We start from the raw sequence: 71,259 nt of genomic DNA on the forward strand, positions 1-71,259 counted from the left end.
AGATTTCATCACCATTTTGCAAAAAGGAACGACATCTTAAATGTCATGGGCCAACAGGTGGGGCCAATGTGTTATTACATATTTATTTGTAAATATCCTATAAACCTGAAATAATTTTGCCAAACTATATATTGTTGGAAAGCTCTAAGAATGCAGTTTTCATATTTTAAGCCCATTTGATGATGGAAATTGTATAGTGACAGTCATTTGCTTAAATGTCACTGACCCCGTTGAATACATATAAATGATGATATATTTATGAATCTTCAAACATCTTGACAAACTATATATCATTGGAAATCTCTAAGAATGTAGTTGTCATATTTCAAAACCCTTCAGCAGTAATAATAATGCAGTGACAGTAATTTATTAACTTGTGACAAGAGTTTGCAGCTAACCATTGACACCTAGTGGCCTTTGTTGTGACAGAAACAAATTTAACTTGTAATTTGGATAAGAACTAAGTGGATTTATTTTTTAGCATTTTGGGTTTAAACCATTTATATTTGTATGTTTTAAAAGTAAAATACACTGTAAAAAATCTGATATTTACTAAAAAAAAATTGGTAACAATATTATACATAATATTTTGTGTGTGTGTGTGTGTGATTTACAGAAGGGAAGCAGTTCTTTAACTGTGGTGTTTTGTTGAGCGCTGTAGAGAGGACAACTATACGCTCGTCTGAAACCTGGAGGCTGAAGAGAGAGAATCAGGAGTCAATGACTGACCATCATTCTTACTGAATGCATCATTTCTGTCTTGTTTTTTCGTGTTGACAGCTTCAGAGATTTACTCACTATTTTGCCGAAGCAGCGCTGAAACTGCACATAAGTCACACACTGATGATGGATGCTACTCTTACAGTCCTTACACCGCAGAGCAAATTTATTATTGACTACAGACACAAAAAGACAAAGAAACATTTAAACCTTCACAATAAAACATCACGCAGCAGCTCAACATCACAGGACCTGTGGACTTACGCACGATCATCCTGGCACACACATCACAGAACTTGGGCTTCTTGCAGTAGTGATCTTTAAACTTGTGTGGTCTGTCGTTTACTGGTTGAATCGGTTCTGAAGGTGGAGGTTCATCCTTTTCCTCCTCTTCAACCTCTTCATCATAAATAAAATACACCTGCAAACACATACACACAAAAGTCATGTTTATGACATAAACTGTAAGCCTCATTCAAAGTCATGTTGACTTTATAATAGGACATTTAAAGCAAAGGTAACCTTTACACTGGTTTGTACTTACAGTACACGTATACATCATGCTACAGAAATCATAAAAACCCACACAAAAACCATCACTGTATCATCACATTACTGAACCTACTGTATGATCTTCCTCTATCACCACATTGTCTGGTGCAGGAGGATTGTCATGAATATCCAATGAGTCCTTGTCACCCATACTATAAAACACAATAAAGATGAAGATGAAGAAAGGATAGATTAGTCAAAAATTACAATTCTGTCATAATTTTCTCATCCTCATGTTGTTCTAGACCTTTAGGAGTTTATTCTGTTGACCACAAGAGAAGATATTTGGATAAATGATAATAAGCACACAGCTGCCGAACCATAGGAAAATCAAATATTATGAAAATCAATGGGTATCACCATTTATCAAAATATCTCCTCATCTTCAACAGGATAAACTCACAGGTTTAGATCAACATCACTGTTGACCCTCATTTTGTTTTAACAAAGTTAAAACAAGTTTAGTTTAATGCATGGATTGCATGATTTCTCTCATTTAACAACAAATTTTAAGTCGAATCAATTTATTTAAGCTTATTTACATCTATCGGATTTTACCCATCATGCATTGCAGCATGCATAAATGAACTGCTAGTGTTATATGAGTTTTGTTTTGCTGTTTGTTGTCTTTATTTACACTACTGCGGTTGTTTGTTGTTATTATTATTGTTGTTGTTTATTATTTTTGTGGTGAAGTTAAGAGCTCATCATGAGATTTGATTTCTGTCTGTCATCATTATTGAGACTTGTGTGTTTGTGTGTGTTTGTGTGTGTTGTGTGTTGAGGTCTCTGTGTGAAGTTGAAACCTTTGCTTTATTTGATGTAAGCTTTACTTTGCAAGGTGTCGTCTTTTTAAAGAGGCACAGATTCAGAGTCCTCTCAACATTACACGTTTCATTAAAGTAGTTAAAATAAGATGTGTGAAATAAAGTTTGTCATATTATTAACTGACCATGTGTAGGACAGGAAATGTTTCGTTAATCTAACAAGAATATATTGCTGCTGGAATGAGATTTATTTTGAGCGAATGAAAAATGTAAATGTCCTGTTCAGCAATCTTAAGTGGAGTTAAATGCAAATTTTAGGGCAACAAGTGACCATATGTTTTATTTCAATTGACTCATATTGTTTGGCCTATTGTCAGTGATGAGGGAAAAGAAATAACAGATTTTCTTTTTTGGGTGAACTATCCCTTTAAAGCAGCGCTTCTCAAACTTTATTAGCATGCGGTGCCCACTTGTGTACGATGCATCCCTTCACCCCCCCCCCAAAGAAAATATATGAGATATAATATTCTAAAACTTACAATTTTAATGAAACAAAGCTAATTAAATTATACAATGTAGTGTTAGTTAGCAGCCTTATTTTCTGAGATTTAATTAAACAGATTTTATAATAAATGAATGTATTTTATAAAATGAGACAGAAGTGACGTGTGGACTGTGGACTCTCAAGAGCACAAACAGTAAAGAGTTAACAATGTAAACAATGAGTTAACAAAGAGTTAAAAATGATGTTTAAACAGAGTACAAACAGCGTTCCCACACTTTTAGATCAATGATTTTATTGGTTTTCATGAAATGGTGTATACTGTATATTTTTACTGTGTGAATTTCACACAAACAGTCAGGGGCATGACATCATTAATCCAAAAAATCTTAAGGAAACAAAGAATTTTGCATTAAGAAAAAAGTTTTTGTAGGATCATTAATAATAACAGATTTATAAAAAGATTGTAATAAGTGAAATATGAGCTGGATTTGTTTTGGTGGGTTGTGTCTCACTGTTGAATCACACAGATAGTTTTCCTCTGACGTCATCATGACAACTATAGAGGGCTAATTTCACGGTATATATTTTGGAAATAAAGTAAAAGAAATTCATCTGAAGATATAACACAAAATATATCCAACTAGGACAAGTGTAAGGACATTGGGGAAAATGCTCATTTTGTAATACGGAGTAGCGAGGAGTCTTTATGTCATTTGTGTACAGGCATTTTGGAAAGATTGATTTTTGTCTTTTCAACTAAAATCTATTCAGTCATAACATTGAGTGTAAAAGAAAATATTTGTAGTTTGGTCAATTTCTTTATCTTCTATGACAAATATTTTATTCATAACTGAAGATTGTTAAAATCACCTCATTTACACAAGGTTTTCTTAATAGAAATGACTCTTTTAATGAAGTCTTTTAAAGTTGTGAAAAATGTACAAGGTCCATCTCATGTTAAATACCACAAGTCTGTAATTGGGGACTTGTGAACGTCTTCAGTTTAATTTTTTGTTCTTTAAGATTAAGAGTTTCTATCTTTGATGTCTAAATGTCTTCACACAATAACACATCAGCTCTGTAAACTCATTAGATTCACTGTTTGAGAGAAAACTACAGAGAAGAAAAATGGAAAGAGGAAAAATGATTCACACTCACGAATCAAACTGTGCCATGATTTTCAGCGTCACCTTCAGAAACCAGCAGAGAAAACTAAACCAGAGAATCTCTCATCATCATTAACATCAATTCAGTCAAGAAAATCCTTCAGATGTTGCATTTACTGGAAAACAGCAGAAATAAAGTTTTCAAATCAATCAAACTCTCAATATTTCATAAAAACACAACTGAAGTGTAAAATTGTGTTTAAAGAAACAACGTTTGCTCTGATTGCTTTTTAATGCACATTACAACTCATGGCTACCCCTTACAAAAATTAACCATGGTTTTACTACAGTTAAAAAAACATGGTAACTGTAAAAATTTTATCAACATTTCTGCAGAGACACACAGAAAACATCATTTAGTGAAACTCTTTCAGACCTTCAGCAGACGTCTCAGAAACAGCTGAAGGACTCTTTAAAGATGAAGTGTTTTTTAAATAACCCTGGATTGAGCTCATCTCATTTGTATTTAATGTCTTACCTGTGAGTACGCTGATCTTCCGCTTGAATCATTCATTCATGTTGGTTAGACTGAAGAGGTTGAAGAAGAGTCAGCAGTTGGTGGTCTTCATTTGCAGTTGGTGGTCTTCATCAGCAGACAGATCCATGTGTGGATATTTGAGGAAACTTCAGGCAGTCCCAGCTGTTGGAGTCGTACAGCTGACCCTCTGAACTCACTTTGGGATACTGGTGACCTTTTACACTTACAGTAATCCATCATAATATTCATCAAAAGTCTCTCACAACACCTTAACATGATGAACCTCATTGAATGAATTAAAGACATGTCCCAGTCAGATCTCACAATAGATTTTACATTAACCTCCTAAGACCTGGATGTCCACATATGTGATGTCACATTTTGTTGTTGTTCGCACCATAATAGTTAATTCTGTGTAACTGGAACCTGTTGTACACAAACATGGACCATTACACCAATTCATTTAAAAAATAATAATAATTATTATTTATTTTATTTATTGGTTCTTTTAACCCCAAAATAGCTGATAGAAATCTGAAAAAATACAAACCAAAGCTCGGGTTTAGGAGGTTAAAGGGATAATTTATCATTTACTCACCCACATGTTGTTTATATAAACCTGTATACATTTGTTTTGATGAACATAAATGGAAGATATTTTGAGGAATATTTGTAACCAAACCACCCTATTCACTTCCATAGTATTCAGTTTTCCTACTATGGAAGTGAATGGGGCTTCTGATCGGTTTGGTTACAAATACTCCTCAAAATATCTTCCTCTGTCTACGTCAGAAAAAAAAATCTTTTCTACAGGTTTATAACAACATGAGGGTGAGTAAATGATGAGATTATTTTTATTTTTGGGTGAACAACCCTTTTAATTGGCAATTATATTCAAAATGAAATCTAGATTTTTACGGCGTTATTTCACCGTGACGCACTGACAATAGAAGCTGAAAATAATGTAGCACCAGAAACCAATGATCTCAAATCTCGCTGTTATTGCTATTAGTGCACCATTATGATATCAAACAAATACTGTATTGTAAAATGTCACACTTTATACAGTTTGTGTTACTGTATACACAACTTACTAAAAGATCTAAATCACTATTTGACACAAATGTAACACAACTGATATCAGCTGATGAAAAGCATTTATTCATTTATGCACACACACACGCACGCACGCATGCACGCACGCACGCACACACACATGTTGGTGTATGTGGTTTACGGGGACATCTCCATAGACGCAATGTATTTTATACTGTCCAAACTGTTATATTCTATTCCCCTTGCCTACCCCAGTCCCTAACCCCAATGTCACAAAAACCTGTTGCCAGTCTTTAATCTATGAAAAACTACCATTTAGTATGTTTTTTTAGCTTTTCTGTTTATGGGGACACTCTCTGTGTCCCCGTAAACCACCTTTATAGCATAATAAACATGTCATTAAACACTATTCATGTCCTCGTAAACCACATAGACCAACCCACACGCACGCACACACACACACACACACACACACGTTCATTCAAGACAAATTAAACACAGCAGACACTTTGAATATCTTTTAGTTGTCTTTTATATTCTTAAAAACAAACAAAAAATAACAGATTAAATGGAATTTACAGTAGACATTCGCAATCATTGTGCACTTTTAAATACCTCGATACTTTCTGCACAGCTCAAAGAAAAACGCAAACACAACGAGGAAGGAGTTCAACTTATCCACGGGAAAAGAATCACTGAATATATAGATCATTTCTTATAATCCTTACATCACTTATATAAATATACTGAACCGAGAAAAGAAGTTTTCATCTGAGCGAGGGGGGGATAAAGAGCGCAATACAGAAGTCCACAACAGCGTTAAGGCTAAACAGAAAGCAAGAAATGAAAGAAAGAAAGTGAAGGAGGAAGAAAGAAGGTGAGCAGGCGAGAGAAAGAGAGATAGAGAGAGAGAAACAGAGAGAGTCTGCTGGAGAAAGAGAGACGGATGAGATGCAGATGAAGGGCTGCAGAGGAAGAGGAGGATTTGTCAAGTTTATTATAGGAACACTTCACTCATCCTGCTGTCATTTACTTCACCTCATGAAGGACGTCCAGTAGATTTGAACATAATTCATGAGAAATACTTTCATAATTCACAGAAGCTCCTCTAAACCAAACTCACACAGATCTGAACGAGTAAACGATAGCAGAAGTATTGAGTGAACTGTGCCTTTAACACGACTCCGTTTGCATGTGTCTGTGTACGTGTCATATCATACATGTACCACGCCACACGTCTCTGTTATATGTGCTCTTTTGGTAATGACATAAAATAATTTAAAAATCCCTAAAGAATATGAGAACCATCTCATCCCTTTGACATCTTCAGCTCAGTCTGTCTCTCTCCGTGAGCCGAATCTCCGTCTCTCTCCGGACTCACTGCGAGCTCGCTCTCTCCAGCACACGTAAGTCGTAGTTCTTTTTTGTTGCGCGCAATTTAAACAAACTCCCGCCGCTGTTGTTGAGTTTAAAGGAGGCGCTTTGGGCGGCCATCGTGTTGGGAAACACGGCCACTACGGTGTAAAGGTTGGCAGGGTCGTTGGCACCGCCTCCTCTTCCTCCTCCAGGACACGAGGAGGTCGCGGGGCCGCGGGAACACGGTGGATCTTTGAGCCACTGTATCTTGGCACCACAGAGTGAAAGCTGGTTAAAGAGCTTCTCCGCCTCAGGACGAGAAATTCCCTCGGGGAGATCGGTCACTTCCAAAACTCGACTCACGACTGCCGGGAAACAGACAGAGAAAAAGAGAGAGATCATCAACAACGAGATCTTTAATACACATGGGAACTTCATTTACAACAAGTGGTTGGATGGATTGATAAACAAGAGGGTTTGATTACGTCATTCAAATAGTGAATCGAACACATTAAGACCTCAAGTTTTTTTAAAAGGTAGAGAAAACAATGACTTTGAGGTCGTGTGTCTTACCCACATCAGTAGTTCCTAGATCAGTTGAGGCAGATTTGAGTGTTTGTCTTTTACCCCGAGCCCCGTGTTTCATTCCACCTTGACTCTGAGCAAACACACAGGAAAGAGATGACACACAGTGAATAAACTGAGAAATGATTTAACAGCAGACAAACAGAACGACAGACAGAGAGAATGAACGACAGACAGAACGAACAACAAACAAGAACGACACACAGAGCAACAGACAGAGCAACACAACAATAGACGAATGACAGAACAACAGACGACAGACAGAATGAGTGACACAACGACAAACAGAACGAGTGACACAACGACAAAGAGAACGACACAACAATAAAATGAATGGCAGAACGGCAGACAGAATGACATAACGACACGAACAAACAAACAAACGACAGAACGACAGGCAGATCAAACAAACAAACGAAAGAACAAAGAACGACAGGCAGAACGAACGAACGACTGGCAGAACGAACGAACGACTGGCAGAACGAACGAACGACAGGCAGAACGAACAGACAGACAAACAGAATGACAAAACGGCAGACAGAACGACTGACAGAATGACAGAACAGCAGACAGAATGATAGAATGACAGACAGGCAGAATGACAGACAGACAGGCAGACAGAATGGCAGAACGACAGACCGACAGAACAACAGACAGACAGGCAGAACGACAGACACAGACAGACAGACAGACATGTACCTGATGAGAGTTATAGGACTGGCTGTGGTTGTGCATGATGGGTGGAGGACACAGACTGTACTGTAGCGGTTGTCCAAGTAAAGAATAACGGCCGTCTGTTGATATAGAAACACACTGTCAGTGTCCTGAACACACAAACATAAATTATAAACACACACATAGAAAAATAAATGAGGCCATGCAATAAAAAACAACAAGAGTTTCGCAACAACTCCTAAGCAGAGAGCGCACGCGTGTACCTTGTGCTGGTCCACCGGGTCGAGGGAACTGAGAGATGAGAGGCAGCGGTCCGAGACCCGGACACACATTATTCATACTGCCCGAGGGAGACGGAGCGGGAGATTGAGTGGGAGACGCCAGCGGACTGCTGAGCTGAGTGCACACCAAACATACATACATACAGGTGTAATGAGGAGAACATCATCATATACACTGTCTATATCTGAGAGACTTTTACATGAAGCTTCAGATAATGCTGAGAGATACGAGGAAATAATACAGGTGTGAATATTAAGATGAAAGTTTCTCCAGTAAGAGGTGTATGTGTTTACTATGATACCTGTGGCTCAGGTTTGCCGGGTCTCTGCTCTATGCTGTAGTATTTACAGGGGTTCCACTGCACCAGTGGAGGATTCTGGGTCTGCTGCGGTCCATTGGGAACACTCAGCTGCATGACCATGACACCAGGCCCAGGAGGAGGAACCCCTAAAACATCAACATAAAGCTGGTATTTCATTGCTTTAATATATCAACACATTACTGATTCACCAGCTGTACCACTGGATCTTCACACCAGACGCACAGACTTTGATGCTTGAACGTTTTGAGTTAACTTATGTCATTCCCACATGGAATTCAAATAGAATAATAATATTATGAGTTCTCAAACATACAGTTCAGAAAAGAAACATTGAGCGATTTCAGTATTATAGATGTGACATTTTCTGTCAAAACATGAAATATAATTCCATAGAGAACGTGTTTATTACCAATATACTTAATCATCCGTTTATATTTTACTAAACACCTGATGATAAGAGTCCAGACATCAGAAAAATGTTTTATATTTTAGATGATGACAGTGTACATGTGTTGTGAGTGTGACAAAAAAAAAGACCAAGTTGTCTCCAAGTTTTTTGGAGAAGAAATACCCAACGAATGAAAGGACAGCTCTTCAAAGAACAAATTTTTTCATGAGGAGGAACAATGTTATGGATGTTGTTAGCTAAACTTACCCAACTATGGAAAAAAAACTTCACCTCGCATTGATATTTGAACCACCAAATACTGACAACTGAAATGGTCACATTGTTGGAAACATTTGCTAAAATCTGACGTTGGGGTTGCCATGTGCTAGGAATTGCTCATTTCTACAATAAATTAGGTGCGCTGGCATGACACATAAGGGAACTGATTGTTTTTGTGCACAATAGTATAAAATATTACCTGAATACTGCTGTTGTATTGGCTGAGGGCTACAGGGTGAGGCAGACTGGCTCATCTGGTACTGGTCTGAACTGGGGGGCTGCAGGTAACCCACCGAGGGACTGAAACACACAAACACACAGTCAGCTAAGATCTACACAGCCTTTTGCCATAGAGATAAATTAGGGAGTGTATGTGTTTACCTTGTGCTGTTTTGTTGTGTGGGTGTCAGGACGCCATAATAGACAGGCATGGGTGCAGCGGTCGGCATCGCACCCTGAACCGATTGACCCGTGGGAACCATCACTGACTGTTGATACTGCGGCTGGACTACAGTCTGACTCTCATTGGCTACAGGCACCTGAGAAGAGCACACAGTTTACACGTCAATCACACAGCGCACGTGCCCATCACACAGCGCACGTGCCCATCACACAGCGCACGTGCCCATCACACAGCGCACGTGCCCATCACACAGCGCACGTGCCCATCACACAGCGCACGTGCCCATCACACAGCGCACGTGCCCATCACACAGCGCACGTGCCCATCACACAGCGCACGTGCCCATCACACAGCGCACGTGCCCATCACACAGCGCACGTGCCCATCACACAGCGCACGTGCCCATCACACAGCGCACGTCAATCACACAGTGCATATTTCAGTCACACAGTTTGTGTATCAATCACACAGTTTATGTGTCAGTCAAACAGTTCATATGTCAATTACACAGACACACACCTGATATGAGGGCATAGGGGGATACTGGACCATCATTCCCTGCATCTGTCCATTCATTCCCGCACGCTGTGGGTTCATCATACTGCTGCTCTGTGGCTGCTGAACTCCCATCATGCTCTGGTACGCAGGCTGTTGATTGGTCATCATAGGCTGCATAGGAGCTGATGGTACAAACACACACACATCAACACCAGTCCTCTTCTCTATCTGTGTCATCTCCTTATACACAACCACATGCTCTTCTCTCTCCTGTCTGTGGCGTTTAAGCTTCAGTTAAAAACACCACACCTCTCTTTCATCACAAGGATTATTTTTCCATCACTAATTTTGTGATACACTAGTATTTATATATTAGAATTGATGAGGACACTGACCTGAGGGCTGTGCTGATGGAGGCAGAGGCTGAGAGCGCTGTGTAGGGTACGACACCTGATGAGATATGGAGCGGTACTGCTGACCTGAATTTGGATACTGTGCACCTGTAGAATAATACTGCACCTGGATCTGAAGAAACAGAGAAGATTATACACTGATGACCTAAACACATCATCATTATAATTTTATCCCTTTCCCTCGAACCCAAACCCTTATAGAAAATGTTTGCCTATTTTATATTTTCAAGTAAATATCATTGTTTAATTGATCAGCTTGTTTCTTCATGGGGACCAAAACATGTCCACAAGGTCAAAAAATGTATTTCTATCTTTTTTTGGGGACATTTGGGGAGAGGGATAACAATGAAAACGCACACATGGACGCACGCACACACATTGCATGAGCTCTGACCCTTTGCTTTACTTCATCACACTTAGTTATCATATTAAACATTTTATATCGCTGTTGTCCAACTTTGTTTCTTTTTTGTCAAGAAAATAAGATTATACACATGAAATTACAGTTACCATCATCACCTCAGAGCAGTAGCAGAAATATCTGTACAGATTTCACTGGAGAGCGATGAGAAGTCTAAATTGACGTACCTGCTGAGGGGGTGGAGGCGGCTGCATGTAGCTCTGCGCAGGTGCAGCTGTCTGCAGTATTGGCTGCGTGGGTGGAGGTGGGGGTGGTGGAGGGTGCGGGTGGGGGGCAGCAGGCTGATATCCAGTGGGTGGAGGGGGCATGATGTAGCTGGGCTGTGGTGGGGGATGCTGGGATAGCACGGCAGGCGGAGGCGGGTACAGGCCGGGCGGCTCCGGGGCCTCACTGGAGCCCTGACGACTGAGAGACATCTGTCCAAAACCTTGAGTCAACTCATCTCCCTGAAAAGAGAGAGAGAGAGAGAGAGATACAGAGAGAGAGAGAGAGATACAGAGAGAGAGACACTGACTAAATCTCCCAAAATTAATTACAACATCCTAAGACAAACTCTCACAAAAAAGAGAGAAAGAGCGAGAGACTCTTCAGCAGATGAAGGTAAATGAAGGTAAGGATAGAGGATAAAGTGTAAATACATTGAGAGAAGTGTAGTAGTACCATGTTGTACTGCTGGGAAGGAGAAACAGGAAGGATGACCTGAGGGCACGAAGGGTTGGAATAAGACACGGTCTGCGCAGACGGCTGCAGAGACGCCACCGGCTGCAGAGACAAAGTGTAGAGATAGGAAAAGACATTTCGAAGGAAGAAACCAGAGGAAACATTTGAGAGAAAACAGGGAGAATCTCCAATGAGCTCAGATCTTATGTTACCCATACTGGCAAAATGAGTCGGAATGAATTCTTTTTAAATGAGTAAAAAAAAAAATCTTTTTGATTTGTTGAAATCTGACAAATGACAGAGCTACACCTGTTTGAGGTCGAGTCAGCAAAAGTAAATTTTGAGAAAAATCCAGTTAAAGTTTTTAAGGTTCCAAAGCAAAAATCACCGTATCCATACCTAAAAATCACTGTAAAACTAATAAATTGAACACAAAAAGTCTATGTTGTATATGTTGAACTTTTTTCTTTTCTTTATTGTTTGATTGACATCAAGACAGACAGTTGTAAGATCTACTGTAATGTAGGGATTTAATATAATATTACACATCAGATATTTTTCCAAACATTCCCTTAAGACATAACAGATTAAATCTTTGTAAATTCTTGTCAAAACTGATATTTTTAAAACTGTAATTCTCTAAGCGAGTATATATCTGGGCCTGTGTCCTTGCTTTACATCTTAGTCAGCATGAGGAAAATCATTTATGGGTCTTTTCTTTCTTAACTCTTGATAAATCAAGCAAGTGCTGCACTTTATTTTTTAATTCCTGCATGTTTTAAAACCAAACTCATAATGTCAGATGCACAAGTGGATGTAGACGCATCTTTGTATTGGATTAAGTATTTAGGATCATACACCTCTCAGAAAATGACAATAAAGATCATTTAATATTTTGGGACCGCTAGACGAGGACTTAATGTCCTTATTTTTATAAAAGCCTCAATTTCAGCAAAAATTTATACTTTCTTTTGCTCAGAATTAGACTCTTTCCTTGACAAATTTTGCCAACACACTTTATATATGAACCCTAACCTTTAATGATATCATTATAACGAACAGTATGTCATCATCAGATTAGATGGGAAACGCAGTATAAGTTATAAGTCACCTGAGGCATCACATGATTGTGTCCGCTGATAGTGTGCTGCGTGTGAGCGTGAGTCGGGGTGGGCAGCAGGGCAGTTTGCGGTGGTGGGGGCGGTTGGTTTTGAGTCTGAGGGACACTGGAGGGGCAGTTAGGAGGGCACGGCAGGAGACCACGGCTCTGCTGGAGGGGCTGAACTGCTGCACAAACATCTGTGGGAAGACCTGCGAGATTCACAACATATTCATGCATGTAAGACACTAAGATCAGACCTTCACACAACCACAAACTAAGCGCATGGTCTGAAGCGCACAGCGCAAGTGCACTTAATGCAAGTCTGAATTCACTTTTGCTAGTTTCACAACAGGAAAAATGATTTGTGCGCCTGGCTCACGGTCTAAAAGGGTTGTTCCACTTCTCGTAATAAGTAATGGGTGTGTTTTGGGTGATATGTGCATTAAACCAATGACAGTCTTAACTCTCATCCCCTTCAAAAGCAAGTTTCGCTCACGCCATGCCGTTTGCCTATTTACATGGTGCAGTTTGTAAGCAGAAAAACTGCAAGCAGTCATCATATACAATAAATCAGTGGGGTAGAATTAATAAAAATCTAAATAAATGCAATGTTAGCACTTTTTAAAAACCAAAAAAAGTGAAGCAGCTCTTCATGCCTTCTAAACCTTTCTGTAATCAGTCCTCATGTATGTCCAAGAGACACATTAATAATCTCTTACCTTTCAATCCTTTAATTTTTTATTTCAGAAAATGTTTATGTGCTGTTGCGTGTCCATGTGTACATGTGTTGTCGTCCCTTTTTTAGGCACATATTACTAACGCACTCTTTAAATAAAAAAAAATATTGTCCTATTTTAGATGCCTCAAAATAGCAACACGCCAACAATGCACCTAAACATACATCATTTTTAGAACAGCACGCCCTTGGGTGCAGAAATGGGAACAAATGCATTTGCTATTTAAATAATGTGGCGCTGGACGTGAAAATGATAACGGTGTCGGACTGAAACTAGCAAAAAACACTTTGCGCCACAATGCGCCAGGTAATAAGCATTAGCATCTAGCCTCTTTCTGTAGTTAAAGCTGCAAGTCTCTGTTAGCTTAGCACATCCAGACATTTGGATTTTTAAGCTCTTTCAAGTTAGCGCTGCCTTACAGCATTGACCTCTGGGCTCTGTCCGTGTATTTCAGTTGACCTCTCACCTGTACGGGAGCCCCTGGTGCTGCCCTGTGACCCTCGACTGCCCAGACTGTCTCCTCTGGTGAGGATTGAGATTCCACTGAAACTGCTGGCTTTGGTGACCGGAGGCCTCAGCGTGCGGTTGGAGGTGTCGGAGTCGGTGCTGCTCCACGGCCGCGGCTCCAGACTCTTCATGTCCGAATCTGTGCTGCTCTGACGACTGCTGGATGCCCGGCTGGAGCTCTCCCTGTTACCCCTGCAGACGTACAAACACTCAATCTGAATGAAGGAAACGCACACCAGCGCAAACAAGCACTCATGCACGCATCATCACGGGAGCTCGGCAAGATTCAGACAACAATAATTAATACGACAACCAGACATAACTAATATTATCCCGTTTAGGTGCTTTGATAACTTCATTTCAACACAATAACACACAGACGGTCCATGAACAAATACAATCATTCACAAACAGCATTTCACATACGGTCATATTGTGCTTTTATGTGAAATAGGGCTGCAACTAACGATTATTTTCATAATCGATTAACAGGCGATTATTTTTCTGATTAATCGACTAATCGGATAAAAACTACATTTACTCAATTAGATTTTTCACTTATAGCTAAATAAGGCAGTAAATTTGAGTATTCACTTTAACCAAGTCAGTCATGCGGTGAGTAGAATCGCCTGATAAATGTGCACCTCGCGTTGTATGAAGAAACAGCGCCCGACTTTAATTATAAGTGCACATCTAGTGCTGTGTGAAGCAGACGTGTGTCCGCACAGGAGCATGTGACGTCACAGACCAACTAATCAATAATGAAATGCGTTGACAATTATTTCCTTATCGATTTCATTATGGATTTTATCGATTAGTTGTTGCAGCCCTAATATGAAACACACACAGAGCCCGGCTGCACCACACGAGCATTTAATACAACAGTGCAGTGTGACCTGCGGTTTAACTCATGCAGATCAAACATTGAGATTCCCTTTAACCATTTACTGTACTAACACAACAAGTGCAGCCCTATGACACACACGCATGAACACACGCACACGTCATCTAACACCATAATAAATGCAACAGTGGCAGTTCTACACCAGATAAATAAATAAGATCTGTGAATGTGAATAAAAACTTTAAATCTTTCTGATTGGACAAAAGACTTTAATCAGTGTTTCTTTCACATCTATAAATGTGGTGATGTTGTGAGATGTTTTCTAGAATGAACCTGCGGCTCTGCTGATGATAACACAAAACAAGTGTCTGTTATTAACCTGACAGACATCAGGACTATTGAATGCAGAAAAATTCAACATTTATGTCATTTCTCTCCAAAGCTAACATGAGGAAACATCACCCACTGTGTTTCAGCATAAGTCCACCGACGGGTTGTGAACATCCTATTTTGTAACAATAATAACAGGTAGAGCTGGGTAGTATAATGATGTGTACTGTATATGCACTAGAAATGTCAATGTAGTGTTTAGGGTGCACTCACACTATTCAAACCAAACCATGGATTTAAAAAAAGTTGCCAGCGACAGCATTTTTTTATGATTTTCACAAAAATTGAATGCCTTCTAGAAAGTGTTCTTCTTTAAATATATAAACAAACAATAAATCAAATGAAAGAACAGACCCTCTGCTTTCAAACAAACAAAAAACAGTCATTTGTTCTCTTTTATCACCTCTTAAATATGGATAGGTTTCTTCAAAATTAAAAAAATTTGACCAAAAAGCTGAGATAATTGTGTTTTGGTTAAAGACTTTTGATAGAGATCAGAGCGAGGATTATAACATACACATAGTCTGAACTGTTTGCCCTAAGGCAGGAGTGGGGAACCCTGGGTCCTGGAAAGCCACTGTCCTGCAGAGTTTAGTTCCAACCCTAATCAAACACACCTTAAATTAATTTAATTAAGTATTTCTGGAGACTTTGATTAGATTTTTCAGGTGTGCTTATTTGGGGTTTGAAAAAACTTTGCAGGACTGTGGCCCTCCAGGACCCTGCCCTAAGGGGATACTTCTGGGTTTTATAAGTTGGGTAAGAGCGCAACCTGGTGGGTAATAGCGGAAATATGGATTGTCGGAAAAACTCATCATTGACGGGAAAGCGGTTTCTCTTAATTGACGAGTTAACTCGTCAATGGTGTGGAAAAAGTTTGGGGGCATTCTGACTTATCAAAGCCCTTTCCACACAGAAATTCCAGAAAATACACGGAAAATGCATCCTGGATTTTTCCGGGATCGTTTGTTTTTGTTCATTCACACTGCCAATGATTTGCTGGCATCTGCAAGAAAAGACACGTGACCTGTAAAGTCCTGCACTTCTACACAGCGTCTGAAGTTTGCATATTTATTATTTCTCTCTTCAGAAACCACTCGCGTGCATTTTTGTTTATGATAAGACTATAAAGGAGTGCTTGACGCACCGTTCTATGCTGATGAATGATTCTGAGCCGAACTCACACCTCACACTTCCTCTTTCCTACAAGTAGCGGAAAGTTTTTTTTTAAACATTGTTAACTGTTACGTATCATGGACCACTTATTCCTTTTATGGGTACTTCCCTGGAAAAGCACACCCACATGTCAATCAGAGTAAAAGCAAAAAACGCTCACCATTAACATTGTTCCTTCGAGTAGAAGTCACTGCACGCGACAGCTTTGTCATATATTAACAATAGCACGATAAAAGAAGTGTGTTTTTGAAAGTAAGGAGAAAAACCTTGTTCAGCTTTTCAAGTAGCCCTATCTTAAGACAACAGTTGATGCAGTTTGTTTTTCCCAGACAGCAGGGGTTTAGTGAATGGGTTCATAAACTGTGTGTGTTATATGATCTTTAAAACATTAACCAACTAATCATAAAACACTTCAGTGATATAACATCAGTCATACCACCTAACTCAAGCAGATGAGCGATCTTCACACACACACACACACACACACACACACACACACACACACACAAAAAGCATTTGCATATCAGAAAGTGCAAAAACAGTTTGTCCTTTTCCAGAGAGACTGACCCACATACAGTAGCTGCCATGCACGAGCCCTAGCAATTCCAACAGTGCACTGAGCCAACGCAAAGCAAAACACGGTCAGCACTGAGACGCACGCACACGCGTGGCAATACACAGCAGAGAAAATACCTAAATATCTGTCTCCTCTTTTGTGAGGATGAGGAGTAGCCTTCAGTGGACAGTCTGTAGAGGTCACATTGAAGAAAACAGCGGCTGTCGGTTACAGTAAGTGCGTGTTCATGTTTGTGTAGGGGTAGCCGTGAATAAACTAGAAATATATTCATCTCGGTCACTGAGACCGTTTGAAATGATTCAATCCGGAATCCTGATGTCAAAAAAACTGAAATGCACGCAATACAACATCACCTTGACTTTAACTGTAATACTTAAACTCATACAGAAAGAGTACGTCTGGTTATCAGAACTAAAGTATTAACTGTCGAGATTATCCCAAGGTTATTAGAAATCAACACATAAGCAATATTATGAGACGGACTGATTAAAAGCCCTAAGAGAAAGTTAATGAAAGAATAACGTGTGATGAAAGTTAGTGATGGTCAGGTTACATAGACGTACTCGGTGAAAGTGATATCTCACCTGTTATCATTCATGTATCCGTTCTGTGAGGACTAGAAAAAAAAACACACATCGGTCATTTTCTGCTTGATTCTAAGATTGACATTTTACAGTACTTTGTGAGAATCCTTCATTAAAACAACAGAAGTACAGATAAGAAGATTATTACTGACAGAAACTCTTTCATTTATCATCTCTAGACATACATTGTCTATCATTAACAGGGTAAAGCGGTACACAAAGTAACACTTTTTGACTTTGGCTCTATCATTCAAAAAATATTGAAAGTATTGGGTTAGGTCACACATTACTAGTTGTTTGTCACACGTATAGCAGACCATTTGTTTGTCGGTGGGGAATAATGATTGCCTTTTATACCAACTACCACCACAAGTATATATCAGATCAGTATTCTTTGAAAATCTAAAGGCACAGATTCAGTGCAGAAAAGTCTCATAACATTTTATAAGTATTTACCTCTCGTGCAAAAATGCGATCTCTGACACGCTGGTACTCTTCCTCTCGCTCCTCGATGGATTTACTGCGACGGCCGTCCTGAAGCGGCACTCGGATCTGAAGAGATTACACAAACATGAGTGCAGAACACCACACCACAACACACCACACCACAACAAAACAAACAAACAAACAAACAAACCTGTTGTTTTACATTTTATGAAAAGAAAAACATCTGTTGGAAAGGCTTCATATGCAAGGGAAAACTGGAATCTTTTCTATCCAGAATTCCTATTTTTATCCCCACACAGCGCATTAGCACACAGACCTGATTATCATCTTTATCCATGCTGGCATCATCTCGCTTCAGAATGAACTTTTTCTGGAAATCCACGTTCCTCTCGTCTTTAATATGTTCAGAAAACCTCTGCTCGGGTCTAGAACACACAGACACAGGGTCTTTACAATGAGATTTACCACAGTAGATGCTTTAGGATCAATCATTGACATCTTACATGCGTGTGTTGCTGGTCTTGTTGATGATGACGGCTTTGCCTGTCTGGTCCACGTTGTGATCCATCCCGAAATAGGCGGCGACTCGATGCAGGAGCATGCGGTGATATGAGGTCATCTGAGGGAACTTCTTATATTGATTACTAAAAAACGTGAAAAAAAGTAACATTCAATAAAGCAAATACACTGAAAAACAAAACTGCTCATTTATTAGAAGCCATTATATGAACTAACTTTAAACTGTCCTTCATTGAGTAATGAGATAAAGAGGTATTGCAATGCCCTCATGTCACCAACAGAGGGACACAAACATCAACTACTCATCAACAAATACAAACAAACAAAATTCATGTCTGAGAGTTATTACACAGCGCAAACAAATCTAAATGATCCGAGCTCGTCTTAGTTACGTTTACAGACATTTAGTCAACAGATGTCAGTGTGATTTGTTAGAATCAAAACATTAATTGTAAAAACATAAAAGCATTTTAACATGAATGTCTAAAAATGCGGTTGCTGGTCCAGGTTCTGTATATATATTTATATATAGACTTACTTCTCATCATTAATGAACTCCAGTATATCTTGTTCCAGCTTCAGCAGCATCATTCTGTCTCTAAAACACACAGAGACACACACACACGATCAAAACAATTGAAATCTCAATCCATTGCATTGCTGATGATAAAAAATATTGACATTATACATCAGCACTGAAACACATGAAACTGTGTCTACACAGAGCACGTACACTACATGCAAGCAATGCGTTCAAATTATTCATCTTATTTTACTCAAGTTTGTTTTAAAAACATTTAAAGGGGTCATATCATGAAAATCTGACTTCATGTTTAAGTGCTATAATTGGGTCCCCAGTGATTCTATCAACCTAGAAAATGTGAAAAGATCAACCCAGTAACTTAGTTTGGGTAAACCATTCTTTGCAAGCATGTGAAAAAATAGCTCCTAGTGATGTCAGAAGGGGATCTTATTATGATAATACCACCCACTTTAAAAATCAGCATTTTACAACTCATGAACAAAAACAAACTACTTTAAATATGTATTTGGATGCAGAAGCTTTAAAAATTAGTCCATTTTCTTAAAAAAAAAATCCATATAATTTACTCACCACCATGTCATCAAAAATGTTGTGATGTCTTTTTTATTCAGTCAAGAAGAAATTATGTTTTTTGAGGAAAACATTCCAGGACTTTTTCTCATTTTAATGGACTTTAATGGACCCCAGCACTTAACACTTAACGGGCGATTTATAGTCCTGCGTAGGTCCTACGGCGTAGCTACGGTGTAGGCTATCCGTAGCCTGTGCGTAGCTCTGCGTAGCCTGACGCGCACCTCACAAAATTTCTAACAGCGCGTCGGCTCTACGCGGACCGTAAGCGCTGTGATTGGTCCACCAGAACCCCTCCCGTCAGGTAAAAAAACTGCGTCATAGGTATTTCCGTTTGAGACGGTGAAAACAAAGGTGAGCCAAGTTGAGGAGTGATTTAACTCAAACTGAAACATAAGTCGCTGTTTATCTACTTCCATCATTGCTGGTCTTCTCAAATTATACACAACAAGTTGCTATTTCGTCTTCGTTTGTGGGTTAACTTGCTTAGCTTCTTCTTCTGTGACGACTTCTGCTGCTACTGTGGTTACACGCGTGATTACTGCCAACCAGCGGTTTCGCGTGTGTTTGCACGTCGACGCAGACGGCGACGCACAAGTATAAATGAAAACCGACGCGGAACCTACGCCGTCGCTGCTACGCCGTAGGACCTACGCACGACTATAAATCGCCCTTAACTCAACACTTAACAGTTTTTTTCAACAGAGTTTTAAAGGACTCTAAACGATCTCAAACAAGGCGTAAGGGTCTTATCTAGCGAAACCATTGTCATTTTTGAAAAAAAAAAATGCACTTTTAAACCACAACTTCTCGTCTATCTCCAGTCCTGTGATGCGCCAGCGTGACCTCACGTAATTGCATAGTGACATGGTAAGATCATGTGTTACATAAATGAAACACATTTGCTGACCATTTTAAACAATAAACTGACACAAAGACATTCATTAGTATCATTCAACATACAAAAACGTCTGAACGCTCCTCTTTCTCCACACTTGTAAACACTGGGGCGTAGTTTCACATACATCATTCTTGACCTCTTGACGTATTGCGTGAGGTCGCACTGGCGCATCACAGGACCGGAGATAGACGAGAAGTTGCGGTTTAAAAGTGCATTTTTTTAATTGTAAAAATGACAATGGTTTCGCTAGATAAGACCCTTACGCCTCATTTGGGATCGTTTAGAGTGTTGTTAGGTGTTGAGTTTTAAGTGTTGGGGTCCATTAAAGTCCATTAAAATGAGAAAAATCCTGCAATGTTTTCCTCAAAAAATATAATTTCTTCTCGACTGAACAAAGAACGACATCAACATTTTGGATGACATGGTGGTGAGTAAATTATCTGGATTTTTTTAAGAAAATGAACTAATCCTTTAACGCTGTATACAATGTAGTAGGACTGGGATGATAAATCATGTGATTCTGCTTGCAATGCTTCCCAATGTTAAAATGTCGCTACATGCAAAAGCCAGAGGGCGCTCTCATGCAGAAACAGTACCATTTACACACGCAGCTCCAGAAAATGACTGTAAGCATATATTTATATCGCTGTTCATCAAATCTTTTCAGGTATTTTCATGATAATAAAGAATATTTATAATGATTATGTTTGACGAGTTGCTTTTTCAAATGCATGTCCATGAAAGATCTATGCATAATATTGCAGAGTCGATACCTGACAGGCACTAATAGTATAAATCGCGTTTAATCATCCCAGCCGTACTATATAGGATGTGTAATATGCAAATAATTCTGCAGACGGGCAGGTGTATAATAAAGAGATGAGGTAAGAAGATTGCTGTACCTGGGGTTGTTCTTTAGCGTGTTGACCAGAAACTCATGCACATCAATGCCTGTAGAATCTGTGTATTCCTGACTAGAGTCTGTCCAGAAATAAAACAAAGAAGAAATTTAATCATCACATTCAGATCTTTAGCAATCATCCAGACTGCACGTGATCTGAACTTCAGCATCTGGTGAAGCCACAAAGATTCAGCGTATGGACATTTATATATTAGGTCATCATCTGATAAAACTTACGGCTAATGAAAGAGCAAAGCATCTTACCACGGGAAAGCATCTTGCGCGGCGTTTTATCTTTTTTCTCTCGCTCTTCATTCTCATACTCATCTTTTGAGGACTTCTCTTCCTCTTTATCTGACGGACAGCTGATGTGAAGCTGAATAATGTCCTGAGATTAAACACAAACACAGTTAGGAGCTCTTCAGACAGTCATTGGTCTCCTTCTACAGTCATTGAAAAGCTCATTAAATTATTCATGAGAGAAAAGCAATATTCAAACACATAGCTTACAAAATGAAAAGGATCTATAAATATGAGTTTCTTTGTTTTTTGCATGACTTCTCCAGGTCTCAGTTGATAGACAGTTCACAAATGTTTACCACGTGATGAAACTTTTGTTGCTGTATTTTGCATGCGAGAGGTTTTACCTGTGATTCTGGAAATCCATCTGTTGAAAACGGACCGCAGGACTCCTCACATACTGCCAGACTTCTCACCAGCTTCAGCTTCGCATTAGACTGAGACAAAAAGCAGAACAGCAGGTGATTGGAGGATTATAGAAGATTAAATAAAATCTCAGACAAATGAAAAACTCAATCAAAACTCATCCTTAGAGTTTCACTTCACATGAAGTTCAGTATCAGTTCAGTTTAGATGAAGTTTTGTGAACTGCTGACAAAAGTCGCTCTCGATTAACACGTGAAAGTTTACCTTGGCTCGTTTCCTAGTGTGTCCGTGATTCTGACATCGTTTCTGTATGGATGAACGATAATGTTTACCGTTAAATACACCATTTAAATGATTCCTTCATTAACTTTAGAAAAATTAGTGAACCAATGCAGGAGCCTACTGTTAACTCTTTCCCTGCCAATGACGAGTTTCTACGGCAAACCGTATTTCCGCTATTATCCACCAGGTGGCGCTCTTACACAACTTATAAAACACTGAAGCATCCACCAAGACCAAAAACAGTTCAAGCTTTTGATCCGCACTCTGAATCTGATCTCTAACTAAAGAAATGCAATTATCTCAGCTTTTTGTTGGAAATTTGATATTTTTGAAGAAACCTACCCATATTTGAGAGGTGATAAAAAGAGAAGAAATGAAGATAAAAGTATGTTTATATATTTAAAGAACAACATTTTCTTGAAGGCATTAAACTTTTGTGAAAACCAATAAAAATGCTGGCACTGGCTGGCCACTTAAAAGAAATGCTGGCAGGGGAAGAGTTAAATAAGCACAATATCCATTCAGTTTCTCAAGACTTCTAAAAAAAACGATTTCTCAAAAGCTAAAATCTTAACTGTTATAAACAAAGAAAGCATTCAGAGTTTTATGGATTGATGCATGCAGCTGTGTCTCAATAACGTTTACATACATCTGTTTTGAATTTGTAAGCGTCAGGTAGTTTCTGGTACCTGTGCGTCCTGTGAAAGGTTCTCGTCAGGTTCTGGGCCGTCTGTGTTGGTGTCTTTAGCAGGTGCAGATGGGCTGCTTTTACCACGGGTGTTTGTTGGACCGTCAGCGGGCAGGATGTCGCCCCCCTCCATCCCGTCGGAGGGGAAGACCAATGACATCTTCCCTCAGAAAACACAGCACGCTGAACACAGAGAAAAGACACAGCTACAGCTTTATATTTGTTATTATAATAGTACTGTACAAAGAATCAAGGGACGTAAGAGTAAAGTTCATATGAGTGATGCACATGAGTGAAGATTTATTTATTTTCATACTCTATAGATGCACATTAATATGCATTGCATTAGTTTTATACACTAACAGGCACAAACACTGGCGAATGTAATTTCATTAAGACACTAATGTATTGACCAATGCTCTGTAAATCTGCACTTAACAAGCCTAAGGGGGCGTGTACATCAAAGCATTTAAATGCAGTTCAAAACGCCAGGCCGACTGTGGGTGTTTGCCAACTTTTATCAGCTAAGCACTTTGGTTGCGGTGATATTTCTGCTTTGTTATCAGTTATCGAACGATGTGCCGGTTGGTTGTTGTGATATTTGTCCCACCCCTCCTCCACTGTGATTGGACGGCCATGTGAGAACTAAAATTGACGAGCGGAGCTTTTCATGAATCTCCTTTAACTCTCGACGCTATGCCCCGAGCGCAGAAAAAACGCTGAGCGCCGATTTTCAGCGCGAAAAAAAAAGCTAGCTGCTGGCTTATTTGAAAAACACTAAGCTTCCATTGGAAACAATTGAAAACATGCACCGGCCGCGGGCGTAAAAGCTTTGGTGTGCACACCCCCTAACAGCAATAAATGGGGACATTTCACCAGACTTTTAGAAGACGTAAAATAAATCTTTGACATCTCTAGAGTACATATGTGAAGTTTTAGCTCAAAATACCCCACAGATAATTTATAATAACATAACATGTTTAAATTGACACTTTGTAGGTGTGAGCAAAAATGTGCCGTTTTTGTGTGTGCCCTTTAAAATGCAAATGAGCTGATCTCTGCACTAAATGGCAGTGCCGTGGTTGGATAGTGAAGATGAAGGTGTGGTATTATTATAGTAAGATCCCCTTCTGACATCACAAGGGGAGCCAGATTTCAATGAGCTATTTTTCACATGCTTGCAGAGAATGGTTTACCAAAACTAAGTTACTGGGTTGATCTTGATCATATTTTCTTGCACTGGGGACCCAATTATAGCACTTAAACATGAAGTCAGATTTTTATGATATTTGCCTTTTAAATGCAAACCTGATTTTACCTGACACACCTTGAGTTGTAGTGATGTGTGTGTGTTGAGGGGTTAAAGCTCTCCTATAGCTGAGACGAGGGTGAAGGGGACATCATGGTAAAGCATGTGTGTTTTCAGAGCTCCTGCATCCTTCACAATGTTCTCACAGCACCACCTGCTGGACAGAAACAACACCGTTAGATGAGACGGTTTAGTGTAGATTTAATAGTACACACATGAACACATCAAACAAAAGTGTCTATGAAGCTATAAGCTATTTTTTAACAACACCATACACAGTATTTACTCTATAAATATACTGTATAGTTGATGTAAAACAAACTACACCTAGCTGCCATAAGACCTCATGCAAATTAAGTGAACATGATCCAGTTATCGTGAATTTTTCTGCACTTTTCCTCCAGTTTTGTTCAACTTTTAGCAGTCCAATCAAATGATGATTTAGAAAGATATTAAGAAGGTTGAGTACATTGCACTGTCATTTCACTCATTTCGTTTTGTGTTATAAATCCAACGCATCATACACAGCTGCATTTCTTTTTCTATCTCACACGTACACTCATGCTAGCATCTGTCTGAACACAAAGTAGTAATCTTTTATGTATTTGTTAAGTTTTATGTGTTTAAAGCAAGCCGAGTCAAACTATCCCTCTTGTTTAAAATATAATCAGCTGCATGTTTCTACAGTCATTAAGTAATATTGTTAACATAATCAGGGTTATGAATATTGTGACAATATTGATAATCTCAGCCAGCGATACAATGTTTGCTGATACTGTAAGAAAATCTCTGATACAATTTCAATTTGATTCTGGAGTATCGTGTGGCATTGATACATTGTATCGTTGGATCCATATATTGATGTATTGTTACACTGCTAGTGTGATGATTGATAAACTGATAATGAGCTGGTCACTTCACACGGGACTGTTACATTTAAATGACATATAGGAAGTTGTTTGTCAAAAATAAAAATCAAACTTTATTTTTTACCAAACACAAACATTTCTCAAAACAGCAAGATATAAATTTTTGCTACACAAAACTACAAATATGATCAAAATTCAAATATTTTGGTTGACAACCTTATTAAAAGAAATAAAATGCTTTGAAGAGCATTGTACATTTTGACTTGAGACAACCAGAAGAGGAAACTCCAATACTGACGTCATACTGCAGAGAGACACAGCCAGACGGGTGGGGGGAGAGAGAGAGAGAGAGAGAGAGAGAGCGAGCGAGCAAGCAACAGAGAGAGATATTGAATAGCTGGGATTCCCGACTGCAGAAAACACGTCATCAGGAGCACATGACATCAAGCAACCAATCATCTTCTCACACTCACACACACACACACACACACACACACACACACACACACACACACACACACACACACACACACACACACACACACACACACACACACACACACACGTATACTGCAGCAATGAGACGCTCTCGAAAAAAACAACGGTGAGCACATGAAGGAGAAATACAGAGGGTCACAAGATAAAGTGACACTCAATGACAGAAGTACCCATTGCTCCCATCTCTCTCTCTTTCTGTTACCAAGGAGATGCCAACGTCATCCTCATCTGCTGCCATTAATGTTAGTGAGGAAGAGGAGGGCAGAGACAGAGAGTGTGCTATTAAAAATAAATATGAGAATAAGAGAAAAACAACCAAAGTCTTTCAAGCAGCCAATGAGCTTTCAATGTTGCCAGCCGCCTACAAAGCTACAAAACAGGAACACAACAAAACACAACACAGCCGTCATATTCATCAAGTATATGATAGAGAGATATAAGGGTAAAGTGATAAAAACAAGACCCATGTGTGCAGAGAAACAAAGAAAAAGTATTTTCTCTAATAATAACTGTGTGTGTGTGTGTGTGTGTGTTGTTGAATACATTCAGTACTGTGTGTTGAATGGCCAAATCACTAATGCAGGAAAAGTGCGTCACAAAAGGATTCCCTGCTTAAACAGCCAACACAAACTAACACACACACACACACACACACACACACACACACACACACACACAAACAGACACGCAAACAGACACGCAAACAGACACGCAAACAGACACAGCTGATGTATATGAAACATCTTGCTGCACACAGATGGGGTGATGAAGCAGCGAGTAATGAGAAATAAGGGGAGAGGATCGAACCCGTGAGGGGGGGTCAAGTGAGTCAGAGTCGCTCCTGCAGGACTGTGAGGAGGAGGAGGACGTCGTCACAAGAACTGACGATAAGTGAGGAAGAGACAATCCCATCACAAAATCATCCCACACAAACCACTGCAAGAAACTATGATATTACACTGCAACATTTTCATGATTATTGTGCACCATACTCAAATAGTCCAGATGTTTTCCTTTTATTCCCAAGAGTATAAGTGTTAATACTAGGGATGCTTAACGATTAATCGCAATTAATCGTTAGCAGAATAAAAGTTTTTGGTTACATCATATATGTGTGTGAACGGTGTATAATAAATTTTTATAAATAAATGTACACACATGCATGTATATGTTTTAGAAATGTTTACATGTGTATATACATTTGTATATTTATGTATAACTTATATTATATATAAATACTTAATATATACTTTTTTTTTTCTTAAAATTATACATGCATGTATTCATATATATATATATATATATATATATATATATATATATATATATATATATATATATATATATATATATATATATATATATATATATATATATATATATATATATATATATATATATACATATTTATTATACACAGTTTACACACATATGTGATGTAAACAAAAACTTTTATTCTGCTAACGATTAATCGCGATTAATTGTTTAGCATCCCTAGTTAATACTATAAAACAGCTGAGCTTCATTAAAATAAAAACACACAATACATGACACACCTGACACAAATATATATTGACCAAATCAAACCAATTCAGAAGAACGGAGAACACGGTTTAAGACTGTGATGTGTGGGAGAAAAAGAGTTCAGCTCCATCTTTTACTCTCTAAAAATAAGTGTGTCAGGTTAAAATCTGGGCCCATTTTGGCTCCCATTACAAATCTTATGCAATGCTCCCCATTTGAGAGAGAGAGAGAGAGAAAATTCTCAATGATGAAACTGCCACCTCATTGGATGAGGTTTCCACCAATAGAATGAGGAGCTCCATGGCAACAGGCTCTGTCACCAAGAGAGAATAGATTTCCCTCCGCCCCATGTGGTGCACATTTACCCCGACCCCCAATTACACACACATACATGTAAACACTCGCACCTTAATGAAGCACCCCAATTACCCGTGTGTGTGTGTGCATGCGTTCGTGTGTGTGTGTGTGTAGTTTGTGTAGCGGGCAGGCAGAACATACACACTACACCCCATCACAACTCTTACCCCCCTTCCCATACATCCTTTCCTACATCTTTCGCCCCCCACACCGCCCTCACACTGAAAAGGAAACCAATTTCATCTCTCGCTCTCTCTTTCTCTCTCTCGGCCGACACAGGTGACATAACTGCTCTGATACAGAAATAGCAAACGCACAGAATATCTGTGCATTGGCTACAAAAATGTTCATGATTCCTTAACACTAGATGGTAGAAGTATAAGAAATGAGTGATGGAAACGACAAATTTTAAATAAAAATCCCTTAATTTGTAAAAAAAAAGTTTTAACGCTCGCTTGAGGTTCGCAAAAAAAAAAAAAACGTTAAGAGCCGTTCACATTATAACATTAACTATAACTATAACTGTATTAGCCTCCACACCTCCGGACGATAACTTTATGCTAATTCAATCGCAAGGCGCAGCGCTTGCGCAAATCATTTACGTTTAATTGCTTTAAAGTCGCAATGAAAGTAAAATAAAAACTGTAATTTGTTTTGTAATATTGTGGTATTTTTTTTACAAATGATTTATCTGTGAGCTTAATTAATTTTTAAAAATGTATGTGCCCTCATAATCTTTCTTAAAAAATGCAAATCTCATCCCCTCCTAAAAACGATCTCGCTTTACTTCCGGTCATAATGTATGGCAGGTGGGCGAGGTCTGGAAGAATATCGCTGCGATTAGCAATTAGCAACATGACCCAACTTCAAATGATCCAATCAGATCTCGATGGACAAATTCAAATCCAGCTCTGCCTTATTTCATTTCAGAGGCCGGTTTACTCAGATACACGTCACCATGGGGAAAATTAGGCAATTGATACTTCCGTTTCATGGCGACTTTAACTAATCACATATTTCCTTTAACAAAAACGCTTGTAATTGTCATTAAATGTATAAATATGCTGTTCTTGTTGCATTTACACAGCGGGTATAACCAGCAGATGTCCTCAACACGCCACGTTTGCGTTATTATAAACAGTGAGTTTAAGTAGTTTGTAATCTAATATCTCACCTTTTGGCGTAATCAATGTAGTGGAATAAAAAGCATTACGTATTCAATTTCACAGCAACTTCATCAGCACTGGATACCGGAGGTTATTTTATGTTATAGACCTCAGCAATGAGCTTCTCCGCTGTCATCTGTCATTTCAAATTTGCGTGCACTTGAAGTTAAAAAAGATTTCATTGGCTGTCAATGGTTTATCGATCATCAGCCAAAAAAGGTGATCCCAGCGATATTGTTCATTGTATATTAATCGTTATAGCTGTGGTGTGAACTCCACTTTTCTCGATATTTAAAACTAAATTTTTTATAGTTATTGTTATAATGTGAACGACCCTTTAATCCGAATAATGGGAGATGGAAACGCATTTACCCCATTTTCGCATTTTGCATTAGGATTAATATCCAGAATATCATTAAATATCAGGATTTTAACTTGGGCCGTGTAACAACCCAGAAACCAAAATATCAGAGAAGATAACTAAAAAGGTTTCACAAATTCCTTCACTATTGCCGTTCAGAGACAATGAGATTCAATTCCCTAAAATTACAAATTGACTGTAGGACTAAAGCGCATGCTGAATGTCTTAGGGATGCACGATAGGATTTTTTTTGGGCCGATACCGATTTAAACAGACAACTTCTGGCCGATACCGATGCTGATACCGATATTAAACACTTGTATACAATACTATACAGTTGGTCTATTAGCTAGTTTATTTCTGCATCAAATTATTTTTACTGAACATGGATTGGATCTAATTAACATTCAACTGACCAACATAATAAGAGAGGCACAAATTAAGCTAAAACAAATATAGTAAGACAGCATGACAACCTTCAAAGGTGGTTTTTGCTATTCAGCATTTATTTTATTAACAACATTAACTCATTTTTTTTTTTACATATAATGGATTTCTTTATGCAGTTAATTAATAAACAAGCGGTATCGGCCTTTCTCGTGCTATTGCCGATATGCCGATGGTTTCAAATTCATCAAAAATCGGCCGATAAATATCGGCGGCCGATACATCGGTGCATCACTAGAATGCATCAGTGTCCTCTGTCATGTGTTTAGATCTCTTTCAGTGCCTGAATCACACTGAGGTAAACCATCTGTTCAGGTACAGCTCCCCTCCAAAAACAACAGCACTGCATCCACTTCTGCCCGTCCTGCACCCACACAAACACACTCTCTCACCCCTTAACTCAGTGGAAAAACACATCTATTTTCATCCATTCCCCCTACTGCTTAAGCACACACACAGAGAGAGAGAGAGAGTGAGCGAGCATGAACCCTTTATTTAGAGATCCTGAAACACACATTCAGGATAACTGCAATACGTTGGCATATGCCACAGACTGGCATTCAAACTGGCATCATTCCACCACTCGTCCTGTGGGTACACACAGTTCACATAAGCATTCGCACAACATTCACTAAAGCTCACTGTCATGAGTATTTATACAAAATATCACTGAATTCAGACTAACTAATACTAAAACATGAGGGTCAGTAGTACAGCGGCAGCTTATTGGGGTCGATTAGAGGCACTGAAGGGTCACAGTGAGGGATTTAAGCCAACAACCACACTGCCAAGAGTAAATGAATGATGCTCATCAGCACCAGTGTAATGTTACATCCCTAAATACATCTCTCTGACAGCGGGACACCATTATTTACAGAAGTGACAAGCACATTCTACAACCACATTCAGCCCCCCCCCAAAAATAACACATGGTTTAGACAGACAAGTACTTAAAGAAACCAACACGTCTTTAGCTTTCTGCTACCAGAAATAACTCCTGCATTTACTAGATGGGTTTACATCACGCTGATTTTATGCACATTCTGAGGTATCACATTAGAAAACCAGTAATGGAAATGCCAAATTTAGAATAAAAATCACTTAATTTGCAAAGAAAAAAAAAAAACGTTTTTACCCTTACTTGGTGTTTTTTGATTAAATAAATGTGAATAATGAAAGATGGAAATGCATTTGCTGAATACATTTTGACGTAGCGAACATTAAACTTATGTGACTGATTGTCTATCCGTTTCCATTGTCGTTGTCTTTATCATATATGGAGTTTGACGTTGTCTTAATGCCCTTGCTGTTAGTGCCTGCATCAAAAACTCTGCATTCCTTCTTCTCTCCACAGCATTCAGTTTGATAATTACAAGCTGCACTGCTAGTCTTGTTTTATTTACTGTCGGTTACTACAGTAGGTTACCAAAACCACTGTCAGGGCTTTGCACCAGATTTTTGTGTTGGTTAGTTCCGAACAGAAACAGTATTTTAATGTTTCCGGTTCAACCCTAAAATTGACGATCCTGAACCGGTTAATAATATTCCATGTCAGCTGTGGGACATAAAAATAAGTAGACTGATCATTAGGACATGCCTACATTTGTTGAGTGCACTTAAACACGCGCACGCACGCACGCACACACACACAGACGGAGGACGAATTCCAACCGGCGCTTCGGGAAGAAGATACAGAATAAACAGACGCTCCACATAAAGTGAAAATTACGTTGTTTGTCAGTGCTTTATTTGCCAAATGAAATCTTAATGGACTACAGTTTGAGACACAGTAGCACAACTCTCTCTCAAGTTTATACATCAAGTGTTCTGATCTTTGAAGGGCATAGGGATAATCACGTTTGATTGGAGTTGGACCAGACACATTCAACCACATGTGCATCTGTTCAATTGTTTAAAATCACTTAGTGTAAACATTTGCAAGCCTTTGAAACACATGCAAATGATAAATTTTATCCTATTTAAATTTGCGTATTAATCCGCGAATTGCATGCGAGACGAACCGTGGGTCATGATCTGTATGGATCACGGATCAACTGTGATCCCTTACACCACTAATTAGTATTAAAAAAACCAAAGTGAATTTCACAGAGTATTGCACAGAAATCTTGCCGAAGAACGAAAAAAATAATGGTATTGACCACTGTTATTCGCTCAAACAACAACGAGATTGGAAACGCACCTAATTCACATTTGTTTGTTGTTATTTTGCAAATTTTGAAAAGATTTGCTTCACGTTTGGATGGAAACCCAGTGGCCAGTGTATTTGAGATTTAACACTATGCATTTAAATATCACTTCACATAGAAGACTTCATTCATCTACAGGCTAAACAGATTCTGATACACAATATTACAAAAGCTTTACTACGTCTGTAGTCCACACTACATTATAATTAATTAAAGTCAATGCTCTGCAGAATCTACCCATGTTCATCTTATCAATATCTGTGTACATGTGGATGCACGTACACAAAGAAATATTAATTATGAAAAATAATATATGTAAGGGATAATGTAGAGGCAGCCGGTAGTTATCGGGAAATAAGCCCCGACAGTGTGATCAGGACCCGACGTGAAGCAAAGGGTCTTGTATCACACTGAAGGGGCTTATTTCCCGATAACTACCGGCTGCCTCTACATTATCCCGCTTATTACACGGCTACTTGTCACATAAGAAAAAAACCGGACATGAATATGAATTTGAAATATTTTATTGGCATATTTGTTTTAAATTAACATTTTTATCCTTCCGCGAAACTTTGCACAGATGCATAAAATGATCGTAATACCTTATTAAGATCCTCTGCTTCATACTTGTCTGTCTCCATTTTTTTCTCTTTAACCAGTCTTTGAGAAGTTTTAATGCCCATTCTGTATTTTTTTTGTGTGTTGGCTTCGTAGCTGTCATGCTCTATTTTGTCAAGTTCAGTCTCAGTAAGCTGTCTGTGTCTTGTCGTGGTTGTCCAGTGTTTGTCACAAGATGGCGCCAAACAGTAATCTTTATTGATCTTTATTGGGGCGGAGCGATTTTACTCGTACAAGTAGTACCGGCTATGCGTTATTACTTTGGAGCGGTTATTATTTGAAAAGAACGAACCTGCAAATGTCTCAACTGACCAATCAGAATCAAGCATTCCAGAGAGCCGTGTAATAAGTTTAAATAACATTAGGACTGTACATGGGACAATTACACAACTCATGTGATGATACTGATCTGATGTCCTATGAACCTCTCTCCACACCCCCACACAAACTTAAGTCTTTCTATAGTATTTCCCACGATCACTCATCAGTATGCAAAGGAGACATCAGCTGTCACAAACTTCCCTAAGCACCTTTCCTTGGGGAATCCCAACACCATGTTGAAGTGCATTTCACTTCATGAAGTGGACGAGGGATGTTTATATGGACAGACCAAGGGGCAACCTTCCGATCTCAATCCTGACGCCAACTAAAACTGCAATTCATTGACTGGCCACTAGAAACTGGCTCCAAAAGGGAGTGAATCTCATAGACCCTCTTACTTATTCATTTAGCTGACTTTTATCCAAAGCGACTTACAATTGCTATATATGTCAGAGGTTGCACCCCTCTGGGTTAAGTGTCTTGCTCAGGGACACAATGGTGTGTCACAGTGGATTCGAACCCGGGTCTCTCACACCAAATGTGAGTGTCTTATTTCTTTTTTTTTTGGCTATATAACTAATTTTGCCCTTCATGACAAATAAAAGTTGTTAACGTTTGAATTATGTCGCTCTATATACGTCATCTGGTATAATTTAGATGATTGGCTATGAGCAGTTGTACAGACACAGTTAATAGACATTTGTTGCGCCCAATAAACGGCTCTAGGCGTTCGTAAACCACGCCTCATATACGAGAAAATAAGCATAGGGTTCCCAGACCACGTCTCATTCTCTATGAAACTGGTCTGGTGTTTAATCCCATATATTCCGGTTAATTCCCATATATTCTGGTTAATTCCCTTGAAAGTTTTAAAATCCTTGAAAATTCCTGAAATTTTTCAACCCTAACTACCTGTGATTGGCACAGGTGGCAGCCAATGAAAACCCTGTCTCACAGATCACATGACAGGACAGAGATCTGTCAGGCAGCAGATGGTTGCGTGAATGAAACTGGGTTCACAGTTTGTGTGATGATTGAACTCATCCTCAGCTCCTGAACGTCAGCAGTCTAAAAACGGCCAAATAAACAAGAACTGAAAGAGCTGTGTGACATCACAAGCTTTAATAAACAAGATAAATGCATACAGGAGGCTCTACAGATAATGGAGTCTGAGAAACTACCAAAGATATATAGTCAACAAAATTGTGTTTACATTGAGAATAATTCCACAGCTACTGATTAGTATTTGCATTAGTTGGCTAGCAGTGTGTTTTTGTCTCTAAATGGGTTGCGATCAACACAAAAATAACATGCATAGGATTCGTTGCTTACAGTGGCATCTGCGATGACTATAAACGGGCACACGTTACAAATGAAACAGAACTGAGCTCCAGCCTGGCTTGATATTCGGTCCTCAGAGCGAAATGAGACGCCAATTCATGTTACAGCTCAATTACAACAAAACAAAAGGATCAATATTTATTTTGGATCAGAACATGTTGACTCTGCGCTTGGACATCTTGCACGTCGCTGTCATAAGCTGTGTGAGTCATGACAATATGTCCAGTAAGTCACATCTTTACAATCGCTCAGCTGTTAAACGCGTCATTCATCTCATTAATATTCATGAGGAAATCTGGGCACTTTTACACATTTTCAACAAGCCAAAAATCTACAAACAGGTGTGTAAGCATCAATTAACACACGCAAGCTACCCAACAGTGCCCTTTATTTCTAAGAGATCTGATTCATTACAAGAGAGAAAGTGAAGGATTAAAGCAAAAGGAAATGAGTGTAAATATGAGTGAATGAGCGCTGTGTGTTATTAATAGACACAGAGAGATTTTCTCCATTTCTCTTATTTTCTTCTCATCTCTGCTGAGAATTCAACCCCTCTTTCTTTGTTTCTATCGCTCACTGACGCTCTGTTCTAGCACACGGTGTTCAAAAATAACCCGCGTGTGTGTGTGTGTGTGTGTGTGTGTGTGTGTGTGTGTGTGTGTGTGTGTGTGTGTGTGTGTGTGTGAGAGACTCGATGGAAATGTGCAGGGGTGGCTCGAGCTCTGCGGGAAAACACACATTTATCTGCAAATGGGGAGGATGACTGATAGATTCACAATAAAAATGAAGCAACACTTTGGCTATTATCTGGCCAGTCAAGTTCAAGTGTGCTATCCGTTTCATTTTAAAGCTCTTTTATTCCAGTTTATCGGTTTGTGTGATAAATGATTTCCTTTTGATGAATGTAAAAGCATCAAGATGAAGAGGTTTTAATAGTATCTCTGATTTAGGAATAGGGTTGCAGGGTTTAGTTTCTGATAAAGTTAAGGGTAAATGTCTGGAAACTTTACATGGGAACTTAATCTGGGGACTTTTGGAAATATGTCATATTGGAAACTTTATGGAAATTATTTGGGAATTTTGGGAATGTATGTAAACTTTATCATATACAAGCATAAATAAACATTTAGTTTGGTCGTAAGCAGACATGCAAGCAAGGTAATACACATTTTAAAAATGATGTTTAAAAATATATGTAAGTTTTGAACGTGTGTATCGTTACAAAACATTTTTATCTTAAAGCAACACTATGTAGTTTTTTAACCTTTAAATAATGTCTCTAAAATTATTTCAGTGATAGAACAACTTTTAAATGGACAAATTGTACTGTTGCTGCAGCCTGAGCAGCCTCCTAGCTGCTACAAGCACACTCTGAAAGTGGCGGTGGAGGGTAGAGCACACAGCCCCGCCCCTCCCCCTGCCTGCAAAAGAGTGTCTGATATCAGGCACTGTTGCGCTTTTCAACCACATGGGGGAGCTGTAAGTCATTTTTACATGGAAACTACATAGTGTTGCTTTAAATAAATTGTTCTTTGTTTTTAATACTGTTCTCAAATTTTTTATTCATCAAAAAATCCTGATACTTGCGCTCATCAAGCCGGGATTTATTTTAATCAAAAAATCTTCAGAAATTACTTTAGTAAGCAGTGTGCATGTGCTGTTCAGGGAAGAAATTCAACTTACATTTTTTTGTTTTAAACAACATTATGTTGCAAGATTTTTTAAAAAACTATATTTAAATTCCCTTTTATAAGCAACTCTGGATTTTTTTTTAAATTCCCATATATTCCTGCTAATTCTCATGGAAAGTTTCTAGCCTTGAAAATTCCAAGAATTTTGCGACAGTATTTAGGACAGTGGTTACCAACCCTGTTCCTGGAGATCTACCCTCCTGCCTACTTTAGATCCAACCCTGCTTCAGCACACCTGCCTCCAATTTTTGGGAAGCCGTGAAAAGCATGATTGGCAGCTTCAGGTGTGTTTCATTAGGGTTGGAGGTGAACTCGGCAAGAAAGTAGGTCTCCAGGAACAGGGTTGGTTACCCCAGATTTCCACAAAATGAGGAGCGGCTGCAGATCGGCTCCGCTGCGTTACGGCTCCGCACTCCACAGTACGCCAACATTTTTTTTTTTAAAGAAACCTTAATTCGCTCACTTCAGGTGAATACAATTACTTTGAAAAGTAAATGCGAATAATGGAAGATGTAAATGCATTTGCAGAATAAATTCTGACGTAGTGAACATTAAACCGACGTGACTGATTGACCGTCGTTGTCTATGATGTATGGAGCTTGATGTCGTCTTAATGCCCTTGCTGTTAGTGCCTGCATCAAAAACTCTGCATTCCTTCTTCTGTGCACAACACTCAGTTTGACCATTAACCCTGGAGAACCCAAGAACCTTTCTCTTAGCATCAATTAACATTGGCCAAATTTGACCCGTGGGTTCTCCAGGGTTAAATCTGCACTGCTAGTTGATTTATAACTTGCCTAATCGTAACTAAATGCAGTCCTTTCTAAATTTTCTAAGCGTGTCTTGTTTTATTTACTGTTGGTTACTACAGTAGGTTACAAATACCAATGTTATTCCCTCAAACAACTTGATGGAAACGTACCTAAATCACATTTGTTTGTTTTTCTTTTGCGAAGATTGAAAAAATTGCTTCCCGTTTGGATGGAAACCCAGCTTATGATCCAAAAATCACTTCTGAAAGTTCATGAAGTGAAAGGAGACATTTACCAATTTAAAGACCAAATACTAACTGTCAAAAACAGAGAAACATCACATCTATATTTCCAGTTAGTAGCAGAGAGACATCCTGGGTCGGACCGGAGGTGAACTCCCTCATAAGCAGTTTTTTGGAAATTTCCCACAAGTACCATTTTCCCAGCCTCCTCCTGATGTCCGTTATCAATCCGACCCTGTGTGTTCTTATCACCCCCGCTCATGACACATACACACATGAAAGACGGTGGTCCTAAAGCGATCCACCCTCAGAGAGGGGGATGAAGACACAAGGACACAGTAAAAGGGAATTCCTCATTACCTCAGCAAATGCCCTGCCTCCCTCGGCCGCCCGCCCGCTGTCTCTATATATCGACCTGAACACGAGTGGGCAGACAGCGAGCTCTCACAATACTGCAAACACACACACACACACCCACGACTGACTGACTGACCGCTCATCATCTATAGCAATAAAATAATGCTCACGACTAAGAACACAGAAGACAGGCATTAGAGGGGCAGCATCTTTTATACTCGTGGTTTAATTGAGTCGAAATCATTTTAAGAGAGGAAACTACCCAGACTGAAGAACACAATATCTATAAAATATCCTGCAAGAGAGGTACTTTCAGATTTCACATGCAAAAACTGCCCCATTTAAACCCATAAGAGCAATCCTGCATTCCAAAATATGAATTGCAACCAAACTAAAACGAAACATTTTGTAGCTCACCGTGACGTCAGTAAATGATGTCAAAACCAACGGCACATGAGAGAGAGGTGCAGTGGCATCAGCACTCACCTTCACACATTCATGCATTCATAAAAATGCTTACACAAACTTTAGCCCGTCTCTTACAAACTCTCTGACCCATTTTCTTTTTTTTAGCAGCAGCTGGCCGTCAGAGACATGATGACTACATCTCCCACAATGCACTGGAGGTTTTAGTCATACTTTCAAGGATAATATCCTCATAAAGTAAGAGACAGTTAAGAAGACATCTGTGAGAGATACGATCGATGTCATGACGAAAGTATTCTGTTAAAACAAATGCATGCAGATATGCAGTACACACACTCTTACTGTATTCAGTGATGTGATTCCTGCGATCCCTGCAGCATCAGTTGCTTGCGGTTCTGACATGCATCACAGGCGGCAGCGAGCACATTTCAGTCCACGCTAACAGAGAAGAGACAGACCTACACCTCTCTTCTCTCGCTTCGTGCCTGACGCCCCCCTGCTTTTTCTGAATGAAGCACAGACAATCTCTCTCTCTCTCTCTCTCTTTATCCCCAAACACGAGCATGCGCTCATTTGCCTCTCTTCCTCGATCGCCCACCACGCTCCTTCACTCGTCGTCACCTCTCTCTCTCGCTCGCTCTCAGAGCAACAGTAAAACTGATGAAGATCTTAGCACTGAAGCTAGTTCACACACACAATAGTTCACTGACAGATTATTGACAAAAACATTAACAGTGAATGATAATGATAAATGAAATCATCTCGACAATCATCTTCAGATGGCACTGGGATGTATAGCCAATCAGAAGAGCCTTTGCCTGGCAGGTTTTGTGACAGGGAAGCCTAAGTTAAGTCTTGAAGGTGGTAGCCAAAATGGCGAACATCTCTTCCTACACCTGTAAATTCAGTGTTTCTAAAAGTTCAGCATGATGAAACTGATGGACACTGATATTGGCCTGACTGAAGCACCACATGTGACCTAAGCCTGAATTACTATTATCTAAAGCCCTATTCGGACGGTAATTGTTTCTCGTGGGGACGTAAGGTATTTTTCGTCATTTACAGGGGTTGTCAGTGATTTTATTGCTGTCCGAATCCAGAATGTCAGTGTGTTTTTCCACCACCTGCGTAAAAATTCCCAGCCGAATTACATACTGTTTTTTGACAAACTCCAAGGTCGTGTGGTTGTTTGATTAACGTCCGAATCCAGATCTCAGAGTTTATAAAAGGGGATCAATGTGAAAGTCATTCTGCACTTCCTTTTAAACCACTGAAAAGCACCGTATGGTCACACGCTTTGTGTTTATTCTGCATCAGTGAAGCGTCTTTCTATGTGATCATTTTAAACATTCACATCTTCAAACTGAAATGATGAGAAACAAATTTTCATCATGACTCCATACAGCGATATAAATAAAAAGCAGCAACAAGTGCGAAATACAATTGTGCAATGTATTTAATTACGCAACATTATTCCATATATAATCAAGTGTCCAGGTCATGTGAATGATTGTGAAATGAACCACACATCCAGAAACATTTCCAGGTGTTTCGAATAATAAAATCACATCCACCGTGAATTTATCTTCATCCGAATGCATGAGTTTTATTACGGAGGAGGCATGCAAATGTAGTTTTACAGACATCCTCACGAGAAACAATTACCCTCCGAATACGGCTTAGAGAGATTGTGAAGTGTGTGTAAAGCTGAAGGAGAAGTGTCGTCTGCCCATCTAAACATGTCAACAACATCTCTGACAGGTGAATCAAGCAAACAAAACATGAATAAGATCATAGCTAGAGCTGGGTATTAAATCTCCAATTTGGTGATTAAATTAAATTTCAAGTTTTGCAGACTTTATTTGGTGTGTTGTCACTTAAAGACCAGCATGTAATGTACAGATCCAGTATACTACTGTTACACGCATTTTATTTCTGAATTTTTTAAACCTAAAACACGTGCAAATGATGTCGCACTGCCCTCAGCATCGTTCACGCTGACCCCCAGGCACTCCTTATTGTCAAGCCAAGCCCTGCCTCTGAAGTAAAGCAAGCACATTAACAATCGATTCAGGGATTTCCCAAATCAATATTATTTTGTTAAATTAAAGATAGATTAAAATTGAAAAAAATAGTAGATTATAAAAGAAACTTGAGATGAAAACATAAATTAAAAAACGAGTTTATAAACCTGTCTTAAACATAAAGCCACGTCAAATGTATTAAAATAAAAATTGTAAACACTGACTGCAAGATGATGACACAAAATATAAATCTTCATTAATGACTGCATGTCTTTCATTCTGTAGGCTATATGGGATGTCTGCTTATAGAATAACACTATAGAGGGAATCCTGGTCATGACAACAGTTGTCAGGCTAGCGTAGCTCTTTAGTGAAGATCAATAGAAACTGGAGATGTGTGTTCATATTGGGGCTGTCAGCTTCTTCTGCTTTCACGGTCTATCTATAGACAAATGTATCAACACATCCTTTAGCCTTCATCTGCTTGCCTCGTCTTCCTCACTAGCACTGACTCAACATCTACCTTTTAAAAGGGATAAATGTTATCTTGACAACTTACTCAAAGGGTTTTTTATGGTCCTAACAGTGTGATGTGCTTTAGCATACTTAAACATTTACCCTAAAAGGATTTACATATAGCTTTCTAAAAAAAGGTTTCATAAATGGAATTGCAAAAAATGTTTTCAAACAGGTTTCTTGTCACAAATTAATAAACTACTTTCACTGCATTATTATTACTTATACACTCTTAGACCTTTTAAACAATTAGTTTGTCATGATAGATTTAGATTTAAATTTAAATGCAAAATATTGGAGTAAACTCTGGTGTCCCGCTCATAAGACAGCACCAGTTAAAGAGTTAAACAAACAGAATAATGCTTTAAAAGCACAACAGAGACAAAATATTGACATCTTAAGCCAACCTTTAAGATGCATAAGGTCTAAATCTACATCCAGTCGCAAGCAGACCCAGTTACCCCTCATAAGAGCCTTAATTTTCAGTCTTTCCCCAAGTCAATGCCATCCAACAACCATTAATAATTCACACGCAGAAATCCAGAGAGAGAGAAAAAGAGAGAGAGCGCGCAAGGAGAAGAAAGCAGGACTACACGAGCAACAGCAAATGAGGCCGGGAAAGAAAAAAGAGAACAACAGATGAAGAGAAAAAGCGGGAATTAGAAGAAGGAAAGTGTGAGATGAGGAGGAGAGAATCACACAGCATCATGGATCCGGGAGGCAGAGATGAGCGAGCGAGAGAGAGAGCGAGGGAGGGAGGTGCAGCACATGCTCCAGCAGGCGTCTATAAATAGCTCTTCAAATCTCTGTAGAAAAAACACACAGCATACTGCCTGCACTGCTGCAGTCAAATCCACACATAAGCCCACCATAACAACACGCAGAACAAGTGTTTGTGTTCATCATCTTCAGATATAACACACACAAAACGACAACAAGATACAACCATTTATCATTATAACATCCTCAACTCATTCACTTTTTATATTACTACAAATACATGTATGTATATATAAACACATCAAATCATTTTATTCCTTAGTAGGGACAAAATCCAGATTTAATATCAATTCTAGGATTGCAAAGGAAGAGAAAATTTCCATGGGAACTTAACCTGGGAAATTTTGGAAATATTGGAAAAATTCCACATTGAATTTATGGGAATTATTTGGAAATTTATATAAATCACATTCAACATAAATAAACATTTCTTGACTGATTTATTTGTAAGATGAACTTTAACTTAATTCTTTCATTGAGTGACACAAAAGCATAATAATCATTATTATAGTTATTATAATAGTGCTAAGCTTAGATTAAGATATCTGATTTATTGGCTAGTTAACACATTTAAGTATTTGCTAGTTAATTTGTTAAAATGCAACAAGTGTGGTTTGGAAATGCATTTAATATCCCGTTTTAGGTGATATATGGAGGATTTTTATTTTAGGGGGAGTGTGTGTGAGGGTCATTTTTAGACTTTATAATACTTTATTGATCTCACCTAAATGTTTTCTTAGTTAGTGTATTTGTCTTTACAATGGTATAATGTTGCACATTAGCTTACACACAAGACAAGGAAGTTTTAAACGAATTAACGTAATTTATGTGAATACATGCAATGATGGATATTTTGACATTACTTTTGTGCGCAAGTAATAATCTGTGATGATGTGACTGAAAAATGTGCAGGGTAGAAATTTAACTGAAATTGCATTATATCTTGTAGTTTTTAACAAAATTATGCTGCAAGATTTTAAACTACATTTAAGTTTCCTGTTATAAACAACTCATTCCCAGTTTATTCCCATATATTCCTGTTAATTCCCATATATTAGCGGTGCCTGTGGTAGTTTGTTTAAACAGATACCCTCAGTTAAATGTTCACAGTGACTGACACAAAGGGGCTAGGCCTTAGTTATATAAGGATATTTAAGTCGTTTTTATAAACATACCTTACAAAAAACATTACTTGGGTACATTTTTTTAAGTTATGTCAGTGCTGATCGATCAACTTTACCAGCACGGCTTGAGGAGAACGTAACAGATTGGTAAGTTAAGGATACTAAAACATTAAAACCATGTCTGCATTTGTGATTGTAGAAACAACAAACAACAAGTGCCAGTCTGCCCTGCACAAAACTTGTGTTTGAATCATGATTTGGTCAGTAGTAAATAGGGGTTAAAGATGAAGGATTTGGTTCATTAGTTGTTGGTATTTGGGCTGTGAAGTCATTGGGATGCTTTTGGACTAGTTGTGAATGGTCATTGAGCTGGTTTTGTTATGCAGATCTGGCAAACAGAGCAAATAAGTGAAAATTGAAAATGTGATTTCAAAAAAGTGCAGATGGATGAAAAATTTCTACAAAGGCTCACATTGAAGAACACAGATGCAAAAATCTCAATGACGACTGCAACCTACCAAGAGCAGCAAAAATAAACATAGGGTTGAAGACTTTGGGCGCTTAAATAATGGCACATTGCCAGGAAATTGACAAGCGCAAACCTTAGTAAATCATGTTTCATGACTCATTTAAATACCCCCCATGTATCCCATGAAAAAGAAAATTTCTTACAAACGCATATGCAATAGGGTCAGTTGCAAAAATATGTATTTTTTTTAATGCCAAACAGGTATAGAATCGGTAGCCAAAAGACCCAAAAAACAAACTAAAAATTCAGAATAGACCATAATATTCAACACAATAACCATTTAGCAATGTTATGCAATAATATGTTGGTTTAAGAAATCTTCAATAATCATCTCAGATTAAAAGCCTCTTCTCTCAATATACTGGCAATCAAGTGGATGTAAAAAGCCTAAACAGATTGAAGCTGAAACACTAAACTCCTAAATTAGGGTCAGCAGGACACAGAACAGATTGAGATCAGCAGTATTCATCACTGACACGCACACAACACAACAGAAAACACTGATAATTAAGCGTTTCTGTACTTACACCAGCCACACTCGTGAATAATTCAGCAAAGATTGATTTTCCTATTTCTGCACTTGTTTGCTAAAAGAAGAAGCCCCATGCTACGTACAGTATGAGCTGCAACACAAACCAAACATCTTGAACACTTGACAACCTGTTGACACCTGGACATTCAGGTTTATATTGTTGAGAGACATCGTACAGATTATATTACACATTACATAACATTACAGATTTAAGACCATAACTCTATTTAGACCATGCAAAGTTCATAAACAGACCAACATTTAAGGCCCATCAGCCTGTTCCTATTCAAGGACTCAAGATGTTCTACCCTCCTGAAACCATCAAAGCTTTAAACAGGCTTTCTTTTACTACAGTAGGTTAACAAATGACATCTCTTAAAGAAAACAAGCCATGTTTATTTTATAGGGACCAGCCAATCAAAACATTCAATCTTTTCATGTACAAAACAAACAACATGACTTTCCTCAATGAAACACCAAAGCTGACCTTTAGCAGAAAACCAGGAGCTGATGATGCTCAGCAGAAGAAAGTCCAACAAGTTTCATAAGACATGAGGAGAGGAAAACAATGTCCAAATGTTTATTTGTGAGCGAACTATTAACAGGGCTGTCAAAAGATTAATTGTGATTAATCACATACAAAAAAGTTTGCTTTGCATAATATGTGTGTGTGCATTGTGTGTCAACATTTTGTTAACATAAATACACTCACATGCATGTATAAGCATATACATAAACAAACATATACATTTATACAACAGTTCTTTCTGGTTCTCAAATCTGATAGTCGTGATATATTCTACTAGTATTGTAACAGTAACCGCTTCACCATTTCGTATAATTCACATATCATACCGCCACTGATCATGAATGAGTGAGGAAGGCGTGAAGCACTTGAACTGACGGTCGCTCTATCTGTGACTGTAAAGAACAACAGAATCTGTGTTCGCTTGCTTTTTAAAACGCATCTCTCCGTGTATGCACTTTTGAGTGCACTTACATGCGCGTACACAGACAGACAGACAGAGGACGGATTCCAAATGCTGTAGCATAAAAAGGCACTTTACGTAAACTTAAAATTATGTTGCTTTTTAGCCAAATGATTTGAATGGTTTACCAAAAACTGCTCACTTTAGTTAGCCTGGGTGCCAGCCGATCTTAGCCCCGCCCACAACATTTTGAGAACGGGAAGATCGGTCTGGAGTTTCTTCGTTGAGGAGCTACTATGCTAGACCCAAGGCTGATCGAACCAATCAAATTGTCAGGGCGGGCTTTATACGATGATGGACAGATGATCAACAGTAACGCAATGAATCACGTCACCAAAGAGCGCGTGTGTTTAATCTGTTTAACGAAATGGCTGCCGCTGTAGAATTCAGATGTGTGGATTCTGACATTGAGTCTGTTCTAAAAGATATCGACAGAGCATTGATTTTAAAAGAGGAACAGAGAATCCTCTTTTAGAATCCTCAAGAAATTGGTATCACAGCGATGCAACTCGGCGTGCATGACAAGAAGGATATAATTAGCGGTCGTTGCCAGCTTCTTTTCGGAAGCCCGGAATCGTGGTTGCTGAATAAGTGGAGGGACATGCTAGGCTCCGATATTTTCAAGCCAACGTAATGGTCGTCATGGATGAAGTTCACCTAACGTACAAATGGTAAGAGATAGTCTTACTGTATGACTTAGTAAATACTTAATGTTGTGATATAAACGAAATGTTGTAAACATAGTAGGTGTTGATGTACGTTCGCTAACTCAGACTTAGTATAATCACAATGTTAGTGTCATTGTAGCGAAATAACTAGCAGTTCGGTCAGGCTGCAAAAGACGTAATTTCAACATACTCCGTTGCTCTGATTGGTCGTAGGTCTATCCAATTGAGTGCAGAGGCATTTTTCAGTTGAGACACGCCTCATAATTATAGCTCAATGGAGCGGTATCAGACTCAAATTCTGACTAGAAATGAGTATGGCAACGTCAGGCTACACTTTAATGCCTTTTTGCGGTCAATTTTTTTTTAAATCACTTGAGTGTTAACATTTGCAAACACGAGCAAATAATAAACGTTCAGTTTAAATTTACCTAACCCTAACCCTAACCATGGGGCGGCAGTGGCTCAGTGGTTCATGTAGGTTGTCTACAAATCGGAAGGTTGGTGGTTCAATCCCCGGCTCCACCTGACCAAGTGTCGAGGTGTCCTTGAGCAAGGCACCTAACCCCAGCTGCTCCCGACGAGCTGGATGGCGCCTTGCATGGCTGACACCGCCGTCGGTGTATGAATGTGTGAGTGAATCGGTGAATGTGAGGCAACATGTACAGCGCTTTGGATGGCCATAGGTCTGTTAAAAGCGCTATATAAATGCAGTCCATTTACCATTTAAATTTGATATTAATTCACAAATCGCATGCGAGCCGAACCGTGGTACACCACCAGGAGAAATCTCATGACATCTGAGAAGTTTACCTTTTTAACTTTAACATTTAACTTTTCACTTAAATTGTGTCTCGATGGTAACATTGCATAAGAATACATACAAACAGCCTCAGGCAGAAAATATGTTTAAGTGACTGAGGGCGAAGCACTGGCCTGACAATACTGTTTAGTGTTTACAGGCCCCAGCGTCTTGGGCCATCGGGCAGTCCTTTATGTTGAGCCCCGGCTTGGCATTGAACTTTATAATTTTGCAGGCAGAAAGTATGCTCTAACAGCAACCTTAGACCATCTAAAGTAAAAAAAAAAATGGGATCATAAAAAACAGGCACTTTAAGAAAGATTTTATTTATGTGTACTCACATAAATATATTTTTTCTTATATGTATACATGTATGTGTGTATTTATATATACATAATTATATACAATACACATTTTATGCAATAGACAACTTTTATTTTGTGTGAGATTAATCGCGATTTTTCTTTTGACAGTGGTGTAAAATAAATGATTGAATTAAAGCTCACATTGTAAGCAAACTATCAAAAACTTTGAATTCTTTTAAAAGTTGCAATAGCATCAACAAGTGCTCACAACATCATGTTCATTAAAACAACAACAAGTCCTTTATGAAAACGTACTGTGGTGGTACTATGGTACAGTTGTTGCATCCGATTAATTCCACAGATCACCGTGGGATCGTAAATGACTTTAAATAATACCATGGTATTACCACGAGCGAAATCATTGTGATATCGCCGCGATACGCGTTGTGTTTGTGTGTGAAAAGGCAGCTAGCTGTCCGGCTAACGCACCTGCTATCGGTTAAATCCTGACAGCCCTGTGTGAGTTTACTGTGAAACATCTCTCGTTAGAAAGACACGTCACCCACACACTGTAAAAACACGGTCATGGAGGTAAAAACGCGGTTGTGTGGCTAAACACCATCGGCTAACATCGCAAACCTCTTGAATAAGCGCGATGTTTAAAAACTTAAACGCTCCGCCAAACGGTGCGAGCGTTCTAACGCGACGCGGCACATTCAGAACGCTGCATTTAAATAACATAGAGTAGCGATGGCAGCAAAAGCACGACGCGCGCTTTGTTGCTTATTATTGAAATATTCCGGATTTTTTGCTTTGTTCGCGGTCAGTGACGATATAATTTAACGTCATTCTGCCGCTGATGCGTAATTTTAGCTTTCCAAGCGTTAACTAACCACTAACACAAACCGATACCTGCGCCGACATAAGCGACTCACTTACCGTTTAATCCTTTGCGTTCATTCAATCCGGTGGAATACAGCAGGCGTGAGATGCGTCAGGACGCGCGTCGTGGCGTTTTCGATGATTTACACTGAATTGTTGTGACACAATATCGCTTAATTAACTAGCCTTAACTAGCCTGTGGCGGCTAAGCGAGCCCAAGCTAAGTCAGAATGACAAACGGCCCCCTCACGAGCTCGTAGCGACATTACTGGCGCTTAGGATGGACTGAGTTTAAACGGACAACCCCGCGGAAACACATACCGACCACCCGGTAACTGAAAAACGACAGCCCGCTGCCGCTTAATGCCGTTAAATGTCCACCAAACACGAGCTCTCGTGAACCCGACTGTCAACAGCGCGCGGTGATCAAACTAGAACTTGAGTGGGCGGGGCCGTGACGTCACATACACGTTGATATAAAGGCAGATCAGCGTACATTTAGTTACATTTAGTTTTTTATTATTTTACATTTAATTTGACAAATTTCTGCTAAAATACAAGAAGTATATTTCAGACTCTTGTGTTTTTTGTAATGTTAACAACAAAGAAACTATTGTACATCTTTTCATTTGGTTGCATATACTACTAGATTGATATTTAACATTTATTTAAATTATTCTGTGGGGGAATCTAAATACAGAAAAAATATGGTTTTTTTATTTTATGGAGAAAACGACTTCTTTAAAAGTCATATTTTCTTTTTAAATCTTTTTATTTTGTATAGTAAGTTTTATATTCATAAATGCAAGTGGGCTCAGATTAAGCCCAGTATTACCCAATTTTAGGTTCAAATGATTTATTTTGAAACACTTAAAGGACTTTCAAGTCGTAAAGATATGCAATATTACAATGCGTTAATTTTCTCCTTTTCAAAGTATTATACTCTCCTTAGCCTATTCTTATCAATATTTGTTGAATTTTTATTTTTGTCCTTTTTCTTTAAATTGTATTCGTTTTACTTCAGCTGTTATTTTCACAACTATAACGACTGGTTAAATATAGTTTACAATCTATGTATAATGGCCTAAGAAAATCAGCATACATAATGTAAATGTAGATGTATATGCTAAGGGTTAAATATAATGAAGGATAAAAATAGAGAAGCTGTCATTTATTTATTGTTGTTGATGTAATATATATGAAACTTTAAGCCCGATATACCTTTAGGACATGAATTTGTTTAGTTTAGTTTAGTCTGATTTGTTAGTCTAACAAATAAAAGAAACTGAATTGTTCAGTCTGGAAATCAGAGTGAATCTAAAAGCAACATTAGTTCTGCTCTTTACTGCGTTAAAATGGGCACATGAGGGAAAAACTGGGTACACATTATGCGCATTACGTCACTGTTCTATGTGTTCTTTTCTAAGTAAACAGAAGATGTCGCTCTTTCATTGCTTGAGTTTTGTACGGTGACTGAATGGGAAGGGGCTTTTTAGATTTAGGTCGTATAGTTTTATCGTGTCCAGTCAATATAGTTTTGATTAACTAGCAGAAACAAACAGTGTTTTCATACGTTACATCAATGTTGCTGACCTGTTGCAATGTACTAATAAATAATCCAATGACAAGTCTTCCAACATATTTATCTGTGTTTCCTTATTTTCTCATTTCAGAATAAAGTCAGAAGAACACTCGTTACTTTAAAAAAAAATCTAAATGGTTACTCAAGCACTTTATAGTCTTATTTAAAATGAAAATATATGGTGTTACATTAGCCTATCAGTATTTTTGAAAACAGGACAAAACCTATAAAGCATTGTTTGTGCGTTCAAGTTCAATTTTATTTGTATAGCACATTTACAACAGACACTAGGCTGATCAACCCAGTAACTTAGTTTTGGTAAACCATTCTCTGCAAGCATGTGAATAACTGAAATGTGGCTCCCCTTGTGATGTCAGAAGGGGATCTTATTATAATAATCTAACCATGGCACTGACATTTAGTGCAGAAAGAGAAGAGAGAGACAGAAAATAATTGGAAGCACAATTGAGTTTTAATTTCAACAAACCACCATTATGGTGATCAGGGTTTGCATTTCATCAGTTCATTTGCATTTTAAAGGAAACACCCAAATAGGGCACATTTTTGCTCAAACCTACAAAGTGTCAATTTTAACATGTTATAATTAATTATCTGTGAGTTATTTTAAGCTAAAACTTCACATATGCACTCTGGGGAAACCAAATATTTATTTTATATAAAGTCTTGTGAAATGTCCCTTTTAAGACTCTCAAGAGGGTGGACTTGGTGCTTTGAGCCGAGTTAAAACCAGATTGATAAACCCTGAAAAATGTAATTACTAGTCCAAAGATGTTGGAGTTGATCCAGTACAAATTTCTGAAAAATCTTAAAAAGGTAAACTGGACAAAAATGTTATTGAACAAATTGAAATACTATAATTTAGATACTAAGCAGGGTTCAACGCAAATATTATACTGGCCCTAATAAAAAAATGTCAGTGTCACATATTCCATGTTCCAATGAAAAAAGGCTCCAACTTTTCTGCTTTACCTGTAAACGGACAGCAATCTGTGCAAAATATTGCATCATTTCTTTCGTTGTGTTTTACCCAAGTAAATGTCTGCTTCCAAGATGTTAAATAATAGACATTGATGAAAATATATTTTAGTGACTGAGGGTGAAGCACTGGCCCGATCGGGCAAGTGACAATACTTTTTACTGGCCCGAACATCTCTCACACTTGCCCCGGGACACCGGGCAGTCCTTTATGTTGAGCCGTAAGGATTTACAACAGAATAAATAATTAAAATCAAAACCTTAGGTTTAGACTATAGTGATTGGATTAAATTATATAGATTAGAAAAATATGCAGATTTCGCAGACTTGGCAGCAGTCAGGTAAGATATGCAACATGTCCTTTATGCATTTGCTTTCTACTGGTTTGTCTTAAAAGACGGTCATCAGAATTTTGCCAGAGTTCTGATTTTGTATTTCGCCTGTGAGGCTTACAGGGGGGAAGTCAAATTTAAACCAAAATGTAAGAGGCTAAGATGTTGATCAGCATCCAAGTAAGCTAAAGTGCAGCTGTGAGCTGTGTGTGTATATAGTCAGATACATTAAATTGGCCCGGTTTCAATGTGTGTACTCTCTCACTTGTTGATCTTTTGAGGTCAGAGTAAGAACAGTCCAAATAAGGCACAGAATGAACTCACGCTTTTCTTTTACTTTTACCTTTACCCGACTTAGTGTGACCACATAGCAGATCAAACTGTATCATCATAAATGTGACCCTGGACCAGTCCTAAGTTGCAAGGGTATATTTTTAGCAATAGCCAACATTACCTTCTATGGGTCAGATGTATTGATTTTGTATGCCAAAAAAAAAGCGTGAAGTTAAAACAACTTGGTTTTGCAAGTCAATCCAATCCACTATTTTAAGCTTTGGCTTAAAGTTGACATAAATTTAAGTTGAAATTGTTTAACTTTAATTTAAAAAATGTGTTTATTTGACAAAAATGCTGCACATTTTTACATTGTAGGATATTAAGATCATGTTTCATGAAGATATTTTGTAAATTTTCTACAGTTAATATATCAAGCATGGTTTTATCATTAGTAATATGTGTTGCTATAGACTTCATTTTGACAACTTTATAAACTTTATAAAAAAAAAAACATTTTTGAAGCTTGTTTTGTCATTGAGCCATTTGTGTTCTTACACTAAGGAAAGGCAGGTTTTATTTATATAACACATTTCATACACAGATGTCATTCAAAATGTTTTACATTTCAAAATAAAATAGACAAAAAAAAAAAACAGTAAATATTAGAGATATTTAAAATCACAATAAAATAACACATAAGAATTTAAAATATAAATGCATTTGATTTTGTAAAACATCCTATTGAAAGCTGCATCAGTACACTCTAAAAAAAGTGGTGCTAAATATCACTAAAACCTTGTTATCATAGGGGAACCATTTTTAGTGCTATAAAGCACCTATGAAGAACCATACGGGGGTAATATAGCACCACTATAGCAAATAGCACAATATGGTTCTACCCAATATGGCACTTAAAATGGTTCCCCTATGATAACCAGCCAGTGAACCACTTTTAGTGCTATTTAGCACCGTTTGTTTAGCACTGAGTGTAGGATCAGAATTGATTTTTCGGTATCTCAGTTTGTGATCTTTAGATCTGGGGGCCACGTGTGGCAGAGCACTTGACATGAACATCTTATTTCCAGATTCCACTACGATTAATCAACACATGTTAAAGCCATTTCTACAACATTTAATACAGGGGTGCCCAAGCTCGGTCCTGTACGGCCGGTGTCCTGCAGAGTTTAGCTCCTATCCTAATCAAACAGCCCTGAAGCAGCTAATAAAGGTCTTACTACTGGAAACTTCCAGGCAGGTGTGCTCAGGCAAATTGGAGCTAAACTCTGCAGGACACCGACTCTCCAGGACTGAGTGTGGGCTTCCCTGACCTAAAATGCCCAAATATAAGTAATAATTAATTATACCAATATAAAGCTAGTAAGCAACAAATACCACAGTTACCAAACCATGGACTATTTTCCCATAAATCAATCTAACAAACATTTAATCTGTACACCTGTCAGAAAAAAGATACAAAAGCCATCACTGGGACTAATATGTAGCTTACCATTTATGGTATGGTTAATTACGTTTGGGGTTCTAATATGCAACCTTTCATTTTTTTTTCTAACTACAGCTCATACAAGCCTCAAGTAAATCACAATGACGTGATTTAAACTGGTTGTCTGCATTAAAATTATATCTACTATACAGGTCACGTGCTTATCCACTGCACAGTTGTGTTGTTAGTTATGTGTGTATGTGACAGCTCATTGATGTGCACCTGTGACTGTGATGTGTTTGATGCAGTTCTGACATCTCACCTGTAGGCGGCGACTGCACACAGCAGCTGCATCTCTTTACAAACATATTTACCTGTGTAAAATAAATTAAGAGATTCAAAAGACAAAACTATTATTATATATATATATATATATATATTATTATTCTTTCCTTAGCTGTGTTTTATTTACTGTGTCTATTTCTTAATGATATTGGACAGCACTTTGGTACGCTCCATTCATTTTAAAATGTGCCATATAAATAAAGTTTGATTGATTGAATTATTTTATAAGTATACACACGCCCAGTGTTTTAATAACACTAGATTATAAATCTGAATTACAGCATAAGTGTTACTGAGGATGTTGTACATAAATATATATAACCTAAATAATTAATGCAGTAAAGGGTCAGATATGGTTTGGTGGTGATGTTAACGTGCATAACAGGGTGTGAGAGAACACAAGTAGATTGTACATTTACATTTATTCATTAGGTTGATTCTTTTATCCAAAGTGACTTTTAAATGAGAGAGCTGTAAGTTGAGAGTTGAAGCTCGAGAGAGATGAACAATATAGCAGTTTGACATAAAGTTAAACATGATAAATTAGATGATGTGTTTTCAGGCGTTTGTGTTTTAGATTGCACCTAAATTTTATTGTTTACGTATAAGGACTCAGATCTGCTCCAAACCAGTTTCTAGCATTAGGTATTTTTTACTTCCATTGGGTCATATTTACCAGTCCACCGTCGTCTAGTTTGAGAGTGTTTGGGGCTTCTGGGTGAAAGGTGACCCGCTGACCTTCGCTCTCGCGCTGCAGGTGATGAGCGCATTGAACCTCTGGCGTGCGCGCGGCAGGGCGACTCGACGTGGCACTGTAAGTGTTGTGTGTTTATTTATTTGCGCTAATGATTAACTCTAAAAGCCTATATATGTTTTATTAAGACGGGTACACGTGCATCCACCCAGCGTACAACTTACCTGCGCGTCCGCGTCTTCCCTCCCCTCGCGCGTGTGTAAGAGAAAGAGTGCGAGTGGATCATTGGTGCGTGTCACAACTTTTGATGGATTAGCCCACATTTAAGTCCTCGGGTGCGGCTCACTTTCCTCAGTGAACTGAAAAGTTCGCATCTCTACGAAACCGTTTTTCGCATCATTGTGAGAGCTGCGTAAAAACGCAAAGACATCATGCGCTTTCCTTCTTTTTCGTGGGTGTCCCTGTGTTCCGGAGGGAGCCACATCGGGTTCGTCCCTGCGCTCTTATCCGGGCTGGTGATGCTGGCGGCCGCAGCATCCACAGGTTGTCCCTCGTGCGCTCTGCCGGCGATGGAAAAGCGCGCGGAGGAGAAATACTTGATCGAGATCGCCAAACAACAGATCCTCAACAAACTCAATCTGCGCGAGAGACCCAACATCACGCATCCGTTGCCGCGCGCGGCGCTCATGACAGCGCTGCGCAAGTTACACGCGGGGCGCGTGAGGCAGGACGGGACTCTCGAACTGGACAATAATTTTAACCCGCTCGTGGCTAACCAGGCGTACGAGATAGTCAGTTTTGCTGATGTGGGTGAGTATTCAGAATCACGATTACTCAATGCATCCCTAAAAACTAAGAGCAAATTCAGATTGGAGTTGATTTAGAGAGACGCATATGAGCACGTGCTATCTTTGTGTTATCTTTATTTTAGCAAATACTGTGTAAAATGTGATCATAGATATGTTAGCTGTCTAGATATATTTCATTCAAATGTATGTTTCGCATTCTTGTACACTAAACGTATCATTCATTTAAAAAAAATGTTGGCATTATATGACAAAATCTAGAGCAGTGGATCTCAACCTTGAGCTGGATTCAAGGCCTTGCATTGTCCATAAGATTGGTTGAAAAACACTGTTCTAGATGTTGTTTCTCTAACAGTCTGTGTAAAAGCTTAAATGAACTTACATAGTTCTGTGCCTTTCCATCTCATGTAAGCTTGAACACATATTTTGATGATTTCATTTCAGAAGATGAAGTCTCCACTGGTTTCAGCAACCATCTGTCATTCCAGTTCCTTCAGGAGAAAGGTCACAGTGTGCAAGTCCTACAGTCGTCTCTGTCGCTGTACGTGCAGCCGGCCGAGGGTTCGCACAACGGCGGGCACGTGACGGCTGAAATCCACATGTCAGGGATTGGCGATGGCAATCGCACGCTGCTGGTTCAAAGGAGTGTGGAGGCCAAGCGGGGTGGGTGGCACACCTTCCCTGTTACCGGTGCCCTGCAGTCCTTCCTAGATGGGGACCAGCGGAGTCTCCGTCTGGAAGTCCAGTGCGAGAAGGAAGGACGCAATCTGTGCGGCCACGACGCCTCCGCAGACTCTTCCCATCAACCGTTTCTGGTCGCCCAAGTGCGGTTGCGTGACGACGGCTCCAAACACGCCCTGAGCAAACGTTCGCTGAAGTGTGGCGAGGACCCCAGCGTGTGCTGTAAGAAAGACTTCTACATTAAGTTCCGTGACATCCAATGGCAGGACTGGATCATCGCGCCAGAGGGCTACCACATGAATTACTGCATGGGTCAGTGTCCACGGCACATCTCCGGCTCACCTGGCATTGCCTCGTCCTTCCACGCCACCGTCTTCAGCCAGCTGAAGGCCAACGGCATCCACACGGCGGTCTCATCCTGCTGCGTGCCCATTCAGAGACGACCGCTCTCCATGGTCTACTTCAACTCTCAGCATATCATTGTTAAGACCGATGTCCCGGACATGATCGTAGAGTCCTGCGGGTGCACATAAAGAACAATCATGAGATAACAATAAAGTTTTTGTACAATTGTGTTATGCTGATAATATCACTCATATTAAATTTAGCCATTTCTACAGAACTCTCTCACAGATGTCAGAATTTTGGACCCAGAGTATTTGTACATAAATGACCAAAGTTTATCATGAGTCACAAGGATGTGAAATATTTCATCATCAAGGACTTTTGTAGGCTTTTCAGGTTTTCTCGCTAGTAAATGTTGAAATGCTCAGGGAATTCAAAGCCACTGTAAAATCCATAACGTGACACACTGTACTGAATAATGTCACCTGTGCACAGGCCACTGATCTGAACTCAGCCCGGTTACCCAACGCCACAGGTAAACATTTAGTTATTGCCACACGCCCTGGCAAAGGTCTGCTGGCACATCAGAATCACATCAATGTTTTAAGGTAACAGAAATCAGATCAGACAGAAAAATAATATTTCCTTCCTAATAGTTCTCAAAGCTTTTTGACTTTTGTTTACGCTAAGCACTTGCAAATGCAATACATGTGAGTACTGGCTTCTTTTAAGAGCCGTTTATTCGTTTGAGAGAGATGACATTTTTTAAATAATTAATAATATTAATAATAACTTCTATTTATTGAACATCTATCCATATGCTCAAGGTGTCTATACAGGTAATGTACAATAATCTACACTGTACATGTTACAAATGTATTTTTGTAGCATTTCATCATGTAGATTTTGTCTTGCATTGTTTCTCATTGTGTTTTAAGCACTTCCTGTAGGCATGCCTTTAATAAGTTTAATACTTTAAGTTTAAAGTTGCTTTATTTTGCATGTTTAGGCTTAATCGTTTTTTCCTGCATGTTTACAGTTTAAGCATCACATAAATTTTTTCCTTGTGCTTGTTTCTTTATTTAGAAACTTTAAGACTTAAACTTTCTCTTTCCATCACATGACAGTCATTTATCTGCATCTGCACTTTACTCGTTGGATATTAAATGTGTCTTTTTTTTTGTTTAAATCAAATCTGCATTTATGTGTGGGTTAGTTTTTCTTTTATGTCATTGTGTAGTTGTAATACAGTAATGTTCACAGTGTCAATACTATGGCGAACATGAAAGCGTTTCACAGGAGTATCTGCTCACACTGAGTGTAATTTCTATAATTTTATACTAAAGAATTATTTTCTAACATGTCCGATGAAATCTGTACTGTACTTAACATTGTAATTTTGTTGACAATGTGTAATTTTCTAAAAAAAATAAAATAAAGAAAAACATTTTGCCTACTGATTTTTACTTCCTATGCTTTCAGTTGAATACCAAATAAAAAAAATTAAATTAAAGGACAAACTCATCTGATACCTGACCTGTACTTACACATGTGTAATCCAGACAGATATTACACACTTTCTCTCTATATATGATGACTCTTCTCATGTTCATGTTAGCAAATTCTTTATCAGTTGACAAATAATTGATCATTATAAAATCAGTAAATTATCAGTAAAAGAGCAGTATTTCTGCGAAGACAATCAATAATGTCTAAAAGGCAAAGAGCGTGTTTCTCTTGGGCAAATAAATGAAGTGGTTTTTATAGATGTCTATATTTGTTGAGTAAACATCTATCACATTTATCTGGCATGATTTAAATATACTGTACAAAGATTACTGGATGGCTTGTGCATGATAAAAAAACATGTCTGTTTGGTTAAGTTGCAAACATGATTTTTGCATGAACTTCATAATTTCAAACATAGCCGTGTCCTACAACAAAAAACTCATTGTGACTGACAGATCAGATATTGCATCAGGAACAGACACATAAGTGCATCTGGTTGAAAAGGATAAACACTTTGGCACATTTCATCAGGTTGTGTACAGAAGAGTTGCATTTTGTCCCTGACTGTCTGTACGTGCACCTGAAATGCGTGAATCAACATGTAACTAAGATTAAAGTTGTTCATCTGTACAGACTTCGCCATTTCAAACATATCAATCGCCACGTCGACTTCTAAAGGCAGTTCACACACCCTGTGCATGTCCACTGCTTTGAGAACTGGAGAAATATTTAAACAAATAACTTTTTATATATATGACATTCACAAAAGAACAGCCTATGAAATACTTATGAAGAACAAAACCAACTGGACAGAGATAGATTGACCATAGAATTGGCATTTTCATTCATGGATTTTTTTTCAGCTTTCTGAAACATCCCTGATATTTTAACCCTCCATATGGTTTTGTTCATTATATCATCTCACTAAAATTACTGTAAATTTACTATATCACCCTAGCGTACTGTAGATTTACAAGATTATCATGTGTGCCGTAGATTCAATATGTTTAACTTGCACAATTACTAGATCACACCGGCATCTCGTACTCTCAGTAGATAACCCCAGTGTACTGTAGATTCACTAGATCATCCAGGCCTACCAGACATTCACTAGATCACCCCAGTGTACTGTAGATTCACTAGATCACCCAAGTCTACCAAACATTCACTAGATCACCCCAGCATACCGTGGATTCACTAGATCATCCAGGTCTACCAAACATTCACTAGATCACCCCAGTATACTGTAGATTCACTAGATCACCCAGGTCTACTAGACATTCACTAGATCACCCCAGGGTACTGTAGATTCACTTGATCACCCAAGTCTACCAAACATTCACTAGAATACCCCAGCGTACCGTGGATTCACTAGATCACCCAGGTCTACCAGACATTCACTAGATCACCTGACATACTGTAGATTCACTAGATCACCCAGGTCCACCAAACATTCACTAGATCACCCCAGCATACTGTAGATTCACTAGATCACCCAGGTCTACTAGACATTCACTAGATCACCCCAGCATACTGTAGATTCACTTGATCAGCCAGGTCTACCAAACATTCACTAGATTACCCCAGCATACCGTGGATTCACTAGATCACCCAGGTCTACCAAACATTCACTAGATCACCCCAGCATACCGTGGATTCACTAGATCACCCAGGTCTACCAAACATTCACTAGATCACCCTAGTATACTGTAGATTCACTAGATCACCCAGGTCTACCAGACATTCACTAGATCACCCCAGCATACTGTAGATTCACTAGATCACCCAGGTCTACCAACCATTCACTAGATCACCCCAGGGTACTGTAGATTCACTTGATCACCCAAGTCTACCAAACATTCACTAGAATACCCCAGCGTACCGTGGATTCACTAGATCACCCAGGTCTACTAAACATTCACTAGATCACCTGACATACTGTAGATTCACTAGATCACCCAGGTCTACCAAACATTCACTAGATCACCCCAGCGTACTGTAGATTCACTAGATCACCCAGGTCTACTAGACATTCACTAGATCACCCCAGCATACTGTAGATTCACTTGATCAGCCAGGTCTACCAAACATTCACTAGATTACCCCAGCGTACCATGGATTCACTAGATCCCCCAGGTCTACCAAACATTCACTAGATCACCCCAGCATACCGTGGATTCACTAGATCACCCAGGTCTACCAAACATTCACTAGATCACTCCAGCATACCATGGATTCACTAGATCACCCAGGTCTACCAGACATTCACTAGATCACCCCAGGGTACTGTAGATTCACTAGATCACCCAGGTCTACCAGACATTCACTAGATCACCCCAGCGTACTGTAAATTCACTAGATCATCCAGGTCTACCAAACATTCACTAGATCACCCCAGCATACTGTAGATTTACTAGATCACCCAGGTCTACCAAACATTCACTAGATCACCCCATCATACTGTAGATTCACTAGATCACCCAGGTCTACCAAACATTCACTAGATCACCCCAGCATACCGTGGATTCACTAGATCACCCAGGTCTACCAGACATTCACTAGATCACCCCAGTGTACTGTAGATTCACTAGATCACCCAGGTCTACCAAACATTCACTAGATCACCCCAGCATACTGTAGATTCACTAGATCACCCAGGTCTACCAGACATTCACTAGATCACCCCAGGGTACTGTAGATTCACTAGATCACCCAGGTCTACCAAACATTCACTAGATCACCCCAGCATACCGTGGATTCACTAGATCACCCAGGTCTACTAAACATTCACTAGATCACCTGACATACTGTAGATTCACTAGATCACCCAGGTCTACCAAACATTCACTAGATCACCCCAGCATACTGTAGATTCACTAGATCACCCAGGTCTACCAAACATTCACTAGATCACCCCAGCATACCGTGGATTCACTAGATCACCCAGGTCTACCAAACATTCACTAGATCACCCCAGTATACTGTAGATTCACTAGATCACCCAGGTCTACCAAACATTCACTAGATCACCCCAGCATACCGTGGATTCACTAGATCACCCAGGTCTACCAAACATTCACTAGATCACCCCAGTATACTGTAGATTCACTAGATCACCCAGGTCTACCAAACATTCACTAGATCACCCCAGGGTACTGTAGATTCACTAGATCACCCAGGTCTACCAAACATTCACTAGATCACCCCAGCATACTGTAGATTCACTAGATTACCCAGGTCTACCAAACATTCACTAGATCACCCCAGCATATCGTGGATTCACTAGATCACCCAGGTCTACCAAACATTCACTAGATCACCCCAGCATACTGTGGATTCACTAGATCACCCAGGTCTACCAAACATTCACTAGATCACCCCAGCATACTGTAGATTCACTAGATTACCCAGGTCTACCAAACATTCACTAGATCACCCCAGCATATCGTGGATTCACTAGATCACCCAGGTCTACCAAACATTCACTAGATCACCCCAGCATACTGTGGATTCACTAGATCACCCAGGTCTACCAAACATTCACTAGATCACCCCAGCATACTGTAGATTCACTAGATCACCCAGGTCTACCAAACATTCACTAGATCACCCCAGCATACCGTAGATTCACTAGATCACCCAGGTCTACCAAACATTCACTAGATCACCCAGCATCTCATAACATCACTAGATCACCATGTGTGCCATACATTCACTAGATCACCATGGTGTATCATACTCTCATTAGATCACCTTGCATACTGTACATTCCCTAGATCTATTGGTGCAGTGCAATTATGGTCGCATTCCAACTCTTAAATTACACAGCCAGGACGTTTGTACTTTGTGTGTTTAATGGAAAGTGTATGTTCCAGGCACCCACTGACTTACTGATACACTGACACACTAACCCAGAGACACACTGAATTACTGTAATCCTGTGTACATACACACACACACACACACAGACAGGCAGACGCACACCCTGATAATCCACACTGAGCATTAGGTGTCCTCATGAATGTGGTGAATCCTCTGAGACCCTCACGGGACGCACAGAACCGGTTGATGATCTCCTCACCTGATGAGATGAGCTGCTGACATGATAATAAACTTCTTGTCTGACCTGGATCTGCTTTAACTAAAAAAGCTCAATCAACAACATTACTAAACCGACAACAACTGTAGTTAACCGAGACAATGATTAAGTGATGAAATTATAAAAACAAGAGGAAGTAAATCTGTTATACACCTGTATGAACTTTATATATCCATTAACAAATTACACTGACATCAGTTCAGTAAAACTGAAAATGCAGTAAAACAGAACTTAGAAAAGTAAAGTTATAGAGAGTAAAGATCAGACGACACAGACTTTGATATTTTAAATCTATCGCCATCACATTTACACATTTAATGTGTGGCTTAAGCATTCAGATACTTTTTAGGACCGCAGTTCATGGAAAATATCAAGAGGTCACCTGCATGTTTATGTTTATGTGTGCCTTCCCACATTGCAATGTGTCCGCCACTTCAAATAACCTGTACATCCAAGAGCTGATCCTATTACTGTAGCCCCAATTACCTGAAATATCCCAGTTACATCACACACAGACCTTTGAAAACCTCTGAAACAAACAAAAAACACATCAATCTCAGATTGCAGAATAACATGTACAAGATCAACAGAAGGGCTTCAAGATATACAAGATTTACCACAAATATCACAAATGTGCAAATCACAATAATTGTAATACTTTTTAAATAGTTTGTTTCCAGGGTGAGACGTGTCAGCCATAATACTAACTGCCCATTTCAGGGTGCCTAAATGTACAGGTCCTGAGTAGTTGACAGTTGCAGCCAATCACCTTCTCAGCAGAATGAATGACACGTTGCAATCTGTGTTTGGCAAGTATGTATAGTAGGGAGTATAGATGCAATGATGGAGGTGTAGAAGTGCACCATCATCAAACTTCTTCAGCCAGAAGTAAACTTTCTAATGTGCCTTTAAATTTAAAGAGCTGATGTTTAGGTCTCACTTGAGGTCCTGGGAGATGATGGTACCCAGGAAGAGAAAAAAGGCCACACTGTCGCCTGGGGAGTCACACAGGATGATAGGGATCAGTGGGGCTGGGTTCCTTGTGAAGTCAAACACCATCTCCACTGTTTTCACTGCATTCAGCATTAGCTTGTTCTGACTGCACCGAGTTACCAGATGATCAATCTCCCACCTATAAGAAGACTTGTTCCCTTAAAGATGCAACCAATGATGGTGATGTCATCTGCAAACTTTACTAGTCTGACAGATTTGTAACTTGAGAAGAGGAGCAGAGAAAGAACACAGCCTTGGTGGCATGGGCGCCTGTGCATGGTGGGGACCAGTAGCCTATTGATGGTCCTGGAGTCAGATACCTGTTTTCCCAATAGTTAATATTATACATTTAGTAAATCCCCAGGACTGGTGTGCAAAAATCTGTTAATCTTTCTGAAATTCTGTTTGAGTCTGATGTAAATCCAACTTAAATTAAATAAAGTACCGGACACACAATTCATAACAACAGATGAAAGCATAAGAAGTAAATCCCACAAAACCATTGATACGTGTTGACCAATAAGAGATCAAGAACGGAGAAATAGAAGGTAACTGTACGATAATGTCGACTCAACATGAGACTTCAGTTAGTTACACATATGAAACACTGAACACAAAAGCACTCATTCAACTAGACATGACTTTAAAATAATAAAATAATATAACTTTGTACTTAGTTATGAAGTTATGTCATAGTTGCCGAAAACACATAGATTATTACAGAAATTAATGAACACAATAAGATCATCAGATAAAAGTCACAAATATTGTATTATTGGGCTTCATCATACACTACTGATATTGTTTTTATCATAAATGAGCAAACAATAATTTATTGTCTACAAAGCCATGTTTATAGTGTTAAACATCATAGAAGAATAAAGTGAACAATTATTTAGGAATCAAGAGAAATTATTCATCATTTTGACTGTTTAGCTTTTGAAAGCATCCTGGGTTCTAGATGAAATGATGTGTATTTACATGGTATATTTGGCAAACATAAACCAGTTAAATGACAGGAATGCTGTGATAAGAAATAAATTTTTGCTTGTATAAACCCAACACCTCTCTACTGTACTGTAGGTCAGTTTCCACAAGGTAGCAGTGTTTCAAACGCGTCATACTCATTTTCTGCCACAAGAGGTGCACATTTACATCAGTTTTCTTCATGAGTACGTCCAAACGTGTTCACATCTGCCCTCTAAAAACTACAACAAGGCATTTGAATCAAAGTGCCGAAAACAAATAGAAATACACAACAGAAATACACAATTATCCTAAACCTATGAGTGATGTTAAATTCTGCTGTAGTCAACACCTCAGTTTCAGCTCTGCTTATTATACAACAAACACATCTGATTGAAGCACCTACAGATGATCAATATTCGTGTTGCATAGCAACGATCTGTTAATGTAACATGTCAGCAACTCTCAACTGATTTTAAACTCGTTTAAGAGTACCAGAACTCATCTAGTGAGGTGATGTCAACCTAAGCTGGTTGGTCAAAAGAGAGACACCTGCTTACAGAAGTCTGAAGAGAGTAACTCCTCCACACACAGATGTGATGGTTGAACCACGACTGTCAGACGAGGTCTTGATTCTGATAAGAAATCTCCTGAAACCCTGAGGAGATGACTTCCTCAAGCACTTCATGTTAAAAAAGACTCTGACCTGACAACATACAGAGTAAATATCTGCATTTAATTGTTCTGTGAGACTTGTTTGAACGTGACTTAACACTTAGTCTTCTCAGGATTCTTCTGAACCGTTCACTTCAGTTCCAACCTTTAAAAGAAACAGACCAGCACAGTTATCTGTGATTCTGCACATTTCCTAATGGTTTAGTCTTGCAAACTATCGAGTTGATCGTCTTTAGGTAGAAATACTCAAAACAAACAACAGGTGGCGCATGAGGCTTTACAAGGCGATTGTCAGTAGATTATAGTCTGAATCCTTTTCTATTTCATTTATTTAATTTTATAAAAACAAATTCACTTGGAATTCAAAGCAACTCTGTATGCAATTGCTCCTGCAAATACTATCATGACTGATTGCGATGGAGTTGGTGGGACCGTCAGCTACTTGTTCAGAAACAACAGGACCTGTCCGTCCATCTTCTCCAAGGTCATTTTCTACATACATCATTCCTTTTGATTCCTTTTGAAGATCCTAAAATTTGAAACCCAAATTGTAAAAGAAGACGTTTACTGTTTATGATAACTGCAAGCAAGTACATTGTCAGGTGCAATGAAGAGTTCCTTAATAATAAACGTTTCACCTATACATGGAAATCAATTTAACCTGTGGAATCAGTAAATAATGCAAAGAAACACAGCTGTGTGAAACTATCAAGTGAACTCTGGAGTTCAGTGTGATGAACTATAGCAGGGTTCCTAAAATCTTACCCCAGAGGTCCGGGGCACTGCAGAGTTTAAATCCAACCCTGAACAAACACACCTGAGCAAGCTAATCAAGGGCTGTCTCCGAAAGCTTAGGCTGCTGACTTCTTGTCTTGCTGCCTCATGAGGCAATGACTTCAGAGACATGATGGCCGTTCAGAGAATGCCTTTGTGATAACCCATATTTGAAAACTACAATACTAATTTCTTTCTAGAAATGCAATTAAAAGGTTTAAAAAGTCTAAATAAAACTTTATTTACATTTGTGCTTTAGCCGCTTCCTTGGCCACCATTTTATTTTTTCAAACTCGATCAGGCTCGACCAATCAATTGTGGGACAGGACATGAAGGTAACTCAGGAGACAGGAGGTTAACCAAACATTGGATTCGGACATGACTTGATGCCTTCATGCCTTGGAATGCTGCCTCCGAATGCTGCATTTTAGAGATTTTGGACACAGCCAAGGTCTTCATGATCACTGGAAAATCACAGGTGGGTAAGTTTGATTGTTGTTGAAGGTTAACTGTGCAGTGCTCTGGACCTCCAGGGTAAGATTTGAGGAACCCTGAACTATAGACTGTTAAGAGACTCATCTGAGCTCATTTTTCTCCAGCAGATCTGTCTGTACAACAACAACAATAGTTGATTGACAGATAACTCTGTAGGAAATATGAGAAGATGAGCTCAGAGAAGAGACACGTGCAGAAGAAGATGTTATGATGGTCATCACATGGGTTTATCACTAGATATTTTGTCACCCTTTCATCTAAATGTTGTGTTTTGAAAGACTTAAGGCAGTATTGTGTCAAAACTGTTGCGATTACAATGCAGTTCCTCTCACAATGAGAACAAATCTTTGGGATTCACTGTCAAATGTCAAAGTTTAGGAACAAAAGTACCATCTGATGAGATCTGTCACTCAAAGCTGTCAAGACCATGTTCTTGTCCTTAATAAGAACACTTTTGCTTCTCAGACGTGAGAGGTTTGTATGATGTAAGCCGATTTATTACAGAGTCCTCAGTTATCCCTCAGGACCCTTTGGTTCTTACTCCTCAGAAGAGCGTCCTGGAGTCAGTACAGTGTTGGCTCATCATTACTTGACTTACTCACTTCAATCACTACTAACCTACAGCATCAGAGAGAGATATAATGCTGCTGGAGTGATATGGTGTATACAGGCCGTAATGTGCAGATGACATTCTGAATCTTTTCAAGAAATCTCTTGGAGTTTTAATGACCAAAGAGTCTCAGGGGGACCACGGTTTGAAAAGATGGTGCCATTTTTTAGTAATGCATCTCTTGATGGGTTTTTCCTATCATGCTTAACCACATGTAAGAGCTGCAGGCCGATAGGCTGGCGGAGGACAACACCCTCGACTACGTCTGCCAAAAAGCCGGTGGGAGCCAGGAGGACCTTGAATGTTCTACTGTCTGACCTTACACAGACTGGATGATTATAGACATTAACATCAACGGCTAACAAGCTGGAGACCTTCAGAAGGGATGAACCAAAGCCAGGTGCAATCCATACAGATCAAACGACAACCAATGAAAAGCTCAAGTGTGGCCATGGGTACAAGTTTAAACAAATGACTAATTCTAGAATTTCTGCGAAATAAATGACATGTCCTAAAATCATGTCAAGCACTGTCCAGAAGTATTTCTACATGGACACTGAATTAGACTGAAACATCAATGGTGAACCGTTTGTGTAGTTTGGATCTATTGCCTGGCCTGAGGCCACTGAAACTTCTTTACCCAGCCAAGTTGTTCCAGGAACTGAACATAGTTGCTTCAACAGCACCTGTAATAATTGACAATGGGGAAAGTCAGATGGCTACAAAAAAATCAATGTTTTGAAGAAAATGTGCCAAAGTTCTCGCCTGTTGTCAGGGAGTTGCTACTCGTCCTGGTTCACTTGACTGCCGATGTAGATTTGGTTAATCTGGTCTAAGTTCCAAATGAAAGATAATTCAGCTTTATCCTTACAAAAAATCATCACATAAAACCTAAAACTGGTGGTTCTGCCTCATTGGCCAGGAAAATCTCTTGAAGTGTCAGGTCGGCCGATGAACTTCTGACAAAGAGATTCCCTGAGAATGATCATCACAAGGTCAAAAATATTAAAACAAAATACTATCAACAAAGTTGGAAGGTTCTGACTCGCCCCATGAAAAATCTGACATGAGCCAATCAGAGAGCAACGTCAGGTCATCTGACTGCCAAAAGTCTGCATACCTACATAGACATTTATTTGGCCGGTGTCATGAGCAAATAGATCTGTTCGACTTCATGCGGGGCTGCAAGAAATGACAGATGTGTGGCATCAAAGTACCACGAGAGAGTGAGTTGAAATTAGACTTTTCAGATCGTTCTTGTGGTACTTTGCTTTCATCCACCTGTTGGTTCTTGCGGCCCTGCATGAAGTCAAACACACCTATTGGGTCTACTCTGACAATTCAATCTCCTTAGGACCTCCTTGGTACCTAGTACTAATGCCTGACACTTTTTTCATGAGATATCTTATTACTAATGGCTATTCGAAGCTGTATTAGTTTTGTGTCATCATCCGCTTAAAAAATACTTTTAATATTTTTGTAAATCATAAACTTTATATAATACTAAAAGTGTAGTTATCATATCTCATAAATGATCATTTTAAAGCGTAGTTCAATTATATATCAGGCTAGCAACCCGTTAGCTGTGTGCTAAGCTAGTACGTGAAGCTAACTAAAAACTCTAAGAAAGATTTGTTTATTCTCACTTCATATAGCCTCAGTAATATGAAACATATGATTTTAAAGACATCAATAGTAATTGTAATACGGCCATAAAAAGACTTCCCACCAGAAGGTTTTCAGCCAGTGGAATCACGCAGGGTCCTAAGGAGACTGAATTTCACGAGAGAACCAATTTGCTCACAACACCGGTACCTGCCTATATATGTTTTTACACAGAAATGAACCAAACTGAATTTTTGGTAACATTTTGTAATAAATGTTTGTGTGATTACTAGCTGCATAGTAAATTATACAAGTAGGTCCATTAACATATTTAAACACGGGACTTTGATTCACTTGATGGAAGTTATTTACCGTTCTGCTCCATATAAATGTAAAAACTGAGGTGATCATAAAGTTATTCGTATATATTTCACCTTCAGGTACTGTGCCATCACTTTTAATATCAAAGATAATAACTCCCCTGCTGGATAAACCAAACCAGAATAATTCCCATGCTGGTCTATGCTGGTTTTTCCAGCAGGCTCTCTCCACTGTTTTTATCAAATAATTGTCATATCTAAAAATATCAAGTCAGCATAAAGTGTACACACTCATGTCACGAGGAAAAGTCCCCTGATCTTTATGATTAAGGAGTGCAATTTATAACCTGAAAACTGTCAGAACTGTTTATACTTCTACAACTCAGTGACATCACACAGATGAATAAATTCACATACTGTATGACCGCCTACATGCAAACGTCTTTAATTGGTTGCTTAGAAAATTGGCCATCCAGTCACAGTGGGGTTACGGGTTGGAAGCAGAATAGATATGATCATAACTAAACCACAGAGCTCATTTATATAAAAGTGCTCATTAAAAATGACAAAAACCCATTAACATTACAAATGAACTTCAGGTAGATAAATCAATAAAACAAGGTATGATATAATGACTTTACATGAGTGAAAAGAGACAGCAAATACGAGAGCTTGTATCTTCAATTAGTGAGTGATTTACAGAGAATTAATGGATTTAATGTTTCTTTTTAAAGCCTCGTTGGCTTAAAGCCCAAAGCACTCACATCATTTCCTGAGACCTAATTCTTCTGGAAACTAACAGGTCACACAGTGACAGACGTTAAAGCCGAGGAAGAGCTCACTGAAGAAAGTGTTTATATTATTGGGTCAATGAGGAGGAGCTTAACCCTTTACCTGGTGCAGCCCTTTATTCATGGAGGGGTGAAGCACTTTCTATATAATATAGCTCGGACATTTTCTGGTCTAGAAGCCTAATCTTAGTGTTGTTTTAAAGAAGACACTCTGAAGTTTTTCATTGAAGTGTCTGGATGTTAAAATATTACATAAAATAATGTCATAGGAGTTTACATTTATTTTAATAAATAAAACAATGCAATAAAGTATACTGTGTATTGCATAAATATAATTATACAAATGTACATGTTTTGAAGCACACTCTTTTTGTAAATGAATCGATTACTCTCCCTACATAATTGATTTGATAAAACACGGTTGAAATATGTATTCTAGATTCTTAGACCTTTCCAATAATATATAGTTTGTCATAATTAGACAAATAAATAAAATCAAAATGTTCAGCATTGTAATATTATTTCTATGAAATGCATTTTTACCCACAATTCCCATTAGTGCTGCTATTATGTTTAGATTTTCTCATTATTCACATCGAAGTCTCATAAATAGTAAATTAAAGGCAGAAGAATAAATAACATTACAATGCTTTTTAATTCAATCTCTCTTTATCCTCATTACAAAAATAAGAATAACTTTGCATTACACTAATGATGACAATCATTAAATGCATGCAAAAATCTTAATGAACCTACAAATGGAATTGTTTAAATTTTCCTTTTGAAATGTCCACCTACTGACCACCACATACAAACATAAACACCTTGATGTATAAAGTCTGCATTTGAATAATGTGAGTACACTTACCCAAACTATCATCCTGAAGATGCTAAAATAAGAATCTCATCAGTTTTATACATTAATGTCAATGTGGTCCTAGAGATTTCATCTGTTTGCTGCAGGACAGAAATAATTATTTTGTTTTAATGGCACAAAATAAATTGCACAAAATATTAAGAATATGAAGACATGTTGTCTGTCTGCTGTCTGACTGTTGCTGTATTATTGTTGTTCAGTATTGACCTCTGCTGGACACACGCGGACGTGACGTCTAAACAATTTTAGTCAAAACTCATGCTGAAAAGAAAAACATTTCAACCCGCAGAGATGCAAACCGGACTTACATCCAAAAAAGACGAGATGTGACTTAGTCAGCAACAACCCTAAATCAGAAATTTATGAACAACACAACTTTACAGGTCTACAAGACTTAAAGGTGTTTCTCAAGCATCACAACCTAGCTCATATAAAGTCAATGGTGTGTCTGGATCAGTTTAAAACTACTTTGGAAAAAAAATATTTTTTTGGCTAATTTCTTGTGGCACAAAAAGAACACATTTCTTTAGGAGTTTGTTAATATATTTAATGAAATGAATCTTTCTATTAATCAATACATGAAGAAACACTAATAGTGCATGCTTACCTGCTGCAGTAAGTGACTCTCTGGTGCTGCTGCAGGTCTTCACTCGAGCGCGTGTGTGCGGTGATGGGGGTGAAACAGAGGAGGGTGAAAGCGTGCTTTTATGCACAACTGTGTGTGGTGTTCCGGTAGCAGGGTCGGACCCGCAGCCAATGGAAGAGAAACATGTGCACAGGACCATCTGCAATGGAAAAAGAAATCCTGTAAAGATTGCTTAGAGTAAGAGAGATGCCCAGATGTCAAAGGCCTGAGTAACAGATGTAGTTAGTTATCCTCTCTGTAGGATTTTTTAAGATAAATGCTACAGTTTATATAGGATATATGAAACTTAATTCAGCGCACTGAATTACTACATGTCAAAATGTGTTACTGAGAAAAAATATTTTTATACTATCTATTTTATTAATATGTTATAATTTCTTTATGACTCTTGTATTTCAGTGGACTCACAATTGTAGAATAAATCAAAATTATTTCACATTGTTTCCTTAAAACCATATTTGGATTATTGCCCCTAATAGAGATAAGAGATATTTTAAGGCTACAAATATTTGGGTACTTATTAGTGCATCATGTCAAGCAGTCTGACACACATTTATTTCATCATTCTTATAATATTATGCATGCAGTTTCATGACATCATAATAGTTAAAAGAATAAATCTGTACTGTAAAGGTAATGTATATATTTGAACTTGTTGTATAAAACTTTTTCTGTCATCTTGTTTACAGAGTTTTATTCTTACAAAACGAGTATTTAGTATTGGAAAGTGACTTTGGAAAGTGATTCCTCTTTTCACTGTTGCTGTAGTGTTTGGTAATCCAGAAAGTCTCTCAATGAGCTCAAGAGGATTTATGTGAACCAACACCTGTAACTTTTATTTGTGAACGGAGGCTGAGCTCCACTCGATTCTTACACACACAAGTGATGAAGGCCTTTAAATAGCAGACAGGTGCATTTTGTTCAAAGCCTCTTATGGCATTTCTGTTAAATAAAGCAAAGATCTAAAAAGATCACTAAGTGCATACTCACAAAGTTATTTTTATATTATATTGCTTTACATTATATATTAGCATGCACACAGCAGAGCATAGACAAAACTTGAGAATGCATGTGTTCCCAAGATCACAAATAGGTAGATTTATAAGGTATAAAATATATAAATGTTAATTGCATGTCACTTAGGACAAAAGTTTCTGCTTAATGCATAAATGTCAATAATTAGTCCTTTGATTCTTCATAACTCCGAAAGAAAGTGTCAGGTCACATGATAAGAATTAAATGTGAGAATGACTCTATATATATGTGTGTGTGTGTGTGTGTGTGTGTGTGTGTGTGTGTGTGTGTGTGTGTGTGTGTGTGTGTGTGTGCGTGCGTGCGTGCGTGCGTGCGTGCGTGCGTGCGTGCGTGCGTGTGTGTGTGATGTGTGAAAGAGAGCAAGAATGAGCGAGTGAGCTTAAGAATCTAATGACATATGGAGACAGCATCTGTGAATGTAGACAACACACTGACCAATCACAGGAGTTTAACTTTCATTCACAAGCTTCATACAGACTAATGCTCTTACAGAGAGAGAATCTCCATTTCACATACAGGTCACAATAATTCACAACCACATGTTCTGATTTACACGTCAATGTCACTGGAGATCGGAACGACAAGTCTTGTATAACTATAACAGCCAGTAAGTAAAATCTCCATTGGACCAGTTTAAGTGTAAAAGAATCACAAAAACCAGTAAGACAAAAACCAACAACATCAGACAAATGCATATTTCAAATCATATTTTTTCAATCATAACCTGACAGGACAAAAGCAGGTAGCCGTCTAGCGAAAAATAATACAGTCTTTGGTAATAATAATGCTCTTCTTGAGGGACCCGATATAAAGCACAAAAAATAAAATAGGGAGTCCCTTAGTTTTTATTTAAATAAAAATAATACACTAATTTAAAATTCTCATGCTGTGTTGCCACAAAGTGATACTGTCTATTATTTGTCCCAATTTCGCAATAAACAAATCCAAAAAATTCCTGTCTGAAATAAATGTAAACTTGACAGTGCACCTCACTTGAAATTGAAAGATTGATAGATTTAGGATTGGGTTAGGGGCTTTAAAAATTTTTAATTACTTAACACTAATTGGAGGGGTAAAAAAAGGTTAGGGAAAATTTGGGTTTCTTTGATTAAAATGTTGATCCAGGAGGACATCTTACTTTCTGAAATCATGGACGGGGTGGGGGGTGTTGCTTACCTAAGGGACCCATAATCTTTGACAAAATTCAAACACTTTTAATAAATCTGATTGGAAATTAACACGCAATAACACATAGTTTAATTTTCAATTAAATGTAGGTTATCAAATAAGTTGATTCATTAATATCTGCACATATTCAGGATGAATTTAAATGATGTTTCCCAGACAGGAATTAGATTAGCCTAGACTAAAAATAAGAGATGTCCAAACTGAAAACAACTTGCACTGACATATCATACATCAGAGTAAGGCATGTTTGTTAAAACTAGTTATATTTCCTAAATAAACTAAGGCCTAGTCCTGGCTTAAGCTAATCCCTGTCCGGGAAACCACCCCATGGACTTTTATTTCATATAGCCTACTCAAACCCGTCCATCTGATGTCTCGTGACCGTATGCGGCTGTGCGCGCTCCGCTCCGGGTTTTGCGGTTCACCGCTCGTGCACAGCAGCCACACACAGCGCTCAGTCTGACACCCGAAAACTGCACAGACACCCAAACTGCTTTAAAGAGATAGTTCACCCAAAAAATTACAATTCTGTCATCATTTACTCACTCTCGTGTTGTTACAAACCTGTATAAATGTATTTGTT

The 71,259-nt window shown here is 38.6% G+C and overlaps 3 protein-coding genes across 12 annotated transcripts in view; 1 reads left to right on the plus strand and 2 right to left on the minus strand.

Annotated features, from left to right (window-relative positions):
- The window catches only part of LOC135757777 (SH3 and cysteine-rich domain-containing protein 3-like), a 6,408-nt gene extending 2,689 nt beyond the window's left edge, over positions 1-3,719 (minus strand). Inside the window, exons 1-6 of the mRNA XM_065272480.1 lie at positions 3,703-3,719; positions 1,346-1,424; positions 985-1,141; positions 799-896; positions 637-696; position 333 (exon numbers count right to left, since the gene is read on the minus strand). Of these exons, the coding sequence (XP_065128552.1) occupies position 333; positions 637-696; positions 799-896; positions 985-1,141; positions 1,346-1,424; positions 3,703-3,719 (412 nt within the window). The remainder of the gene's footprint in view (positions 1-332; positions 334-636; positions 697-798; positions 897-984; positions 1,142-1,345; positions 1,425-3,702) is intronic.
- A 2,039-nt stretch (positions 3,720-5,758) lies between these two features.
- On the minus strand, positions 5,759-47,030 carry r3hdm2 (R3H domain containing 2). 9 transcript variants are annotated; one of them, XM_065272507.2, is made up of 26 exons: positions 46,653-47,030; positions 24,289-24,424; positions 22,963-23,144; positions 22,256-22,297; positions 21,973-22,062; positions 21,590-21,713; positions 21,327-21,405; positions 18,948-19,007; positions 18,394-18,534; positions 18,207-18,315; positions 17,900-17,995; positions 17,444-17,475; positions 16,976-17,059; positions 13,832-14,064; positions 12,638-12,837; positions 11,527-11,628; positions 11,034-11,312; positions 10,428-10,557; positions 10,054-10,214; positions 9,513-9,670; positions 9,331-9,431; positions 8,444-8,589; positions 8,124-8,256; positions 7,885-7,979; positions 7,174-7,258; positions 5,759-6,965 (listed from the first exon to the last, which is right to left on the minus strand). In XM_065272507.2, the coding sequence occupies exons 3-26, from the start codon at positions 23,119-23,121 to the stop codon at positions 6,622-6,624; spliced, it is 3,183 nt and encodes a 1,060-aa protein (XP_065128579.1). In that variant the 5' UTR covers positions 23,122-23,144; positions 24,289-24,424; positions 46,653-47,030; the 3' UTR covers positions 5,759-6,621. The 9 variants fall into 9 exon arrangements, with proteins under 9 accessions (XP_065128579.1, XP_065128583.1, XP_065128578.1 ...); XM_065272511.2 differs by having other exon boundaries at positions 12,638-12,825; positions 24,280-24,424; XM_065272506.2 differs by having other exon boundaries at positions 24,280-24,424.
- A 5,341-nt stretch (positions 47,031-52,371) lies between these two features.
- On the plus strand, positions 52,372-55,553 carry LOC135757795 (inhibin beta B chain). 2 transcript variants are annotated; one of them, XM_065272520.2, is made up of 2 exons: positions 52,372-53,071; positions 53,515-55,553. In XM_065272520.2, the coding sequence occupies exons 1-2, from the start codon at positions 52,693-52,695 to the stop codon at positions 54,279-54,281; spliced, it is 1,146 nt and encodes a 381-aa protein (XP_065128592.1). In that variant the 5' UTR covers positions 52,372-52,692; the 3' UTR covers positions 54,282-55,553. The 2 variants fall into 2 exon arrangements, with proteins under 2 accessions (XP_065128592.1, XP_065128591.1); XM_065272519.2 differs by having other exon boundaries at positions 52,378-53,071; positions 53,512-55,553.
- The last annotated feature ends 15,706 nt before the right edge of the window (positions 55,554-71,259 follow it).

The sequence above is a fragment of the Paramisgurnus dabryanus genome, chromosome 7 (assembly GCF_030506205.2).
Source record: "Paramisgurnus dabryanus chromosome 7, PD_genome_1.1, whole genome shotgun sequence".
Classification (NCBI taxonomy): Eukaryota; Metazoa; Chordata; class Actinopteri; order Cypriniformes; family Cobitidae; genus Paramisgurnus; species Paramisgurnus dabryanus.

Coding starts and splice junctions, on each gene's coding strand:
- r3hdm2 (XM_065272507.2), bottom strand. CDS start 23,121: ATGTCATTGGTCTTCCCCTCCGACGGGATGGAGGGGGGCGACATCCTG. Junction 9,671..10,053: donor CCCCTATGCCCTCATATCAG/GTGTGTGTCTGT, acceptor TGCTCTTCTCAG/GTGCCTGTAGCCAATGAGAG. Junction 7,980..8,123: donor ACCCGGTGGACCAGCACAAG/GTACACGCGTGC, acceptor CTATATCAACAG/ACGGCCGTTATTCTTTACTT.
- LOC135757795 (XM_065272519.2), top strand. CDS start 52,693: ATGCGCTTTCCTTCTTTTTCGTGGGTGTCCCTGTGTTCCGGAGGGAGC. Junction 53,072..53,511: donor AGTCAGTTTTGCTGATGTGG/GTGAGTATTCAG, acceptor ATTTCATTTCAG/AAGATGAAGTCTCCACTGGT.